This window comes from Neofelis nebulosa, chromosome 6 (genome assembly GCF_028018385.1).
Source record: "Neofelis nebulosa isolate mNeoNeb1 chromosome 6, mNeoNeb1.pri, whole genome shotgun sequence".
Classification (NCBI taxonomy): domain Eukaryota; kingdom Metazoa; phylum Chordata; class Mammalia; order Carnivora; family Felidae; genus Neofelis; species Neofelis nebulosa.
This window is the reverse complement of record NC_080787.1, coordinates 36016093-36085197: the sequence shown is the minus strand read 5'-3', so window position 1 is coordinate 36085197 and position 69105 is coordinate 36016093. Positions and strand designations below refer to the sequence as shown.

The 69105-nt window shown below is 54.1% G+C and overlaps 2 protein-coding genes and 1 long non-coding RNA gene across 5 annotated transcripts; 2 read left to right on the top strand and 1 right to left on the bottom strand.

Moving 5' to 3' along the window:
• Nucleotides 1-25149: 25149 nt before the first annotated feature.
• Nucleotides 25150-34883, top strand: MLN (motilin). Of its 3 annotated transcripts, XM_058733608.1 has the most exons (5): nt 25163-25605; nt 28241-28364; nt 30442-30558; nt 33789-33897; nt 34698-34876. In XM_058733608.1, the coding sequence occupies exons 1-5, from the start codon at nt 25568-25570 to the stop codon at nt 34703-34705; spliced, it is 396 nt and encodes a 131-aa protein (XP_058589591.1). In that variant the 5' UTR covers nt 25163-25567; the 3' UTR covers nt 34706-34876. The 3 variants fall into 3 exon arrangements, with proteins under 3 accessions (XP_058589589.1, XP_058589590.1, XP_058589591.1); XM_058733607.1 differs by having other exon boundaries at nt 25158-25605; nt 33789-34883; XM_058733606.1 differs by lacking the exons at nt 33789-33897; nt 34698-34876 and having other exon boundaries at nt 25150-25605; nt 30442-31763.
• A 5456-nt stretch (nt 34884-40339) lies between these two features.
• LEMD2 (LEM domain nuclear envelope protein 2) lies at nt 40340-58180 on the top strand. The gene is made up of 9 exons (XM_058733603.1): nt 40340-41133; nt 42750-42790; nt 46079-46154; nt 49263-49339; nt 50258-50337; nt 51959-52104; nt 53132-53233; nt 53316-53418; nt 56620-58180. Exons 1-9 carry the CDS (start codon nt 40404-40406, stop codon nt 56768-56770), a joined length of 1506 nt encoding a protein of 501 aa, XP_058589586.1. The 5' UTR covers nt 40340-40403; the 3' UTR covers nt 56771-58180.
• On the bottom strand, nt 57945-59677 carry LOC131514052 (uncharacterized). The gene is made up of 2 exons (XR_009262910.1): nt 58471-59677; nt 57945-58148 (listed from the first exon to the last, which is right to left on the bottom strand). It is a non-coding gene; the product is annotated as an uncharacterized LOC131514052 (long non-coding RNA).
• Nucleotides 59678-69105: the final 9428 nt, after the last annotated feature.

Below are 69105 nucleotides of genomic sequence, written 5' to 3'. Positions count from 1 at the left end.
CCATGTGGGCAAACAGGATCTGATCCCGCCTCGCCAGCCGCATGATTGGCCCGGGGTTAGGCATATGACCCAAGCCAGACCAATCAGAGCTCTTCCTTGGGATTTCTAGAAGTGGAGCTGGCAGCGAGCCATTTCTCTGGTCTTCCAGTCCTGAGGTTGTGAGCCCGTGAGGCCGGTATTGTGGCCCCATGGAGACAGGCAGCCTGAGACCGAGAAGCCCCCATGCTGAGGGGGAAAGGAGTGACAGCGGAGACATATCTAGCACACCTTAGCCCTCCTGGCCGCCAAGTGATGGCTTCCCTCCTGCCTGCGTAGGCTCCACTTGGTGTCCCCTCACGTGCCACCAGAAGGGCCCTAAGTAACCTGAGACTTTCCTGTGTTTCAAGTTTTCTACAATAGGCCCATATGTTCCTATTTATAATCAGAAATTAAATAACATATGTATTGTTAAGTCTTGCTCGTCTTTTGAGGTTAGATACAAACTCCTGTCTTCCATGCGGTCTTGTCTAATCACCCAGCCAAAGCCCTGAGCAGCTACTGTCAGAGCTGGGGCGTGGCCCGGGGCACTGTGGGAAATAAGGTCAGTAGTGAGCTTCTCCCCAGGAAAGGGTCCCGATGGACACGGGGAGTGGAGGGACAGAGGACATGAAGGCCTGGGAGGCCAAGTGGGGCTCTCTGCTGAATTGCACAGCCTTTGGGGGAACGAGGCCCAGCCAGAAACCAGCCCCCAAAGGGCACCTGCCAGCCTCCAGCCTGCCCAGGATCTGGGAAGACCGCACAGGCTCTGGCCCCTTAGACCGAGGGCTGCGGACAAGCCTGCTCTAGATGCTAGAGCAGCAACGCCACCAAGTTGCCACCAGGCTTCTGCAAAGGACCCGGGCCTGCTGTCCCAAGGGGAGGTGCTTGCCCAGGGCGACCCTCTGCACCCACTCCTATCCCCGCCGGTCTTGCTCCTCCCCTTCTCCCCGAGTCTAGAGGCTTAAAATGAGAAGCATGTTCCAAAAGGTGAGGCTGATGGGAAAACTTCAGCCAAATCAATTAATGATAAAACCCTTGAGCAAACACAGCTACTTTTATCATTTTAGAATGTTGTGATTTGAGCAGCAAAAGAAATTAAATTAAAAAACGTAGAGACTCTGGGTCAGAACCCCAGCTGCTCTCGTTGGTTTTTAATCTCCTATTAAATGATATATCTTCTGATGGCTTTTGTCAGCTTATTCAATGTAATAACACAGGACATGTGGCCCACTGACCCTCCTCTTTCTCTCTCATGGCTGAGGGGGCGGGTGCCACCTGCAGCCAGGTCAATTGACAAGCTCCAAATGAGGACGGAGAGGTGGGCCAGGGTCAGGGGGAGGGGCAAGGGGCTGCAAGGGACTGTACATCACCAGAGCTGTGCTGGCAGAGGGCAGGGCCGTGAGGTGCCCTGGGACCACCCGTCTAAGCCCTCACATTACAGATGAGGTAGCTGGAACCCAGAAAGCCAAAGTTTTCCGAAGTCACGTTGAGTCAAGAGTGTCCCAGTGCTCTGCCTGTAGCCCATTCTGTGGAACCTACCCACATAGATCATCCAGAAAGGAGACTAGGCTTGGGGTAAGGAGTGGGGTCTCCAGCCTTCCACCTTCTGTCAGGGCATTAGCAATGAGGCTTATTAAGCTCCGTCTGGGAGACAGAGTTAGGATTCCAGTCCCCCTCTCCAGGAAGACACTGACCACTAGGGAGAGCCTTTCCTCATGCTTGGGCACCTCCCAGTCTGATGGCGGGACGCAGACAAATACAGAGAGCCAAACCTACAAGTAAATTGTTCTGGTGAGAACACACCAGAACAAGAGGGGATGACTTGGAATTTGGGTTGGCTTCACCAAGGAAGGCTTCCTGGAGGAAGCTGAGCCTTAGGGAGGAAGAGCTGGTCTCAAGACAGCTTAGGCAGAGGATCTGAGGCAAGATAGAAAGGCTAGGGCTGGTGAGGGAGATGAAACACTGAATGAGTTGCCTCCATGAGTTGTCTGTACCCACACACAGGCACACTGATAAACATACGGGTCTGTTTGCACACACTCACGCCTACATGCACATACTCATCCGTGCACGCTCATAACCACAGGCTTACGTGCCAGGTAGAGGCACACACAAGCTTTCTTACACCTCCATGTGCACACACACGTGTATGCACACATGCATTTGTGTCGATAGACCTGTACATGACAGACCTGTACTGGCCAAACCCAGCTTTGGATGAAGCTCACGTATGCTCTGCTCTGCACACAGGTAGTGGGCCTACCCTGCCCCCAGCCACACTTGGGGCCCCCAGCACCTGCATCGCCTGCCAAACGTCCCTGGGTCCCCCTGCTTGGACTCTGTCTGCATCCCCCCCCTCTGCCACGGTCCGGGAACCTGGTCCATGTATCTGCTGCCTCTCCTCTGGCCCTGTGGGTGGGTGAGCGAGGGCCAACCTGGAGGACGCTCCCAGGGGAGCCCCTGAGAGCTCCTTCCTCCAGAGGACCCCCAAGCTGGGGAGGAATCTCAAGGGGCTGTCTGGGCCACCTGCCAGCTTCAAAGGGGGACCCTGCAGCCACTCACTGCTCTATCCTGTTTACTCAGGGTCTCTGCAGCAGGCCAGGTTCCTGTGAGACAGACTCTGAGCTGGAGGTCCCTGTGCAGCTTTCCTGGGAACAGGCCCCGAGGGGGAGTGAAGGAGGCAGGACTGGGCGGAGTGAGGAGCTGGGCTGTGATGCAGGCGCAGCAAAGGCCTCAGCTGCCCCCCAGGAGCCTCGCATCAGGGACGACCCTGCAGGCGACCCCACAGGAAGCAAGGAGGACGGTGCTTTACACTGTGCATTTACCAGTCACTGGACCCAGTTTCTGCCTCCAGAAAGTGAGGTAACCGTGGGGAAGGAGGTTCCCCCTCAGCCGGGAACGCTCTCCAGGGAAGAGGGGCTCACCTTGGAGCTATTAGCTGCCAACATTCCCCACTGAGGGGAGAGCAGGCACCTGACCGCAGTCTGCAAAGGACTCCCTTCCAACTGCCAGTCGCACTCGTGCCCCTCGTGCTGCAGTCAGGTGCTCCTCTCTTGAGCTTTTCTGGGCCCTGCCCCCTTGTCTTGTCCCTCCCGCGTCATTCCAACTCCTTGGACTGGTGTCGACAATTCCACGCTGCAGGCTTCTGTTTCCCTTCCAGAAAGCCAACGCCGAGGCTCCCTCCAGCATCCCCTCTCCCTCTTTTACTGGGGGCCAAGATCCTCTCTGGGGAGCTGAGTAATCGGGGGAGGGGTTAGGACAGTCTCTGCCTGCCTGCTAGCCCTCCATGACTCAGATCGGTGGGACAGGGGCTGAGGCCATCTGTTTTGCTCTGGGCTGACAAGACAGTGGCGTGGGCTTGTGACTTTATTATTCACCAGGCTCTGTGGGTGGTAGATTCCTTTCCACTTTCTACTGCCAGGATCCCCTTCTCCCGGTCCTCTGTTGATATCACCCCCATCTCTGGTTCTTCTCACAGACAGCCCTGGCAAGGGTAGGAGCCAAAGCCTTTGGATCAGAGGCAAGACTTTCATTCCTTCCTTTCCAGGGAAGGTGTGAGCCAGAGAGCGCCCAGCCTGGAGAGGAAGGGGCTGTTCCACCTCCACCACCACTGTATTATCACAAATGCGCATTTGTTCTCACATTTTAATATCCCTGAAACTACGATATGTCTGATAATCGAGGACTTCTCCTGGCTTAATCAGCAGCATTTTTTTCCCCTTCATGGTACCTCAAACAATGGTCACTCTTTCAACGAATAGTGTCTTAGATTTGAGGCGACTGAGAGGTGCCGCCTCCCGCTACCAGCCACCACTGCCACCTGCAGTGGGGGAGGGGAGGGGACAGGAGCCAGGAGACCTCCCACCTCAGGTTTTCACCGCACAGCTTGGGGACCGAGGCCCTCCCAAGGCCTCCTGCCGGCAGAGCACAACCAGGTTCTGGAGCCAAATAGAAAATTATTTTTAGAGACTCGGGGCTGAGACTTGTTTCCAGTGCACAGACATTCTGGGGGAGAGAGCTTGGGAGGGGCAAGTGAGGGCTTTTAAAGGGCTTTTAATGTGCCTGGCACACCGTCTCCAGTGAGAGGACCGGCCCTGCGGGGTGCCTGGTGTCCAGAGCCCAGACTTGCAGAAGAAAACGCTGCGCTGCAGGAGAGGCAAGGCTGGGGAAGCCTGGGATGCTGGGCTCGGAGTGGAGAGAAGCACATATCGGTCCTGTCTGGCCACAGGCCACCCCGAGACCCCCGGGGCAGGCTCGCTGGGGGCTAGCCTTACTCTGAGCCAGGCACTCACTCTCTCTGTTCTCTAGAGGCCTTCGTGAACTCCCAAATGGCCTTCTGAGCAGACCCTTGGGGGAGGATAGGCGTCAGATGGCTGATACTGAGATCTGAGCCTCCACGGCCAAGTGAGACTTCAACAAGCAGCAGAGACTGAGGAAGCCCTTTCAGGCACAGGCACGGGAGCAAGTGTGAGCGAGGCCCAAAAGGAGACACTCGGTGCAAGGAGGCTGGGGGACCCGCGGGGCAGTATGGCAGGGGAGCCCCCTGTGCTCCCTCTAGAAACCAGAAACCCACAGCGAGGGGCCCTGGGAAGCGAAGTTTACAGGAGGAAGGCAGGAGGGCTCTGAAAGAGTACGGACAGCCCCTCAGGACTGCAGGGCCCCCTGCCAGCCCAGGTCAGCTCTCGTGCATTCCTGCACTCTACACATACATCCTGAGCAGTCCTGGCCGGCCATGCACTGAACTGGGTGCTGGGGATTCAGCAGTGAAGCAAAAAGGCAAAAATCCCCCCTCTCTAAGAGTCTGTGTTCTAGTCAGGAGAGAGAAAGAGATAATAAAATAAGCATATAGAATGCCCGTGCTAAGCACTAAACAGACAATAGGATGAGGGAGCTGGGGAGGGATAGGAATGCTGCTTTACATAGTGTGATCAGGTAAGTCCCTCTCAAAAATCTGACTAGTGATCTAAGTGAGATGAAGGAGTGAACCAGCAAGGTTCACCCACAGCAGTGAACCAGCAAGCACCCACAAGTAGGGTGCTTCAGGCACAGAAAGCAGTAGGTGCAAGGGCCCTGGGGCAGGAGTGAACTTAGAATGGTCAAGAACTAACAAGTCCAGTGGCTGAAATGGAAGGAGCCAGGGAGAGAGGAGGAGGTAAGGCAGGGAGGTAAGCAGCATCCGATCCTGCGGGGCTGGCTGGACCATAGAAAGGAATTTGCCTCTTAGTCGGAGTGAATTGGGGAACCAATAGAGAGTTTGCACAGAAGGGCAAGATGTGACTTCTGTTTTAGCAGAACAGACTGTAGGGGGCGAGGGACCAGAGGCAGGAAAACCCATCGGGAGACTATTGTTATCCTCCAAGTAAGAGACGATGAGGGTTGGATTCTAGATATATTTAGAAGGCAGAGCTGACAGATTGAATTCTGGGTGTATTCCAGTTATCCATTTCCACATAACAAACCACCCCCAATACTTGGTGGCTTAAAACAACCACACTCATTTATTTTGCTCATCAGTCTGCAATTTGGCGGGGCTCAACATGGAAGACTCATCTGTTCCCTGTGACGTCGGCTGGGGCCGCGTGACAGGAGCTACGGGAGGCACTTCCAACATGGCTCAGTCGCAGCAAGTGTATGCAGACGGCAGCTGGGAGCCTATCCCGGCTGTTGGCCCAAAGTCGCTATTCCTCTTCCCACAGGCCTCTCCCAGGCGCCTTGGGCTTCTCGTAACACGGCAGCTGGGTGACAAGAACAAGTGTTCCAGGAATCCAAGGTGGAAACCCCTTACGATCAAGTCTCGAGCCCTCGAAACGCATTCCGCCGCCTTCTGTTGGTCAGCCGACACCAATGCCCTGACTCAAGGGGAGGAGGATTAGTCACCACTCCATCTTCCAGTGGGAGGAGACACGGAGAATGTGTGGTCATTACTAACCTGTCGCAGGCTGTGTGAGAGACAGAGGGGAGTCAAGGGTGACTCCAGCATTTGGGGGCTGGGCCACTTACATCCCGACTGAGGTTGCCATTTACGTCCAGAGGGGAAGCTGTGTGACCTTTGCCAAGTCCCTTTTCTTCCTGGGAAACGAGGGGCCAGGATTAGAAGAGAGCTGTCCCTTCCAGCCCCAGGACACGAGCCACAGGGGCTGGGGGCAGCCTGTCCTGCGAGTTCCCAGAGACAAATGACCTCTCTTCCCAGGGCTGCTCTCAAAGCCTCGGCTGGGAGACCTGAGGCTAAGGCCAGGGCAGCCGGACTTGGGAGGCACCACAGAGCAAGGTCCCAGCTTCCAGCCGTCCCCCTGGTATTCTGCCTCTGCCAGGCTCGGATGCGGCCCTCCCCGCCACAGAGCTCCCGAGGCGGCCTACCCCCAGGAAAGAGGTAGAAGGGTCCAGCCCGCTAATGCCAGGTTGTGGTTTCCAGACATCTCCAAGCCCTTATTATCAGGGCCTAACTAAGCATGAGGAGACCCAGCGGCAGTCGGCCAAGCCGCTGCCCACTGCTGCCCCACTCTGGGCTGGGCAGCCTGGTGGGGACTCTGACATGCTTTCTTTCCACCATGTAGGGAGGGGCGGAAGGGGGTGGCTGCAGTGGCGGCAAGCACACACTGGGGACCCCCAAGGGGTACACAGCGCCCCCTCCTGGAGGCAAGACTGGCAGGATGTAGACCCTCCCCTGAAAACACTCCAGCACCAACTCTGATGTACCCAGGAATCTCCAGGAGAAGAGTGTGAAAATGCTGAATCTGATGCAAAAGGTCTGCGTGGGGGCCGAGACTCTGCATTTCTCACTAGCTCCCAGCTGACATCGATGCCGTTCATCCACAGAGCAAGGTGCTGGTCTAGCCAGACCTGTGGCTTCCCGGGTGTGCTTCCCGGGTGGGCAGCACAGACCACAGGGCTGGAGGGACGATCAGCCGGCCCCCCTGTGCTACACATGAGGCGAACAGCAGCCGTGGAACACGGAGCCCCTGCAATGTCACTGACCACCCAGGGGGGTGAGCTGCGGGCCGTTGGGCAAATCCCTTCTCTCTGAGTCCGGGTTTGCTCATCTGCAAAAGGGGGAGACGTTTGGAAAGTGGCAGAGAGGAGGAAGGGTTGAGGGAGGAAGGGGATAGGGAATGGGGAAGAATTCCCACAGGAGACAAAGGGGAAGAATTGAAGAGGAAGGGGAGGGCAGGGCAGAGTGAAACGGGCAGCAGTCAGGGAGCCCTGGGCAGGAGTCAGCTGGGAGACCACTGAGAAAGCAAGCTGAGGAGGTGATGAGGCGCCTGGGCAGGGAGGGAACCAGGACATGAGAGGAGGTGGGCGGGCCCGAGGGGCAGCAAAGCGGCAAGGCACTAAGGAGAAATCAGATTCCAGCTGCAACTCTTCTGGGAAACATCTTTTCCTTTATGAGGGGAAAAGCAGAAAAATGACCGGAGGAGGCACCACTCTGTTTTTTTAAGAAATCGAAGCAAAAATGTCACCGCTGGGAGTGTAAAGCCCATCAGGATGGTTAAGTAATGGCCTGGCTGCCTTCATCAGGCTCAGCCACCCACAAGCCCCCCTTCCTTGGGCCATATGTCATCCTAGGGCCCTGCGGCCCAGACTTGCCTGCGATCCCATAATGAGCTGCAGGACAAATGTAAAATGCCCACCGTTGGTCAGCTCCCTGGCAAGTCAGGCCCAAGATTCAGAACTTACAAGACCTTGACTGTCCCACCCCAGTTCCATAACACAACTGTAGGGAAACCGAGGCACAGATATTCCCGACCCCCTTCTGGACCACCAGACTTGTTCATTGTACTGGCTTTCTCCACCCAGTGGGGCCTACCAGGGACCAGAGTTGCCCTTAGGCTCGTGGAATGACAGTTTGGGGAAGTCCTTGAAGAGCAGAGAAATGGATACCTGTGCCTTCCTGCAGCCCAAACCCCAGATGGAAACTTTCCGTTTGGATTTTTGTCAGAAACAATTCTCGGTTGGGCACTGCTGGCAGTAGGGAGGCCAAGGGGAGGCCTTGGGAGAAACGAAAGAATGTCGTCAATGCGCTGCCCGGGGTGGAGGCTGGCATCACAGGCTCTCAAAGGCTCTCAAAGGTGCCAGGGCAACGAGGGCTCAGCACGTGTCCGGGATAGAGTTAGCGAGGACTCTGCTGACAGCACCTGCCAAGCTCAGGCTGGGGCTGGCCTTTAGTAGAAGGAGGAGGGTCTGGGACAGCCCATCCCTTCCTGCACAGGGGGCACTCAAGGAGGGGGTTGAGCAGCCCCTGCCACATCTTGGCTCACTCTGTACCTCGGTCTGGGGTGCCCTCTCCCTCCTGTGCGGCTGTGAGTTTACTCATCCTTCATGGCCCAGCCAGGGAAGCCCACCCTGAACCTTCGAACCTCCTGATCAGTCTTCCCTGACAGGCCAGGCCGGCTCATAAATGGAGTCCTGTCCAAGGAAGCATCACAGGCTGCCGGTCTTGACCCTTTCTGTAAACAACCAGAAGCCCCTTAAATGCAAAGCCTAGCACCAGCCCTGGCTCACGTGAAGAATGTTTGGAAATTCCCTTTCCCCGTTGTACAGAGGGGCCTGATCGCACCCTGGCCCACCAGCTCTGTGCTCTGAGCCGCTCCCACTCAGCTGACCACACCCTGCTTTACCCCTTTCCACGGGCCCTCTCCCCCCATGCTATCTCTTAGTTCTCGGTTTGTTGATTGCCTAGTTCTCCCGACTAGAGTGTAAAATTCAACAGGGCAGGCTGGTTTTGCCTGTTCTCTTCACTGCTGTAGTGTCCCTGGCATCTGGAATAATGCCCGGCACATGGTAGGTGCTGAATAAATGCTTGTTATATCCCGTTCTTTACAAAGACTGAATGTACGCACTGGAGTATTTCTCCTAATTGATCCATAAACCCAAGCCACACAGGCAACCGATGGGCAGGGGTTCGTTCTGCACCGGGAAAGCAGAAAACACAGGAGAGAAATGACTCCTTTTGTACCAGCTTGGAGTCTTGCCCCTTCCCTTGGGAAGCCTGAAGACTGGTGGCATCTCTCCAGAAAATTCCCTTGCCTGGACTCCAAGCCCTCAGAGAGCCCAAAACACAGATTTATTTTTGTTCATATGCTGGAGAATATCTAGAGAACCAGTGCCTTTTTGAGATGAGCACAGTATAGCAACTTGCCGAACATCACCCAGTACGTTGTGTCCCGGCCCAGAGTCCACCCTGCACCGCCACCCCGACCCCAGGGGCAGGGCACCGGCCATCAGCCCACACTGGCTCTCTTCCGCCACCCGCTGAGATCGAAGGAGGCCAAAGACCAGGAAATTAGCTGACGTAGGGGTTTTGCTCCAAAATAAAGTGCCAGGGTCTGTGATAGAGCCTGCACCTGCCACACCTCTACTCTTGGCGGGGGTTTGGGGGCGACTCTGGGCCCAGGGGCTTCAGCGCTAATTGAACTGTTCTCAGGCTGGGACCCCAATGGCTCTCACCTGGAGACAGAGTGCCGGGCCTGGTCCCCAAGCTGCTGGGGCTCATAATCTGCATCTCTCACAGAGGTTAATGCTGCCAGGAGGGGCGCCAGCTTTGAGGACCACTGGCCTAGAGAAAGCACTCCCCGCGGCTGACAGATTCACGCTGGGGAATTAGACTGGGAGAGAGAAAAGTATGAGGGACTTTTGCTTTTTGTTTACCCATTTCAAAATTGTTCCGAATGCTTAAAAGCCACGGGGATTCTTTTCGGAATAACTTTTAAAATTTTAAAAGAAAACAAGCAACCCGTGCATGGTGTGAGTGGCAATGATTTATCCAAGGTAACAAGCATTTATTATGCGCCTACTGTGTGCAGGATGAAATTTTAAATGAGTAAGACACAGTCCCCACTGTCTGGACACTGAAGAGTCAGATGGGGAGTGAGACAGAGAAAGCGGCAGTAAAGAAGGGGGGACTGCACTGCAGGTGTTTACAGGTATAATGGGAGCACAGGTGGCCATCAATTCCACCCGAGGAATCGGGGAAAGCTTCCAGAGAGAAGGAAGCATTTTCACTCAGCCTTGAAGGACCCCAGCAAGGGGAACAGCGTGCCCAGACCTGAAGCAATGTGGTACCTGCATTTTTAGGGAACTGGACCAAGCCTGGGGTGCAGGGAGGATTCCGGGTTGGGGGATGGGGGGATGGAAGGTCCTGGAGGCAGGCCAGAAAAAGCAGGTGGCAAGCAGTTGATGAAAGTCCCTATCTGTGAAGCTAAATGGCTGTGACTCCACAGAAAGCCCTCCACGTTATAAAGCGGAAGATGTGTCCCAGCTTGGAGGGAGGGAGTTTGAGAAAGGAGTTGGTCCGAAAATGCCCACGTGAGGCAGAGGCAGCGAACCTGGGAACAACGGTCATCTGGAGTGAGATGCTGGCGGATTACTTAGGAGGGGAACCTGGGCAAGACTGGACTGGACTTCCTGCACACAGTGGGGAGGCGCTCCAGCATGGTTGTGTGGGTGTTGAAGGAAGTCCAGTCTGTGGACGGAAGCAGGAGGCATCTGGTTAGTGGGAAGGAAACCGAGGCCCCCCAGGAGAGGAGGGGAGGCAGCTTGCCCAAGGCTACCCCAAAGCCCCGCTCTTCTGCTGGAACCGGAATGCAGATCTAGGCTTCAGCCCCACCCCCACCCCACCCCATTCCTCATGGGAGCCAGAGGTCCCCCTGTGGGCAGAGCGAGGGAGTGGCTCAGGTCCTTTAGGTCACCATCGCCTCTCAACCAAAAGCTCCTCCACCTTGTGGAGGGATCCAGTGTTCTTAGCGGAAGGCAGCCCTCCCTGACTGGCGTGTCTGCCCTCTATCTTGGCTGATTGACTTTTTACTTTCCTGCTTGTCCAAGCAATAATTAGGATCCCCTTTCCATATTAAGCAGCAGCTGTCATCACCACTTCATGACTCTCCTAGTCACATTTCTCCTCCTTCTCTTTATCCTGGAGGCAGGTTTCTGACAAGTCGGCTGTTTCCTTGTCCCTGCGAAAAGGCAGAAAGATGTTGAGAAGGAGGCTGGAAGTAGCGGGTTGCGGGGGGTCGGGGGGAGCTTTCCTAGACCACGAGCAAGGCTGGTTCTGACTTCCCAGCGGGAAGGGCATCGTCCTGGATGGAATCGGTCACATTTGGTCTCCCTGCAGGGAAGCTGGGAGAGACTCTTAGGCCTCCCCGGTCTCCCAGCTCACCTGTCCCCAATGCCTGAATCCCCTCCTTAGAGATTCATTCCTTTGAAAAGGGCATGTTAAAAATACAGATATTTCTGGAAGAAGACTGGTTAAACTGTCACTGTGATTTTAGACATGGGTGCTGCCCCCTTGCTGCTTTGCCTGCCCTCCCCCTGCTCTGCTCTGCATCACAGGAGCTGCCCCCAGAAAACGACATTTCCTAGGCTCCCTGCCGGCTGGCTTCCTGTCAGACTGAGCCCATGGCTGGAGACGGGTAGGAGTTAGAAGAGGAGAAGCCAGGGTATTTCTTCCCTCTCTCTGACTTGTGGTGTCTCTGCCTGTGGCTGCTTATCTGGCTAGTGGCTACATCTCTGCTGTGGCCTCAGCTTCCCCAGTTTGTCCCCTCCACGGTTCCAGTTCCAGCCTGGGAGGCCCGTTGGGCAGCCCCTTCGCCACATCCTAGCACCCATCAGGCAGCCTCAAGCCCTGGGCTGGTACCATCACCTCTTTCTCTTATGCCTCTATCCTGGTGGGGGAGGGCGTTGTGGAGGGGCAACGGGGGAGAAGGGCAGATTCCTGCCATCAACAACCTCCAGGGTATTTCCCCACTTCCTACTTAACTTCTCCAGCACCTCTGTAACTGGTTCTGCATGTTATATTCCCTCTGTTGAACTACCTGGCAAAGTTCTGTTTTCCTGCTCCGACCCTCGTTGGGATAGCTGCTCACACTTAAAATGTGCAACATGGAACTGCCAATTCCACCTGCCCCGTCAATTCTTCCTTCCTCAGTCCTCTTCAGGACTGTCCACACAGCATCCAAGTCGGAAACCTAAGCACCGTCCTTGATTTCCATCTATCCACCTATCTACCTATCCACCATCTATCCACCATCTATCCACCATCACCAAAGCCATTTCCAAGTACACATCTTGAATCCTTGGTTTCCTTGCCACCATCACCTCCCACCTGGCCTGTAGCCTCCCACCTGGTATCCCTGCTTCTTTTCCTGCCTCCCCACAATCCACTCTCCACACAGCAGCCAGAAGGATCTTTCAAAAGATCCCTGCCTAAGCGACCTCTTTGACCTTGGCCCTAGTAACTTCGTACTAGACACATCACCCGAGGCGAGGGAAACAAAAGCAAAAATGAACTATTGGGACCCCATCAAGATAAAAAACCTTCTGTACAGCAAAGGGAACAATCAACAAAACTAAAAGACAACCGACGGAATGGGAGAAGATATTTGCAAATGAGGTATCTAATAAAGGGTTGGTACCCCAAATCTATAAAGAACTTATCAAACTCAACACCCAAAAAACAAACAAGGCAATTATGAAATGGGCAGAAGACATGAATAGACATTTTTCCAAAGAAGACATCTAGATGGCTAACAGACACCTGAGAAGATACTCACCAGGGAAATACAAATCAAAACCATGATGAGATACCACCTCACATCTGTCAGAATGGCCAACATTAACAACACAAGAAATAAGATGCAGAGAAAAGGGAAACCTCTTGCACTGTTGGTGGGAACGCAGACTGGTACAGCCACTCTGGAAAACAGTATGGAAGTTCCTCAAAAAGTTAAAAATAGAACTACCCTACGACCCAGCAATTGCACTACTAGGTATTTACTCAAAGGATACAAAAATACAGTTCAAAGAGGGACATGCACCCTGATGTTTATAACAGCATTATCAACAATAGTGAAACTATGGAAAGAAACCAAATGTCCATTGACTGAAGAATGGATAAAGAAGATGTGGTATACACACACACACACACACACACACACACATATATATATATATATATATATATATACTGGAATATTACTCAGCCATCAAAAAGAATGAAATCTTGCCATTTGCAATGACATGGATGGAGCTAGGATGTATTATACTAAGCAAAATAAGTCAGAGAAAGACAAATACCATATGATTTTACTCGGGTGGAATTTAAGAAACAAAACAGATGAACATATGGGAAGTGGAAAAAAAGAGAGAGGAAAGGAAACAGACCATAAGAGACTCTTAACAACAGAGAACAAGCTGAGGGTTGATGGAGGGTTGTGGGTGGGGGATGGGCTAGATGGGTGATGGGTATGAAGGAGGGCGCTTGTTATGATGAGCGCTGGGTGTCATATGTGGTGATGAATCACTGAATTCAACTCCTGAAACCAAACTGTATGCTAACCAACTAGAATTTAAATAAAAGTTTGAAGAAAAAAATAAATAAAATATAAGATCCCTACTTAAAACCCCTCAGTGGCATCCCATTTGAATCCAGACTCCCGTCCAGGGTCAGTCAAGATATGTTCACTCATATGTAACACCAACTATTTCTGTCTAGTTTAAGGGGAAAAAAAGGCTCTGCTGGGGGATATCAGCCCTCAGGATTCATGACGGGAGACTCTAGGTTTGGAAAAGAGACAAGAAGCATCTTTTGGCAGGAACAGCCAGGACAGAACATACCCAAGTCTCTTAGGCCCCACATTCCCCATCACCACCCAGAGACAGCCTGACTTTCTTCCCATCTTTGGCTACTTGAGACTCAAAGTCCAGGGCAGGAGGGAGCAGCTGGCCAAGCCAGGTCAAGTGCCATATCCCAGCCAAGAGAGAAAGAATCTGGCCCCTCGCTTTCCCTTCCTTGTCCCAGAAGGGAGGAAGGGTGGATGCTGGATAGCCAAAGCATGATAAATATCCATAGGTGACCTTCAGGCACTGCATGATCCAGCTCTTGCCTTCTCTTTATCCCCAGCTTATCCACCTCCCACCAGCTCCTGCCTTGGTTCACTCCACACCACTCTGACCTGTCAGTTTCTAGAACATGGTCAAGTTCTTTCCTGCCTCTACAGTCTGTGTCAGGGCTCACCCTCACAGAGGAAAGATGCCTCATGATCCCTGCTTCCCACAGTCCTCTTACTCATCTTACTTTCCATGCTACAGGGATGGGAGGGGTAAGGGAGCTGCTGCTGTGTCCAACAGGTGTCCAGGCCATGCTCCAGTCAGCTGTGATGGGTGACCTCAAAGCCAACCTTCATGGCCAACACATTCTCAGAGCCCAGGTGTTGTCAAGGTAGTTTATGTGGGGCTGCTTCCCCGAGGGGGCACCCTCCAAAGCCAGCCCCCCCCCGCCTCCTTCCCAGGCTCAGCATCTTCCAGGGGGTGCTTCTCTTAGAGGCAGGGCTCAACTTCAGGCACAGGAATCCAGTCCCTCTGTGTGCCTTCCCCCAAACGCACCTCCTTCTACCACCCCCCCTCCCTCTTCACCATCCACAGCTGCAAAATTTCAGCAAAAGCATAAAAGACAGGTGCTTGTCTTTGGCTTTATTCTTTTAGAAGAAAAACAATGAAGAGATGAACCCTAAGAAATCAAGTGGGGGGAAAAATCAATCCTTCGTCCTGGAGAAATGTTAAATCAGCGAATTAAAATGCTGGAGATGAAAGTGGGACTGCCGGGTGGAGCCTGTCACACCCGCTCTGACAATGACAGTGTCATGATGGTGGGGGGATGCAGGCGATGTCAGCTGGGAGGCTTGATGTCAGCTCCCGCCCCCATTCTGCTGGCTCCTGAGTCCTCTCCTGCCAAGACTTCCCTCCAGCCCCTGGGCCCTCCTGGTCTCCTCCTCCAGCTTGGACAGTCTGGGTTGGGGGGAGCTCTCTTGCCTCTGCCCCTCCACCCCACCAAATTGTCCTGAAGTCCCCCAACCCCACCCATCATTTAGGAGAGTGCTCCCTAATGGTGGAGTGATATTGGGATTCATAATAAGCAATACATACTTGGTCTTCCTCCTTCCCCACAGAGAGCTCCTAAAACCCTTGGAATTTCCTAAGCGAGAAGAACAATGGGAGCATCTTTTGTTACAATGTTTGTTTTCTGGCTCCTGAGGCAGCCCCAGAGCCTCAAAGATGAAAGGAGTGCCTTGTTATTCATCACAAACCCCTTCTACTGCACCAAGGTTTATGTTAATGAGGTAACTTTTGGAAAGCACCTAAGGATGGGGTTGGTTGCCAAGGGGAACCAACCACTTATTGGAGGATTGGAATTTTCAGCCCCTCTCCTCCACCTCCAGGGAGGGGAGAGGGGCTGGAGATCTTGTTCAGCCACCAATGGCCAATGATTTAAACTCCATGCCAATGTAATGAAACTCTTATAAAAAAGACAAAAGGACAGGTTCGGAGAGCTAATGAGCTGGGAACACATCCACATGCCAAGAGGGTGATGTACTCTATTCCACTGAAACAGAAGCCCCTGTGCTTGGGACCCTTCTGGACCCCATCCTGAATACCTCTTTATTTGGCTGTTCATCTGTATCCTTTATAATACACTGGTAAACGTAAGCTTACCAGTCACGGAAGCTGACTTCTGTGAGCAAATCAAATCCAAAGAGAGGGTCATGAGGAATCTCCGATTTATAGCCAGCCAGTGCGAAGCCCAGGTAACAAGCTGGACTTCTAATTGGTATCTGAAATGAGGGCAGTCTTGTGGGGGTGAGCCCTCTAGGGAGATAGTGTCAGAATTGAGTTTAAATTGGAGGGCACCAGCTGGTGTCACAGAATTGCTTGCTGCTGTTGAAGAAGACACACACTGGAGATGGCCTCAGCAAGTTTGAAAAAGAGATAGTGGCCTCCTTGGTTCTCTCGAATACACCCCTCCATGACCCAGCCCTCTGCCTGCCTCTGTCCCAGAGAGAGTTTAGCCCTCAAGGAAATAGACTGCATTCCTGTTTCTTACAGACACTCAGTCCCCTGGTCATTGACTGTGACCATGGATCTTTTTACAGGAGGTTTCCAGGTGGATTAAGTTCTCCGGGGGAAACAAAAATGGGAGAAAGAGGTGGCTGACATCTGTGGACAAGGGCCCATCTGATGAAGCTACTCAACGAAAGGGGTATGAGAGAGGAAGCAAAGAATGTTTAGAGAAGAGAGAGAAACCCAGAGAGGCAGCCAGCAGGATAGAGCAGGGGTCAAGGGGGGTGGTGCATGGGCACCCCTCCCTGGAACCTGAGCTTATAACTGAATCAAGAGAGAATTTGCCCACCTACTGCACAGCAAGCCAATAAAAACTGACATCGAGTGTTTGCAGTGAAGAAACATAGGTTATTTACTGGTGTGGTACCACTCAGGAGAATAGGAAGCTAACACTCAAAAGTTCCAAACTCCCTGATGGTTTGTAAGTGAGATTTTTTTAAAAATTTTTAATGTTTATTTATTTGGGGGAGGGGGAAGGGGCGGAGAGAGAGGGAGACACAGAATCTGAAGCAGGCTCCAGGCTCAGAGCTGTCAGCACAGAGCCTGACGCGGGGCTCGAACTCACAAACCAGAAGATCATGACCTGAGCTGAAGTCGGATGCTTAACCGACTGAGCCACCCAAGCACCCAGTAAGTGAGGATTTTTAAGGGCAAAACTGGGGTCCAGGGTCTCCTGAGAAAGTGGATGCTGTTGATTGGAGGCCCATGAGGTCACGCTAGCAGGTGCTCTGGTGGAGCTTTGTCTGGCTCCCCAGAGGTTTCTTCCATCTCAAGAAACTTGGAATCCGAAAAATATCTTTATTTTTTATGTTAGAGATTTCATTAGGTAGATCTGGCTCATCAGGCACATGAAGGTGGTGTCTTTGGGGTGTGCTGATTCACTACTTGTAAGCCAGTGGGGTTGCGTCCCTACAGGTTCTTTGGCCAGTCCAGCTGTGCCTAGGGGTGATATGACCGCTAGTGTTTATTCTTTCGTCTAAACTGACAGAATGGACTACAGCTTGAAGCTGGATCCCAGACTGAGGGGGGGGGGTAGGACCTCAGGGGGGTAGGACTGTAGGCAGGACCTCAGGGATGGCAGCTTGTGAGCTGGAGGGTGAAGGAAAGGCCTGCTGCCCACCAGCACAGTTAGCGACACACCCAGACGGTTTCATCCTCTAATGAGCCCTCTTGTCCCCACGCAGCATCTGCCTGCGTGGGTCTGTGTGGTGCCACTGTCTGTGACAGCCTGGCCTTGATAAGCAGCTGTGTTTTAGGACAAAGTAGGGCCTTCTTGGCACAGTGCTGGGCCTATCATCAATGATAAGGGGACAAATTGGACCTCCTGTCCCCATACGGGCTTGACAAAGCCAGAGGCAGAGGGAAGGAGGGTTGGGCATGGGCGCCAGGGCTGCCTCTTCTTCTCAGGGCTCCTCTGTCTTGCGTGCTAATAGAGGACACCACCCACAGTAGGAACACCGCAGCGGAGCCTGCCCACACTCCTCTCTTGTTCTCCCAGCTCCCAGCAGGGTCACTGAGTACCCTTGAATGAGGGGTAATCATTCCAGAGATGCAGCAGGGGATGTTTTGTTGTCCATAGGGAAAAAGGAAATATACCCATTGGTGTAAATTATTCAGCCTTCCAAGTTCCGAAGCTGCAGGAAAGAATGCCCTGGGGTGGCCGGGGAGCCTGATTCAGCGGGGCAGCCTGGGATCTTCAGCACCACGGACAGCACCCGGGCCCGGGGAAGCCACTTAGGCGCCTGCAGGCTGGAGGACGCTGAGGGCTAGGCCCAAGAAAAGTGCACCCTTGAGGCCCTGAGAGCATGTCCCTTTCACTGCAGCTTGAAGGGACATGGGACAAGGAATGTCACCGCCAGGCCCAGTTGCCTGGTAATCAACCATTCTCAGTGCCCTGCATGGAAAGGCAATTAAAGCAAGAATTAAAAAGCCATAGCATCATTTAAAATCCAATAACACGGCTGGCCTGAAATGTGTCTTCAGTCTCTGGGGAGGGTGGAGGTGGGGTGTGGGGAGGTGCGGAGGGCAGAGGGATGTAGCAACAAGGGAAGAGAAAGAAGGGAAAGGGAGAGATGGTGGCACGGTGGTGGAGAAGGTTTCTGAGGCTCATGTGCCTTCCCACCATACTGCTTGTGCACCCCACAGGCATTGGAAGCCCTCCTTGATGACTCTGACCTCAAGGAAGTTCTCTCCTCTGGAGTCCTCCAGAGCTTACTGCCATCTCATGGTGTCCAGCCTTGGTTCCTTGCTGTCATCTTTCCTTCTCAACCAGACCAAATGGTCCTGCAGGGACGTGTTGTGCTTATGTTATCAGTGTCCACTGCCCCCACCCGACCCAGTGCCTAGCACAGAGCCGAACCCTGCATAGGTGATCATTAACTATCCATTGATTGGTTCAATGGCTGAAGATTTTGTCACAGTCCTACCCTTCCCCCCCATTACCCACAACGCAGCAAGACCATCCATAAAATGAGAATCATAAAACTCATGATCGGGGCACCTGGGTGGCTCAGTTGGTTAAGTGTCGGACCTCGGCTCAGGTCATGATCTCACGGTTTGTGAGCTCGAGCCCCACATCAGGCTCTGTGCTGACAGCTCAGGGCCTGTGGAGCCTGCTTCGGATTCTGTGTCTCTTTCTCTCTCTGCCCCTCCCTTGCTCACACTCTGTCTCTCCCTCTCTTTCTCTCTCTCAAAAATAACTAAACATTTATTTAACTTTTTTTTAATGTTTTTATTTTATTTTTGAGACAGAGAGAGACAGAGCATGAGCAGGGGAGGGGCAGTGAGATAGTGAGACACAGAATCCGAAGCAAGCTCCAGGCTCTGAGCTGTCAGCGCAGAGCCCGATGTGGGGCTCAAACTCATGGACTGTGAGATCATGACCTGAGCTGAAGTTGGATGCTTAACCGACTGAGCCACCCAGGCACCCCAAAATAAATAAACATTTAAAAAAATTTAAAAAAAAACTCATGATCTTCATGACCCTGTGTATTGAACACAAAGCAAGTCTGGCCATTTCCTCCTTTTGTTTCCAGAGTCTAAAGGGGGTTTATGCACACTCCTTCATGTAAAAGCTCTGAATTTTCTTTTCATTCCTAAGAGACCCAGAGAATTTCTAATCTGCTAAAATGACGGTAAACCTTTTCCCATCAAATAAAGCCCTCCTGCAGGTAATCTTCCTGTCACAAGCTGACTGCCTTGATGTGACTTGGAAGTGAGTAGGGATACTGGGTTCCCTTTCATATTCCATCCTCCTTAGGAAAATCCTAAACCGGGAGGATTCAAGTTTGATTGGAGCTGTTCTTGCAATTTATGCCTCCTGCCCCTTGGGAGCTTACACGTGCCTATTTTAAATAAATTCCCCCTTTTTTCCTCTCCCTTTTACAAAGAACAACTGCAAATCTTCTCTAAGGATAGCTTTTCTTTGGGGTGGAATTCAGTTCTGACAGTCGAACATTCATGAGATGAGCCCTGGGTGAATAATGATTAAATGAATTATCTCTGTGATTGGGTCTTGCCTGGGACCTGGGGGCGTTCTCTCAAAGTCCCGCAGTGTTGTTTGGCTGCAGTTTCCCAGTAACTTCGTTGCTCTTCCAAAAGGAATATTATTCTAGGAAGTAAAAAAGGACAAAAAGAGGAATGGGCGCTGCCAGGGGAGGCGAGGTCGAGCTCTAACGCCCCTGTCTTCAGAGCTGCTTTGGGCAGTTCTTGTTTACGATCCTGGTAGGAGCAGCCAGCCTTGCCGCTATCTATCTACATCACTCTCTCCAAGTTCGTCTTGCCCCCGTCCTGGCTCCTGGGGTGCCTCTGGCTCACCCTACTATCCCCACTGAGATTTTAGGACCTGCCCATTTGACACGTACCTCACTTAGATGTGGCACACAAGAGACCACAAGGGTTTAGGACCTGAGCCGCATGCTCAGTGTGGTGGCAGAACAGGTCTCTGCTCAGCCAGACATCTATGAAGGGGCTGGAGCACCAGACCTGAGCAGCAAACAATTTCTGCTCAATTCCTGGGTGAACTCACCCTCCTCCACTGTGCATCGTCCACCACACTTGCCCAGACCCCACCTGGCCACCCAGCCCTAGCCATGGACCCCAGAAGAAACAGAATCCCCTCCTAGCCCTGCCACTCACCTCCAGAGTGGGCTGATGGGAAGGAGGTCTGTGTGACTGCCACAGCTGTCAACCGTAGAAGCCGCATGTGACCCACTGTTGCCATTAGCAGCCACTGGCAGCCCCCCAAATCCAAAACCCATCAGCCCAGCAGAGGTGGGGGAGTCACTGGAAGAGGTCGGTTGATGCACCGGAAGAAAAAAGTTTGGACAGCCAGCTCCTTTTACCTGAATCTACCCTGGATTAGGCTGACATTTGAAATGATTTTGGCTCCCATCCACACGGCGTAAAACCTCTACCAAGACTTCTTTCCTTCTTAAACATGAAAGCACAAACTTTTCTCAACCACAGACTTCCTTAATCATTTATGAAAGTTTGTCAGCTGTCCCTGCCTCCATGTTCCAGTGCCTCGTGCCCGCGGATCAGGGTGCTGGGAGCCACCTGCCCTGAAGGAGTTGAAGAGGAGACAGAGGCTTTGCCTTCCCTTATAATTAATTCGTCACTTCCAAAGCCATCTGCTTTCTCTTCACACACACCCATCACCTCCATAAAAATATAAATACACATATTTAAAATTCAATTACAAGGCGACTTGATGTCGCCAGCTCAATTAACAGAAAGAACAGAAAAAAACAAATCCCACCAAAGTCAGCCCATAGACCCAGCTCTTAGCACCTGCATCCTGTCCCTGGAAAAAAAGTTATGTGACCTCTTTTTGAAGTTTTATAGCAGCAGCTTTGGCGATAAACCCCCATAAATAGAAAGGGAACCCAGAAGCAAGTTAGTGACTGGGACATTTCTAGGAGTATATTAACCACCTGGGGAAGTATTGACCGGGAAGTCGGCAGGAATGCTATTGTAAAACTCAACCGAGCCCCCAAGTTCTGTGCACACCGTCAATAGTCCACAAAGCTGAACTGAACAGGAAAACATTTTATTGGATTGTTTTGGGTCCAGGTTGTCGGTGCACATTGAATGGACTCAACAGGAAATCGGAGATGCAAGAATGTTAATTCGAGTATCAGATGTAACACACAAGAAGCTCAACAAATTGGACATTAATTCTGGACAGACCCTGTCCGAGTTTGTTTTCCTTTCCACGCACACTATTTCTACATCAGGGGTTCTTGGGGTATGGTGTCCGCTGTGTATCATTTCTCGACAAATCATTTGTGACTTCTGAAAAAAGACCCTGAGCCATAGAAGGAAAAGAATAAAAATACCCCATAAGTCACCAAAGCCCGCGTCCCATGGGCCAGGGCACAGTTGTTGCCTAAAATACATCTCTCAGTGCTTGCTTGCCCTAGTTTCAAGTGCCATCACCATCAACTAGTATTTTTGCTCATGAGCCCAGTCACACACCTCTAGCTCCACGAGGGACCCCTCCCCCGCACCACTCCTGCACTTGACGCTGTGTTCTTTGCCTCTCCTTGGCCTGTGCTTAACGTCAGCGGTGCACATTTAATTCTTACCAGCATTCGGGCAAGCCGGCCTTTTCGAAATCTTTCATTTTTCATTTTTATACCTTAAGCTTTGGCACTCCCAGCCATCCTGGGGCTATTTTGACTCATCTGAACTCTGTCTTCCCCTGGCCACCGTCCTCTGCCTCTTTGAAGGAACCATCTGGAAAACACAGCCATGTGTGCACCTCCATGCCTCCTTCCAAGGGCCCCCAGTTGCAGCTTTCCTTCTTTGCTGGCCTCCCCTCGCCATCCATATCTTCATCCTGTGTCCCCAGGGCCTTGATGACATATGTCCAGCAGCTCACCTGGCCTTTTCCAGCTTGTAGTTCTGAGCTCCCAACGTCTTCTCATATTAGGTCTCTGTCCTCCTGATGTTTGTTACATCTCCCAATTCAGTATCATCTGCAAATTTAATTAACATGCCATTGCCTCCCTGTTCCAGGCCATTAATGAAGATGTTATGGCAGTACCCAGCAAACAATATTTTCAAGGTCAGGAGGAGAGGAGAGCTTAACGGCTAATACTTCTGCCCAACATGGGGGAAAGAGGCAATCAAGTGCCCACATGTGGGTGGGTTTTTCGCCTCCCCTCTGCTTCAGCCGCTGCACGTCCGTGGCAACTCCCGTTTGGAGAATGAAGGACATTAGATTATACCTCCCTTTTGCTTTTGTCCAGTTTCTAGCTGGAGAAATAGCCACTAATTGAGCATTTGTAGGGAGAGACGGTGTACATGGTAAAGACAAAGTAGTCGTTATTAGGCTTGTTATCCACCCATCGCTCCGTTTCTGAAGCACGACCCGTGACCGTGGAAAATACACGTCGAGGGCCAAGACACCCAGCAGAGAGGAGAGAGAAGACATTTCCCCGGGGAGACACTTTCCCTGAAGGGCTGACCCTCAAGATCCACAGCCAAGAGGGGCACGAAGGAGAAGCCCCTTCATCTTTGCAGGTTGTGACCCCAGAGCAGAGCCTCCCATTAGTCCACGTCCTCCTCTACGTTCCAAGGGGTGGCTCACTGTGAACCCTGATTTGCCTTTCTTCCAGGGCAAACTGCAGATCTCATACCGTAATATTGCAAATAGCTTGGATCAGAAGTACTGAATCACGGGAGAGTTCCAGGATAATGCAATTCACGCCCAGAGAATTGATCCCAGATTATTTACTGTTTCCTGCATCTCCTTTCTCCCCATCTCTCACTGTAGGCCTGTCTCGGGTTCTGAGGTTCCCATCATTTCTTAGACAGAGTATCTCTGGACCAGAGCCCAGACTGGCCCAGCAGAGGCAGGGCCCGGGTCTCAGAGCCCTGGTGCAGAGGGGTGGTGAGGAGAGGCTTTGAATTTCCCCTTGTGCTTGGTGGACGGCCTGGCCCACCAGCTGCAGCCCTTCCTGGGTCCAGGTCTGGCCTCTCCAAAACTAAGAACACATCAGAACAACCTGTGCTTGTCCCAGGTGGTCAGCTCAGACTGCATTGTGCTCAGATACCTTGCGGGGGGAGGGGGGGAGGGGGGTGGGCCTGGCTTAGGAGAAAGTGGTGGGTTTGTAGAATTACCACAAAGCACTCACTGTTAAGGGCCTTCCCCAGCTGTAGACATCCTACCTGCTCACTCATCAAGCATCAAGCGGCAAAAAAACACAGCGGCCTCTGAAGCCAAACTTTGAATCCTGGCTCTGCCATTTTGATAGCTGTGACCTTGGGCCCATTGTTTCACCTCAGTTTTCCCACCTGTAAAATGGAATAATATCCATACCAGCTTCACAGTGTATGTTGTGAGATTGCAAGAAGCTGATGTCTGGCTGTTATTTTTTACATATCAAGCACCTTCCACACTCCAGACACTGTCGAGGTCAGGGGTAAGCAAATTTTTTCTACAAGGCCCAAATAATAAATCTTTTCAGCTTTGTGGGTCTTAATGTCTCTGCCCAACTATTCAGCTCTGTTGTTGTAGCCCCAAAGCAGCCATAGACAATAAGCAAATGAATGGGAGTGGCTGTGTTCCAATGAAACCTTATTTATGGACTCAGAAATTTGAATTTCATATATATTCACATATCACCAAATATTATTCTTCCTTTGATTTTTATGAATTATTAAAAATGTAAAAACTACTTGTAGCTCGTAAGCTATGTAAAAATAAGTGGCAGGTTGGATTTGTCCCGTGGGCCATAGTTGGCCTGCCCCTGGTCTATGCATGAGAGACACAGAAACTGACGTGTTCCCCGGCCCCCCTCCCCGCCCCACAGGAGTCCATTGTGCAGACGAGCCTCCCAGAGCCTGGGTAGGTGATGGGCTCCTTCATTACCCTCGTGCTAACCTTGTCCCTACCAAGGTCTGTGACCTGGTCTTAAAAGCCACTCTTGCAACCTGGGGCAGAGGGGAGTGGCATCTCAGTTCCAAGCCCTGGCGTTTTAAGCTCTAATTTCTCTGCGATAAATCTCGAAGACTGCAGAGACCCAGTGCACCCGTCTGACAACAGGCAGCCATCCAGCGAGCTGGAGGAGGTCTAACCTGGCGTCAGAGTAGAATGCAGAGACCCTGCTGGCCGGAAGCCTTGCTGAGCCAGGGGTTTAGAGGTTATGTGGGCTGGGTTTGAAGCACCTGCACTTGTTTCTTTCTGAGAGGAAAAGCCACAGCAGACTGGAGGACTGAGGGGGGTGGGGTTCCTGGACAAGAAGCAATCCCCATCTGAATGTTTGGGGCAGTGTCTCTGGAAGGTGCTAATGGCCAGTGAGGTTCTCCTGGAGAAATGGCCTCTGCTAGCCCAGACCCTCTGGACTTCACCCTCAGTCTGCCCCAGCCACCTCCCAGATTCTCCTCGCCCTGCCCTGATGACCAGACCCAACCACTAAGCCCCTTCAAGACACTATGAGGGCCCCCGTTTCTCCCCCCATCAAATCCAAATCCTTCTGCCTGGTTTCTAAGAACACCCACACTCAGACCCAAGAATGACCCTCTCCCCACCCACAGGGAGACCTGCCATCCTATGCCATCCTTTATTCCTGCGTATGCCCTGTGTCCCAGAAGCCCCCACTCCCATCCTCTGCCATGTCTGGCCACGACCAGCCTTGACCCTTGTATAGAGAGACCTTGGGGGTCCCTGGCCGACTCAGTCAGTAGAGCATGCAACTCTCAATCTCAGGGCAGGGTTGTGAGTTTGAGCCCCACATAGAGAGTAGAGCTGACTTAAAAAGAGAGAGAGAGACCTTACAGTGGGGTCACCGAGGAGCTCTTTCATTGTGCCTCGGTTTCCTTATCTGCAAAATGGGACAATTAAGAGCACCAACGTCATGGCATCGCTGAGGCTTCATTAGAACATGCGTGTCAAGCATTCCCGGACCGTGTTCCAGAAACGGCACTGGCCAGCAGCAGCAGTAAGCCCTGACTCCCGATTACAGTCATCTCTGCCCTGTTTAAATCTTTCACTTCACCATTTGAGTTATACAATTACCATGAAACGTGCCTGGATAGGTGTCTCATCTCCCCCATTTAAGCTACAAACCCACAAACCTTCTGTATCACACACCTTACATGCTTTCTTGACTCCCACAGAGTCTCTGTTGCTCCACAGCCCTGGGTCTAGACTGTCATTGTCTTTTCATTAGTCGCTTTAAACTGCCACACACTCCTGAGCCTTTTCTTTCTTTTGTGAGGGGCTTGGGGGGGGGGGAGGGGGGGGAGGCTGAAGGCAAGTTATCTTTCTAATACAGCACTCTCTCTGACAGCCCAACAGAGAATCCGATCACTAAAGAGCTGGCCTGAAGACACTCAACAACATCATATATTTAAGTAACAAAAAAGAAAGGGCTTTTGTTAAAACGACCCTCTGAGCGGCAGCTAAGTTCTAAGTGGACGGGAAAGTGCCATCTGGGTGGAAGCTGGCCTCCACCAAATCCTGACTGTCGCCTTCTGGGAAAGCCCCAGAAGTCCAATGACGTGCCAGGCCCTGCCTGTTGTTTCCGTGAGCTTTGAGAATCCAGGCTCCCCACCCAAAGCCCCCAAGGTGTGGCCAAAGGTTAACGGGCTCCCAAGGGAGGGCTAGAGGGCCCATCAGACCAACCAGATAGCAGATATAAGGGCGGGTCAGATGAGCCAGATACCAAAGGAAGAGCAGAGACAGACAAGGTCAGTGCCACGCAGACCGTGCTGCTGTGAGTAGCGACAGAGGAGAGGGGTGGGGGGAGGGGGAGTTCGGCCTGAGCCCCAAAGCAGAAACCAGCCCAGTCCAGAGATCTCTCCTATGTCCCTCTGCCACCTTCAAATACTTAACTAGGCTTCCGGCTGAAAGCCCCGAGCTGATTTCCAGAGAAGCAGGTTGAAGCCATACATAGTGGGAGCACAGGCAGGACAGCCCCGGAGGCACGGAAGCTGGAGGGAGGAGGAGTGGGTGCAAGTCCTGATAAAAAGGAAGCTGTCTGGGATGCGTGGTGCCATTGACTGCAGGCCAGGTACCCAAGCCAGAGCTCAGCATGGACACCGGACCCCACTTGGCACGAAGGCTTTGCTCTGGAAAGTTCAGGAGAAAGCTGGTCCCTAGAGAGATTACAGGACGGGGCATCTCTTACCAGGTCGGGTGGTACCATGGGTGGGGGGGAAGGAGACAGGTGCCCGCTTATCCAGAGCTGATCACTTGAAGGCTGGAGCCCCATCGCTGGAGATGGAAAAGGGACATCACTGGCTCATCACACAGTGAAAAGCTCTCCCACTCCGAGCTCCCAGAAACACAAATGAATGTAGGTGACATGCCAACTGCCAGTTGGATCAAGAAAATGAGCAGCAATTGGATTTTGCCTTTTTTTATTTAAAGTTTTTATTGATTCTTATGGAGTGAATGAAATGCGAACACCGGAATGAAAAGGGCTCTATAGCATCTCTGTGAAGGAAATGGGACGCCATAAATGTGACATATCCGTCCCCACTGGGAGGGAAACAGGTCTCCACAGACGCGCCATCGGGGAAGCGTAGGAACCGGGAGGGGGAGAGTGCCTGGGAGCTCTCCACCCCCCACCCATCCTCTGTTCCCCTCCAGATCCTCCCGGGGCTGGGTCTCGGCTTCCCGAGGGTCCGCCTTCAGTGGGTGAGTGGTCTTCGGACCCCACTAGGAAATTTGTATGTAGCTGGCATGGGAGGCTTTGGCTGCCTGAGCTCTCTCATCCTTTCTCATGGAGTGTTCGCCAGATGGAGAGAGAAAGTAGGACGGGGCAGAAGGAAGGATCGCAAGAAGGCAGAGGGAGCATCCTGCTTCATAGCAGTGGCTTCAGATGACGGAGGAGACAGGTCCCAGGGAAGAGGCAGGATGCAAGACCACAGCCTTCGAAGATCCTCTCCAGAGGGGGATTTGGGGTTGGACCCGCAGAGAAACTTAGAGGCCAGTCCAGGGCACGACCCTCTCCCACCAGCAGCCCCGGGCCGACTCCCCCAAAGCTCTTTATCTGCAACCCTGTGATCACCCCCACGCCGGCTGCAGCAGGGGCCGCCCCTGGTCTCGTTTCCTCGCTCTGAGGCCTGGCCCCTCCCTAGGTCTTCACCTCTCTAGGCCTCCTCCCCTCCCCAGATTTCATCTGCTCCCAGATGAGTGGGAGGATCATGTGAGAGAGGGCTTAGAAGGGGACACTGAGCACCGGGGTAATTACTTACAGAATCAACTAAGGCTGGCACCCAGCAGGAAGCGCCCTTTGCCAACCCCTGCCACTGGACCATCCCGACAGGGCCTGAAGTCTGCCCAACTGACCGCATTTCTTTCTTTCTTTCTTTCTTTCTTTCTTTCTTTCTTTCTTTCTTTCTTTCTTTCTTTCTTTCTTTTCTTTCTTTTTTAAATATTTATTTATTTTGAGGGAGAGAGAGAGCATAAGCAGGGTAGGGGCAGAGAGAGAATCCCAAGCAAGCTCCATGCTCAGCACAGAGCCCAAGGCAGGGCTTGAGCCCATGACCCTGAGATCATGACTTGAGCTGAAATCAAGAGTTGGATGCTCAACAGACTGAGCCACCCAGGTACTCTCTGACCCCATTTCTTAAGCCGTTGCACTCTTGAGGTCACCACACCCACCTGGTCCCTGGCAACTGTCGGCGGCCCACCTTCCGGCCCACCATTCCAGACCTACTCCCATCCTGGGACACAGGAGGCCCCACACAGGCACGCAGGCACCCCCAGCACTCGTGGCATTCTGAGGTGGGGTGGAGGGAGGTGCGGGGCAGAGGTGAACTCTTGTCGTTTCTAAATGGTAACCAACAGGCAGCTAGCTGGGGCTCAAAAGAGTCCTGTTTCCGAGCCAGCGCTGGCCCCAGAAGGGTGGAGACCCCACTCCCAGCTCCGGGATGCTGCTCCCTGCTGAAAATTTCCATCTGGCTCTGCCTTCCCCTGGGGCAAAGGGTCCCAGCCTCTTTCTCTTCAGACCCAAGGTCTTCGCCTGGTGCTTCTGGGGACACCCAGAGTCATCAGGGCCTGGGTCCATCCCAGGGAGCAGTGAGGGCTCCCTGAGTCTTGGGGCACCATTCTGTTGCTAATCTAGAGTTTTTCTTCTGAGACATGGAGTCCTTCCCCCTTCACGAGCTTTGGAAGCTTTAGAAGACCTCACCGGTAACAAGGGTGGCTGGCGTGTGGGATGCTTCTCCCCCAGTTGTGTGACGGGGGCCGGACGGCCTCTCCCAGGCACTTGTTCACCTCTCTGGGGCAGAGAAGGGCCGAGCGGCTTGCTCAACATCACAGCTATCGGCAGGGTGTGCGCCGTGAACCTGACAAGAGCTTCTTGTCGTTGTTCAGCCCCAGGATGGTGTCCCGCAAGGCGGTGGCTGTCCTGCTGATGGTGCACGTGGCCGTCATGCTGGCCTCCCAGACGGAAGCCTTCGTTCCCATCTTCACCCACAGCGAGCTCCAGAGGATTCGGGTAGGAAATCCCCCAGGCTGCCTGCCTCCCCAGCGTGGTCCAAGTGACTCACAGCTGCTCAGCGCTGAAGTGGTGTTAGTCTCTCTAAGGCACAAGTGTCCTTGGGGGAAACCCACGTTTAATCAGCTGCATAGCTGGCATCAGTGACATTGAGGGGAGCATGAAGGACCCAGACCCAAGCTGACCCCAAACTCCAGCTGCCTCCCTGCCGCCTTCATTCCCCACTAGCACCAATCAAAGGTGACAGCGGCTCCCACAAGTGACATCTTTTCCCACCCCTGCCCATCCTTCAGAGGAAATTTTCAATTAACAAGCCGATAAATATTTGCTGAGCATCTCCGTAGTACAAAGGGCCACCCTGGGTGAGAGGCCAGGCATGCGAGGAAATCGAGGAACCTCCGTCTTCAAGGAGCAGGCTCAGGAGCCAATATACAATCCTATGAAAAATTCGCTAACAATAGAAAACAAAGGGACACGGCACAAGGCAGGACGGGATTAATTGCCCAGTAAGTGATGCTGATGGTTAAGTGCTAAGTTCAGAGGCGGGAGAAGCTCCCTGGGGTGTCGGAAGGGAAAAGGTGAGAACTGAGCAGGGGTCTTCAGAGAGAAAGAGGGGGCGAGGAGTTGGTCCCCCACGGAGTGCTGGTCAGAGCCTCTTCTTTAGAAGCCAGAAAAGGGGCCTGGGTGGCTCAGTCGGTTGGGCGTCCGACTTTGGCTCAGGTCATGATCTCACAAGTTCGCACGCCACATCGGACTCTGTGCTGACAGCTCAGAGCCTGGAGCCTGCTTCGGATTCTGTGTCTCCCTCTCTCTCTGCTCCTTCCCTGCTCACATGCAGTCTCTCTCTCTCTCTCTCTCTCTCTCTCTCTCTCTCTCTCAAAAATAAATAAACATTTTAAAAAATATTAAAAAAAAAAAAACCCCGGAAGAAAACAAGGCAGGCTTAATGGAACTCAGGCAGCAGGACCTCTGGAAAACTGGATTGCCAGACCTGGCTCCCCGTGCCTTCTACTTTAGATGTCAAGCGGTTCTGAGTATCTTGTGCAGATATTTGTTTCTCTTTGACCTGAGGAGCTGGATGGGACTGTCATGTCCCACCTGTCTGAGACTCGGCTCCAGTAGGGACAAACATACGAATCCGTTCTCTGGGAGGTCGCATGGCCTCTGCACCTCCATACTCTGTCCGAGGCAAGCTTCCACATACCCAGTGGCCTATGTCCTTTGCAGAGGCAAGGCCGCCCCCAGCTCCCCTTCTTCAGGGGTAGACATAGAAATATGGAAGAGAGGCAGCAGGCTCTCTAAACATAGTTTCTCTACCACCGGCTTCCTCTCCAGAAGGGACAACCAATTGTTCTAGAATCACCGTGTCGCAGGCAAGGCCCAGAGCTGAATCCCAAGGGGGTCATTAGAGAAGCCAAAGGATTGAGGTGTGTCTGATCTCGGTGGCCCGGGACCTGGCAAGCAGGATGCCACGTAAGGTTTAGGTCTGGGCAGAAACAATCAACGTCGGTAGAACATAAACTAGCAAAATGGCAACCAAAGAACGCTTTGCGTTGATCTGCTCTGTGGTTTTGCTCCTCAGAATTGCCAGGCACCGGGATTTCTATGAAGAAGCTGCAAACTCCTTCCTCCATAATTCATCTCCCTGTCTCGCCTCTTATAAATCACCTCCCAGGGACTCCAGTTTCTGGGCCACCCCATGGCGCCCTCCCAGGCGAGGCTGTCTTGCCACCTTTTTTATGGGCTCTCTGTGAAGAAAAACACATTTTCACACTTAATATGCATGAAGGGCAGCCCTTATTTTCAGCATTTTAACTTAATTAACAGTAACAATCTGGGTGCAATGCTTGAACTACAAAGGAATGGATTCTTCTTCAAGTTGACCTATTGGCGAACGACTCTGAGGGCCATTTGTAAGCCGTTGGGTTTCTGGAACTCCTCGTGTAGAGGCACCTGGGAGAACTCTTTTGGCCTGTGGGAAGCTCAGACCACTTAGCACCCTGGGCAGAGACAGGCGAGGGCCATCTGGGCGGTGGAGAGATGGCAGGTTTTGTGCAAATTTGTGCTCTGCCCTTAGGAAAAGGAGCGGAACAAAGGGCAAAAGAAATCCCTGATTGTACAGCAGAGGTCTGAGGAAATGGGCCCTCTGGACCCTGTGGAGCCCACAGAGGAAGAAGAAAACGAAGTTATCAAGGTGAGCAGACAGGGGGACAATGCAGAGAAACCTAGTGTGGGGAAGTGTTCCCCCTGCCAGCCACAGATTGTTCTGGAACACAGCAGCAAACTAGACATTCAGGCAACAAGTTCCATCCTAGGAGAGATACAGACACCAACAATGACACAGCTGTCTCAAATAAGGCACCGGATAAGGAGGCATGATAGAGGGTGAGGGGGTGGGGGCTGGGGGCACTGCTTTGGCTAGGAGGCCTCTCAGAGGAGGTGACATTTATTTGATTTGGAACCAGAATGATGAGAAGGAGCCTGTCATGCAAACAGCTAGAGCAAGAACGTCCCAGAAGGAAAAGGGCCGGCAAAGGCCCTGCTCAGGAAGCACGCGGTAGGTGTGAGGCCCCCAAGGCCAGGGCACACTTGGGAGAGGACAAGAGAGTGGCAGGGCCTAGTGGTCCAGGCACCATGTCTGGAAGGTCACTGGGGAGTTCACAGCAGGGAAGTCATCTCATCTGACTTAGAAAGACCTGGGACCGCACAAGTGGAGGCAGGAGACGAGTCAGGGGGCAACTGCGGTCACCAGGAGACAGAGGACAAGGGTGCCCTGGGAGACGACTACAGTGTCAAGACCCAGGGCCTGGGGCCTGCAGTGCTGCGTTAGGATGCACAGATCGTGGCGGCCTGAGCGAGCCTTGAGTTTGTCCAGTGCGGCTCTTAAGTTCTCAGCCTCATTTATCCAGATGAGAAGACACTGAGCCCTAAGTGTGAAGCATGGCTCGGTTCTGGGCCCTGGCGATAGGGCGGTGAACAAAACAGATACATCCTCCGAGCTTGTGAAGCTCACACTGCAGTGGGGGACTGAAAATGAGATGCCAGAAGGACGGGCAGCAGACTACAGACAGGATACAGAAACAAGCATCATAATGTGGCCGGTCCTAATAGGTGCCGTGGAGGAAAATAAGGCAGGGACTGGAGGCAGATGGGTTGCAACCTCAACAGGGTGGTCAGAGCAGGCTTCACAAGGAGACGGTATTAGCGCTGAGACCTGGAGACAGTGAGGCAGGGAACCACAAAGATATCTGGGGGAAGAGCATTCCATGTGGCAGGAATAGTCAATGCAAAGGCCCTGAGGCAGGAGGAAGCCTGGTGGAAGAGTGTGGAAGAACAGTGAAGAGGCTGGAGTGGCTGGAGCAGAGGGAGTCAGGGAGGAAGAGGGAGGTGGGACCAGATCGTGGACTTTGTAGGCTATTGTTTGGACTTTGCCTTCCCTCTGCTGAGGTGGGAGTTGCTGGGGGCTTTGGAGCGGAGGAGGGACATGATCAGATTCACATTTTAGAAGAGTCTCCCCAGCTTCCGTGTTGAGAGCAGCCCGAAGGGGCAAGGGCAAGATTCGGGAGACCACCGAGGAGCTGCTAGCACATCCAAGAGCCCAGGGCGGTCAAGGTAGAGGCAGAGCACAGTGGTCAGGTTCTGGAAATAATTTCGAGTTAGAAGCTCTGAGGATTTGCTGAAAGAACGAATGCAGGGTATAAAGAAAGGGAAACGTAAAAACGAACTTTGAGGTTTGGGGCCAGAATACCTGGAAGGATAGATTTGCCACTCAGGAGACGGTGAAGCCTATGGTTGGCTGCAGGATGGCAGGAGGAAGGTCAGGAGGTCAGACAGGACCTGTGAACTATAAGATGCCTGGTGGGCATCCAGGTGGAGGCGTCGCACAAGGCAGGTGTATATAGCCGTCTGGACTTCAGGAGCGCTCAGGGCTGCAGACATCAATGTGGGAGGCATCGGCAATTAGCTGGAGTTTCAAGCCAGGACAGTGGGATTCTTAAGGGAGTGGGTATGGATGGAGAAGGAAGGGCTCCAGGACTGAGGGGAGGACACTTCCCTGTAAAGAGGCCTGGGAGAGGAAAAGACTGATATGCAGAGAGAACGAGGGCCTTGCCAAGGTCACAGTCAGGGCAAAACTGAGCTGGACACCAGCCAGGGGTCTTTAGACCCCATCAGCTGTCCATAAACAGGGAGGTCGGTCATGGCCTCCTCGGTGCTGTCACCACCCTGGGTGGTGGTTAGGGGGTTAGGGGAGTGTGCCTTTCCTTCCCACATGCTCCTTGGGCTCCCCAGGAGGAACTGGGGGTGACTGGTTCAGCTGGCAAAGGGGAGCTCCCTCAGGACTGCCCTCTGCACCCAAGGCAGTTTAAAGCACATGTTACATCCTGTGGAATGCCTCTCAGAGGCTGAGGGTGAGGTACCCGTCGTCCCCTTTCCATCCCCCTAGAACATGATATACAGGCCAGGAGGTCCTTTCCAGATCATTCCGTCCAGCCTCCTCATTGTAAGGTGAGGACACGGCAGGGCTAGAGGCCAGAGCCCACGGGGACCCTTTGCTTGCCTTCAGGCATCCCAAGCCCATTTCCCACCACCAGTGAGGGGTGGGGGTGGGGGGCCTGGGACTCCTCCATCGCGGCTTTCCAGACAGGCAGGCAATCTCCCAGTCTGCCAGCTGGTTTGCAAACCAAGACCACTGAACCAGGAAGCTCTGGGGGTGACAGCAAGCTCAGCATCCCCGGCTCTGCCACAACCACCTTTCTTGGTGATGAGCCTCCAAACAGCAACTCTGGGGTCTCGCCTGTGTCCCCACGGTGCTAGAGAAGACCTGGTGGTCATGGGCACAGACCCTGGAGTCAGCTCTCCTGGGTATAGCACCTTCTCCCTCTGCTACTGAGTACCTGTGTGGCTTTGAGCGAGTTATCCTACCCCTTTGTCCTCCCTTTCCTCCTCTGCAGAATGGGGACACTAATGATCCCTACATCACAGGGTTATTGAGAGGCTTAATATACACGAAGCGTTTAGAATGGTGCCTGTGCCCTAAGGCTTCACAGTGCTGGTTATCATTACTCAGGAGAAGGGGGAGGGAGAGTTTCCTCCCACATGAAAAGACAGGGGCAGGGTGGGGGCAGTGGGTTCCTGCAGACCCTCCTCTCCTGTCCCAGCTTCCCCACCAGGGGAGGTTTGTTGATCGTCCCTGGGCAGCAAGTCCGGGGGACTCCCAGGATCCGGGCCCCTGGATCGAGTTGGGGGGAGGTGCCAGAATTCCCTGCCGGGTCCTGGGAGGCCGAGGCTCCCAGAGGATGGGGCAGAATGGGGCCGCAGGGTGGTGTGGCTCCTGGCAGTGCCTCCTGCCGCCCGTGAGGCGCCCAGGGGTTAATGGCGCTCTCCGTGTCTCTTCCTTCTTGTTAACTCTGCCTTATTTCACAGCTGACTGCTCCTGTGGCAATTGGAACGAGGATGAACTCCAGGCAGCTGGAAAAGTACCGGGCCGCCCTGGAAGGGCTGCTGAGTGAGGTGCTTCTGCCTGCCCGGAACGGTACGGGAGGCAGGGCGCCTCTGCCTCTGGGGCTCAGCCTTGTCCACCCACGTTAATATTCCCAGAGTGCATCTGAGCAGGGTTTGGGGATGGCGATTTGTTTTTCTGCCTTGTGCTTGAGAACATGAAGTGGTCTTCTCCGGGAAAGGGTGCCCCCATCTCGGATGGAAGCCTGATCACAGAGCAGGGGCTCAGATGGCTCCTGGGGACCAGGGAGGCCCAGTTCCCCAGCCAGGGGCATCTAGAGGCCCTGCCCTGATGGTTCAGGCCCCTTTCCCAAACACCCTCCTGGCAGAGCTGACCACGACAACCCACCCAACCCTCCCCCTGCTCCAGATCGCGTGTTCCCTCCCAAAACACCACCCAGGCCGGGCAGTTCCTCTGAAGGAAACCCTGCGGCAGTCTGGCCGCAGAAGCCTGCATTTTCTTTATCTGTTCTACAAATCGAAGTCCTGAGCTCCACGTGGCCTTGCCCGGTTCAAGGTCTGCCCTTCAAGGTCTGTCAGAGCCACTTGCGCAAAGCCAGGACTTGTCTGACAAACAGCCACTAATTACTTCTCAGGGTCCCCAGGAGGAGAGGAGAGAGGTGGGGAGTTGGTGTTTGAAATGGAAGAACCGGGAGGTTAAATGACTTGCCCCAGGCTACAGAGAAAGCTAGAGGCAGAGCTTCCAGAAGCCTGGCCCAGCCTCCCCTGGGGGCGCCCCCTCCTCCCTGGGTTGGCCCTGGGTTGGCGGCCAGGCTTAGAAGTGGACCCGCTGAATCTACCAAGCTGCAGACCTCCTGTGTTTTTCCCCAACAGACAAATGACAGCCCGCTCCAGGGGAAGGTGGATGAAACTGGGAGCGCCCTCCCACCCGAGGGAGACCCCGGAATCTGCATGCCCCACAGCCGGGCTCCAAAGGAAAATACTCTCTCCCAAGCAAGCCCCCTCCGGCAAATAAAGTGGCAAATAAACAGAAACGACTCTTTTATTTAATATTTTAATTTTTAAAAGCCAAACCCCGGGTTATTGCATAAAGGGGGGAAAAAAATGAAGCTCAGAGGGAGTTAGCCGTAAATGGCACATATACAGTAGCAAAACGTGTGCCTTGGCTAAATTCTCCGTTCAAATATCACGTGAGACCCACGGAATTGCAACATTTGTGCCGGTGAGGAAACTGAGGTCCAGAGAGATGGCATTTTCGGCCCACACACCAGTCGGTGGCAGAGCGAGGAATTCAGGTCTCCACTTTCTGTTTATTGGCAAACTCAAGGTCTAATGGGCTGGAGAGCCGTAAGACTTCTGTACTCAACCCCTTGCTGAGTGACTTCCAGCTAGCCCTTTAACCTCAATGAGGCTTTGCAAAAGCCAGGTGGTAATACGTGCCTTGAGATGAGGGTACAGGCACGAGCAAATTACTATCATTATTATCACCTTGTGACTGCATGCTCCAGCATCCGCAGCAAAATTCCACAGTCAACCCACTGATTTCTGCCTCCTAAACAAAACTGGATGGGAAATTTCATTCTAATTTAATGTTACATTAATGGATGTTCATTTATTTATAAACTGGGGCCTTAGAGGAAACACAGCTCCCTCTACCCATAGGTTATCAGCAATTAGACATGAGGCGCATTCCGTATTTCCACCCACCCCAACCATTGCGAGAACTTAGCCACAGATAGTAGCTACCGGAACAAGACGACCCCAACCTTTAAAAAGGATGGTCCTTTGGGGGTGCTCTGAATGGTCCTGAGGAACACCCAAGCCTTACGTGGGACCCACCCTCCATGCTGCACATTCCCACAATTTCCTATGCACGTACTGATCATCCCAAGGGCAGCTGCAGGTTCCCAGGAAACGCTGCCAAAACACTCTGTAATAATTGGAGAGAGGGCTGCACAGGGCAGGGGAGAAAAGGGAGGGAGAAACGTAGGAATCTACAAAGCATGCTGTTGGGGAAAACTGGATCCAAGACTCCTCCTCGCCCTTCGGAGTACCACCACGCCATTCCCGCCATTATCTGGAACCCATTCCAAAAAAGCAGAAAAACCATTAAACGGTCACCGGCTCCTTCTATGGAGAAAACACTGCTTTTGTGTCTTTCCCTGTGTCTCTGCTCAGGATCTGTCCCTACAGTGAGACTACCTTCCCCCATCACCAGCAGGGGGCGCTCACCTCCCCCCCCAAGCCTCCCCCTCCTCCCTCCTCCCCCTCCACGCCCACCACCCCGCTGGGGTTTTCCTTAAGATCCTGGGGCTGAATAGCAGTGTTGAAATAGGCGCCAAGGAGAGAAATGAGACCCCGAGGGGATCATGCCCCAGGCAGTCTGCATTTCTTAAAATGGGAATTGGCTCCGCAACCACAGCACCTAGAGCCCCGTTCAAAGCTCCGCGCTGTTGTCCCTGACCCTCACCCAGCGGCCTCTGATGTGCTTCTCAGTAATGAGCCGCAACAGGGACCCAGCCACCACCTGCATCTGTATGCACAGTGCCCCAGCCGCCTGGTTAGACGTGTCGGCTCCTTTCTTCTCTCCTTTTCCTCCTCCTGCCGCTGTTCAATTTCTCACAATTGGCTCAAATAATTCTTTTTCTCCGAGTTCCTCGGTTTCCAGCACAGCAGACTCGATTGCTTACAGGACATGCACAGCCCTGGAAGAAATTAAAACTGGGGGGAGGTTGGGGAGGAGACTGTGAGCTGAGCCAAGACAAAATGACCACATTTTCACAAAACTGAAGTAAAGACAGACACACTCCTGGTTAAAGCGATCCACTGCCAGGGCCAGGCCCCAGCCAGGAGCAGAGGACTCTCCCAGTCTCTGGGAGAGTGCCCAGAGGAACCAGTCAGGTAAGGACGCCGTTCTTCCTCACAGGTTACTGAGGTTTATCTGGCAAAATCTGCAAGAATCTCTCCAGAAAACTGGCAGTTACGGAGAGTTACAGATTACCCCTCTTCGTCTGGAATGTACTTTACACTTAACAGGACCACTGGTAATTACAGGGCGACCTGAACCTAGCTTCACAAGATGGAGATGATGAGGTATTTTCTCGGCAACCACATCGCTATGATTTTATAATTACTGAGCTACGTGGATTTGCCATGAAATTGAATAGTTAAAAAGCAAAGAGTAATTGCCTGATATCTGTACTCTGTAATTTAGTGTAATCTAATCATGGACAAAGCCCAAAAGAAAATGTTCTGAAAGCATTACATTTTTCTTCATACACAATTCGCTATTGACATCAGGGAATGTATTCTGTGCCTCTAAAGGAACTCTTAACCCACAGATCTCAAAGTGTGGCCAGAAGAATGAGAGTTTTGTTACATTTTCAGCCGATTATGAAAAGCGGGCGACATAAGTGCCCATTACACCTGTTCTGGCATTTCTCTGTTGAGTCCCGTTGCCCCTTCGTTGACCTGGAGAGATTAAGGTGCTCTCTTCTTCCCCAGGGCACCGAGATGAGGCAGCCAGAAGCTGGGCAGTGCTGGGACCAGTCAAAACCTGAGCCTAGACGGCACCCACTTTGTCGCCACTTTTCAACCACGCTCTCCCCGTGCCCCACCACTCCGCGGTGGGACCCCACCCGAGATGTGGTTCCAAGGAAACTTGGCGAGATGCACGAGGCTGGTGAGGAGGTGGATCAAGGAGGAGCTCGTGGTCCCTGAGCATCTTTAAGGACCTGATAAATGCGTGCAGGGCTTTTGCAGGAGGAGAAGGAGAATGGAAGCCACTAAAAGATTTATGGCTGTTGTTATTATAAGGTTCTGCTGAGACAAAGAGAGAGGTCAGCAGGACGGCAGGCGGTGTGGCAGCCCTCTGGGAATCCAGATCGTCCTCCTAGAGGCCCCTCACCTCCGCTAAATGTGTGGATGTGGTTACTAAGTAGATCTGGACATTGGAGCTTGTTTTTCCTCTTCTGCCTTTAATAAATCAGGAAGACCGCCAGCAGCCTGAGCTGCTCACCTTAAAACACACACACACACACACACACACACACACACACACACACACAAGAAAGTGATGAGAAAGGGGGGGCACGCAGAGCAGCTGTTGACTTTAAAATACGCGTTCTCATCCGCAACATGGAAGGCCCCGGAAGAGCCTCACGGGCAGCTCCCCATGCGAGGCAGCGGGCCAAGCCTGCGCTGGGGCAGACACGAGGGTCCATGAAGAAGGTGTGGGTGGTCATGTGGAGGAAAATGAGCAGCAACAAGCAGGTAATGGGGTCTTGGGGGCAGGGAACGTTGATGGAGGGCCTCAGAGGGGCTATCAGTCCACGGAAGGGGCAGGACTGGAATGAGGAGTTTAGGAGGAAAACGGAGAGGCCTCAGACCTGAGAGGGACGACTGACTTGTGAGGGTTTTTCCAATTGACTTTGCTCAATCAGATGGTGAGGTTTCTTCCTGGGGGCGGGCATGGGGGCGGGGGCCGGGGGGACACTGATTGGCAAGCACCCTGCAAGTGGTAGCACGCTACCCCCAAAGGCCTGTTCGACCCAGTGAGATGAATCCAGCAACTGCTAGAAGCCCCGTGGAGGCAGAGAGTAGACCACAGGGGGGCAGAAAACCACAGCTGCCAACATGATGGGTTCCAGGCTAGAGGCAAGACAACAGGCTTGGCGGGTGGGGGTCACTTGGCCCCGGGTATGTGTGGCGGTAGCAGCGTCCCCAAACACAAGGCAGGCTGACAAAGCCCACGCTGGGGACCGCTGCTGGGGGCAGCTCTAGTTCAGTACATATTTTTAAATCGCCCTGGGATCCATTGTGATGAAACAGACCGTAACTCTGCGAAATGCCGGAACGTTCACTTGGTTTAAGCGTCAGCTTCAAGCCCTCTTAGACTACACGGGGCCAGTATTGATGCCGAAAGGCTCATTCCTTATATATGGAACTGCACAGCTGCAAGGAGTTGCACAAATGTTACCAACTCATTTGTCATGCAAACAGTGCTTCAGAAAGAAATAAAATACTATTATGTGGTATATGTGTTAGGCAATCACTATATCAAATTCATGGCATTCCGTGCAAACACAGGCAGAGAAAAGGAAAACAACACTTGGTGAGAAAAATTGCACCACATGGGAACAGCTAAGTTGGGGGATATGGGGAGGCTGACAATGGAAGCCTGACCGAGCTGAGCCTGTAATTTTCCCAGCAATTGCGGCCAGTGTAGGAATATCCCTGTGGGACAGCGAGTGGCAGGAATGCAACCCACTGGCAGAGGGGTCGTGCCCGTGACCCAGGGAAGGAATAGGAGGAGACCTGGGGAGGGGGGTGATGGAGAGTGGGCGATGGGCAGGGAAGAGGGGAACTGATTTAGAGGAGTAGTAGTGGAGCGGAACCTAAGAGGCCAAGGTCAGCCATAAACGTTTGGGACAGGGAGCTGAAGAAGGATGTAGAAGGATTACAAAGAGGGGAGAGGGCAGAAGGGCAACTATGAGCCATGGCGCTCTTTTCCTTTGCCACCACTTCCCATGCTTCCCTTAGGGGCTTCTCAGCCAAGAGCCTTCCTGTAATCAAAGAGGGTGTCCTGTGGGAGATCACACATGTGCTGCCGCTGCAGAGATAGGGGTTAAGTATAAGCACTTAGGAGGGTGTACCAGGCACTGTTTTAAGCACCTTAAACAAGTTACCTGTTCTAATCCTCATAGCAACCCTATCAACTTTACTGGCCAGCAAGCTAGAGACGTTCATTGGATATGATCACACATCTAACAGTGGTGCAGTTGGGATTCAAATGTCCTCAACCTAAATCTGCAAGAGGCACAGGACTGTATCTCAGGGGTCTTCCCCTACCCATCTCTCAGAGAAATCCCACTATCCAGACATATGGCCTCCTCCCAGAAGCCTGAACTGCCCACTCAAGCCCAAGGGCATTTGGCTCTTCTGCCTTCTCGGTGCATGCGGTGTCTGGCCTGAGGCAGGGCTGGTGCCCCCTCGGAGCCCCACCTCAGAGTTAACTCCCAGGAAAACACAGAAGCCTGTAGCCCTCGACCTCAGGTCGGACCGGGTCTCGTAGCATGCCTGGCGTCTAGTCCACGACCCAAAGCCTTTCCTGACTGCAGAAGGGATCACACAAGGTCCCCAAGCACAGAGCGGGGAAGGGTCCCATCTCCCTGCTCTCCGTAGTGGCTTGTCTTTCACCATCAAGCAATTCATCCACCAAATCAACAATTCACTGAGTGCCTACCACGTGCCAGGGACCGCGCATGGGGCGGAGGATTCAGAAAGAAAACACCGATTGGCCTTACAGACAAGGAGGAGGACTGAGTAAGGAGGGAGGGGGGAAAAGGGAGGGGGGGAAAAAAAAATCCTTGGACCTCTCCAACATGGCGGCCTTAAAGGCCGAGTCTGACCCCCTCATCATGGCCGGCAATCGGGGAGGCGCCGACCTTCTCAACATGGCGGCAAAGGCCGACCTTCCCATCATGGCGCGGGGGCCCCGCCCGCTCCGCCGCGGCCGCCGGCGAGAGCAGTTCCGGGTGCGGTGCGCGCCAGGGGCGGGCGGGGGGCGGCGTCCTGGCCATGGCCGGCCTGTCGGACCTGGAGCTGCGGCGGGAGCTACAGGCCCTGGGCTTCCAGCCAGGACCCATCACCGACACCACCCGGGACGTCTACCGCAACAAGCTGCGCCGCCTGCGGGGCGAGGCCCGGCTACGCGGCGAGGAGCGGCTGCGGGAGGAGGCCCGGCTGCGGGGCGAGGAGCGGCTGCGCGAGGAGGCCCGGCTGCGCGAAGAGGCGCCGCTGCGAGCCCGGCCTGCTGCGGCCTCCCTGCGAGCGGAGCCCTGGCACTCCCCGCCGGCCTCAGGCTCGGCCTACGCGACCTCTGGGGCCTACGGCGATCTCGGGGCCTCCGCGGCTTCCTGGTCCGGGAGCCGCGGCTTCTCTTACCCCGCCCGCCCTGCGCCGCTCAGGCGCCGCGCCTCGGTCCGGGGCAGCTCCGAGGAGGACGAGGACGCCCGGCCGCTCGACCGGGCCGCGCCGGGCCACGGAGTCCGTCGCTGGTGGGCCACGACCCCGGCCCCGGCACGGCTGCCCTCCACCCTCCTCGGCGCCGACCCGCGTCCGGGCCTGCGAGCGACGCGGACGGGCTCAGCCGGCGCGGCGCGGGCCCGGCCCGAAGCGGGGCGGCGGCTGGAGCGCTGCCTGTCCCGGCTCCTGTTCTGGGCCAGCCTGGGGCTGCTGCTCGTCTTCCTGGGCATCCTCTGGGTGAAGATGGGCAAGCCCTCGGCGCCGCAGGAGGCAGAGGACAACAGTACGTCCCGGGCCGGCGCAGGGGAGGGCCCCGGGCGCGCGAGTGTCCACCTGCACCACCACCGTTCCTCTCAGCGCCAGGCTGCACATTCCCGGGCCTTAGATGCCTCTGGCTGTCTACTTACCTCCAGACCTTGACTCTCCTCCCTCCAGCGGTGGGAGAAGAGGGCCGGAGTTCCTGCATCTGCAATAATTTCTGTCTTCACTCTCTCCTGTTCTCATTTTCTGCCCTAGCCCTTCCTACCAATCTCCCTTTCAACCACGTGCTGGAAGCAATCTTCATTCGTAGTCACTCCTTCCCCAACCTCTGGTTTTCCCTCTCTAGAGAAAACCACACCCCTCTCTAACAGACAGGTCCACCCCCATTCCTTTTTAGTTCTTTCTTAACTTGGATCTCTTGCTCATTCACACATTAGTGCCCATTCCAAGGCACCCCAGGTTTCACTGCCCACAGATCGGATCTGGTTGGGTTCCCAGCTTTGCAGCACCAAAAGAGTTTAAACTGATGTAAATGGAGGCGTTTATCCTTGCTTACATTATCCTCCTGGAGTGTGTTAAGAAAGGGTTCTGTGAGTCAAGGACATTGCCAGCTATGCTGCTTCTGTCCACACTTTAGTTAGTGATTAGACATGACAATTAGAGGTCTGCAGGATACAGTATGTTTCCTGAATAGTTCACGATTTGTATGTTTCTTAAAAGGAAAATTTGCCTCTTGGGTAATTCTGGGCTTTAGCTGAACAGAAAACAACATAGAAATCATTCCTTTATAAGTTTTAGGGTGTAAAGTATATAAATTTAAAGTGTAAGTATAAAGTGGCATTGTAGTTCACCAACTTTTGATACTCTTTGCAAAGGATGAACGTGGTTAATACTGTTCCCAGCCTCAAGCCAAGGCCACATCTTTCCATGCCTAACAGGAACGGCCAAAAGGCAGGGAGATGCCAAATCATGTCTTAGCTATTGCAGCAGATGGGTATTTGGGTGTATGAACAAGCCTGTGGGCATGGGGATGCCAGACTCATGCACACACCCAAATAATTTCTTGGCTATAAGAGCAGTTTATCTACCTACTAAAGAAAGTAAGCAGACCCGGGAGTCTGTGGGACTGTACTGATACCACAACAGTCAGACAGTATACTGTCCTACCGCTGAGATGCTTTCAGACAACAGCTCTTGGATATATACTGGGATCTACCTGGACTTCCCCTCCCACGATGTTACTGATCCCTGTTCAACACATCATTGTTTGCAATTTCCAAAACCATCATGTGTATTGACTTGTTGGAGGCCATTGCCCCGAGTTAAACAGGGAGGGCTTTATTGATCCCATTTTACAAATGAGGAAACAGACGCAGCGTGGTTGAGTTGCTGGAAATGCCTAATCATTTCCAGCTAGGATTTGGACCCAGCTGTCCTGGTCCTAATTCCTAATCTAGGATTGGGAAACCCTGACATGTCTGCGTTTTAAAAGTGCCTCATTTAGATGACATCTTTCTGATCCCCACCCTTAGGCTGGTAATGTTTTACTTCCCCTGAATTTTGAGAGTGGTCTTTTTTTTTGTCATCTTTTCCTTAACCCACACTTTTAATTTCCTGTGTTTCTTTTCTTGGTCTCAGTGAAATTATTGCCAGTGGACTGTGACAGTAAAACAGATGAGGTGAGTTTGAATTTCTTTAGCTTTTGTTATTCCTCTCAAGGATGTGAGCCTCCGTCAGGAGGTAAACTTCCCCAGAAAAAAGATCATTAATAGGATCATTTTCAGGAGTGCTTCCTGTAATGCACCAGAATCACATCGTGTTCTGTGATGTTTGTGTCAGACTCAATTGTGGCAGCAAAAGGAGTACTTGAAACAGAGAGAATTGAGCTCCCAAGATCCAACCCTGGGATTGTTATGGAAGCTCTCCCATCCATCACAGCACTGGGGACTTTGATCTTCTGCCTAAGTCAGTCTGGGGGGATGCATTAGGTTGTGGTTGAAGGACCTCTCAAGCTCCCTGGCTTCCAGAGGAAGGGCTGGCGGTTTTTAAGCGTCGGGAGGCTGGGTTCTCAGGTCCACCTTTCCCTCTGGTAGTACATTTGTGGCTCTGACGATGCCGTTCAGATTTGAAACATCATGGGGGGCTGGTTTTAAACATACCCAAAGTGGAATTAGCCCCGTTAGTCTATAGATTTGTTTTATGAAGCTTTAATGTTCCCTACAAATAATATTTGGGGAATGCAAGCAGCCCTATCTGTCTATGAGTCATGCAGGCAGCATCAGCAGGGAGCTGGGATGCTGGCACAGGTGACAGTATGGGGAAGATAGGAGGCAGTAAATTTTCAGGTCATAAATCCTACAAGGAGGAGCCTTTTGCTGCCAGAGGGCATGACTTAGTAGTCTAATTATTAAGTGTGCAATGCCAGGCCTCCCCCGAGACCTCAGTCTCCATCTCTGGCAGCCCGGGGGCTGGGAAAGAAACAACCCATGGCCACACGTTCATTCTCTCACCCGTGTTAACGAAGGGGTGTCCCGATAATAGGTTTTATTGCTTCTTTTGGCTTCTGCGGTATCCTATTGGGGGCCGTCTCATTGCATTCATTTACTGCAGTCATCCACCAAGTATCTTTGCTTCTCAGTTGTTTTTGTGAAAACAGATTCATAAGAAGTTTAACCTGCCTTCTGTCGCGAAAACCACAGTGGGTGATTAGAGGCAGTGGCCCAGACAAAGAGGGAGTGGCCAGAACTTTGAACCCTGAAAGCAAAAACAGGAAACAAGGAACTTTTCTATAAGGCCTCTCTGGTTGCTATTGCTTGGTTCTTCGTCCCACTCGAGTGAGCCCAGGCAGGCATAGTCCAGGTACCTGCGAAAGATGCGCTCAGCGAGCACACTGGATACTTGCCACATCAGAGCATCGAAAGACAGGGTCTGGGCATCGTCTCAGGCTCCAGTGAGCTGAGGTTGCGTGGGGTGCTGCTGGCCTTTGTGAAGGGTGGACACAGGAACAGCAAGTTGGCAGATGCTTCTTGGCTTTGGTGAGGCTCATGCCGAAAGTCTTGTTCTTTGTGCAGCTCAGGCTCACCCAGAACCCAGATGGGCATTTGAGTTTTAGATATACGTGTTCTTTCCCTTCTCAGCCAACTACGACACTTAGCGTTTTTCTTTCTGCCTTTGTGCTGCGGAAAACGTGTGGACAGGCTGGGAGTGGGTGTGCTGTCTCAATCAGGCCGTCTCGTTGTCTGGTGCCTTCTGTCCTCCTGTTCCCTTTAGGTGGTATCGGCCCCGCTTTGCCTAAATGTCGGTGAGTTTGGAACAGAGTTAATTGTTACTGCTTTTTTTTTCTGGTTGTGACAGTAAGGTTTAGTATAGAAAATGTGGAAAATGTGACAAAATCACCCATGATTCTGCCACCAAGGGGTACTCTCCATTCACATCTGGGGGCATTTCCTTCCCATCTCGTCTGCGTACCTGTGTTTATAGAATTGGGATCTACGTGTATATTCAGTTACATTTCTTGTCGTCAACATTTGCCATCTCATTAGTCTTTAAAAGGTAGTTTGGATACCTAATTCTGCTTACAGACCTGTGAGTTGTCTCTGAACATTTATGATCCTGTGGGTAAATCTTGGTTGTGTCATTTTGTACCTCGTAAAGGCTTTCAGGTCTTTAGGCAATACGAGGGGATGTTTCTTGGCCTCCGAGACTGTGAGAAACCAAGTCCATCCCGTTACAGGTGAGGGCAACGAGTGAGCCTGAGAAAGGAAGTGACTGTGGTCCCTCCTGCAGTTTGGAGCCAGAGCCCAGACCCTAGGCGTTCGTCCACACCCCGCCCGGTGACAACCCAGAGGAGGTCTGAAGGGGGGCTCCAACACCCGTTAGCTGTGGCATCTTGGTGGCCTACCTAAGGTCTCCACCTCGGGCTCCTCATCTGAGAAACTGGTGTGCAGTCAGGACTGTGGTGGCGCTTCAGTGCGTGCCCACGTGTAAACGACTCAGCACAGCACATGGCTTGCCGTTCGCTCTCCGGGAAGAGCAGCCTTTCTTTCAAATCTCCTAAATCTAGCGAGTCTAGCAAACTGGTGTCAGTTCTGTTACAGGTGCAGGAGATCTAGGTAGGCCTGTATTCCTAGTCCTGTTTTCTCCTACACGTGACTTCTTTCCCCCTCTAGTTCCAAGGTTTCTAGAAATTTCCCATTTCCAGTCCAGAAGCCAGTCCGAGATGAAGCATTTGCTGCAGCTAATCCACAGAACAGACAATTTATAGGCAGCATGCAGACAGCGGACTTTCCAAAAACAGACGGGAGTGGCCCGAGGGGAGAAGCGACTGCAGTCGTGTGGCATGTGCTTGGCCCGCCAAGGAGGCCGGGCTCCCACGTTTCCCCACAGCCCCATCGCCTCTGCTCCGCAGCCCCACTTAATGGCCTTTATTCCAGCGAAAACCATGGGACAGAGGCCGGGAGCCTCCAAGATGCAGACCCTTAGTTACCGTGTCTGCTTTCAGCTCTGCCTCTGCTTTTACGGTGTTCCTCTTCGGTCAGTTAACCCGATATTTATCGACCCTGTCCTGGGCCCACTGCGCTGCAGAATTTGTTTTTTTGTTTTTTGTTTTTAATTTTTTTTTTTTTAACGTTTATTTATTTTTGAGACAGAGAGAGACAGAGCATGAACAGGGGAGGGGCAGAGAGAGAGGGAGACACAGAATCTGAAACAGGCTCCAGGCTCCGAGCTGTCAGCACAGAGCCCCAACGCGGGGCTCGAACTCACAGACTGTGAGATCATGACCTGAGCCGAAGTCGGATGCTTAACCGACCAAGCCACCCAGGCACCCCTGTTTTTTGTTTTTAAAGTATGAGGTGTTTCTTGCTGCTTAATACTTGACAGTGTAACCGAGGAGGTAAAACCAGACAGACAGAACCCCCTTTTCCCCCCACCCCTCCTTGCTGACTGCTTGTCCTGTGCCCTTTCAGTTCTGTCAGGCCAAGCAGAAGGCGGCCTTGCTGGAGCTGCTGCATGAACTGTACAACTTCCTGGCCATCCAAGCCGGTGAGTGGGTATCTTGAGGCCTGAGATTCCTCATGAGGGTGTGGGCTATTACCCCGCTCAGCCAGGCTGGGGCTGGCTGGCTGGCCGGCAGGTGGCTGAGATGCTCTGTGGAGATCTTCCAGAAGATATACTCAGAAACCAAGTCTTGCCTTCCCTGCTTCCCCGCTCAGACACATCTCTTTTAAGCCTACATTTCGTTCTTATATCCCCTTTAAGGGTCCCAGGGGTCCTGGCACATGTACAGGCCTTTCTGCCTTCCCTAGATGCCCACCACCTGATGTTTTGGGGGTTCATGTTGATTGGAAGGGGCCAGGCCCCAGGTCTTCTCAGAGTCTCGGTCTTCTGACCTAGAGGGCCTCCCTATATCAGATGGTCAGCCAGGCCAGGAGGAGAGGCATAGGCAGGTGGCAGGGGTGTGCATGGGGGGACCAGTCACACTCGGGCCCATCCAGCTTGCCAGGGCCCTGGTGTCACAGCTGGTCCTGATCTCCCCATCTGGCCTCAGGACTTCAGAGAAGTCCCATACCCTCTCAGGAACTCCCCATCTCACCAGGTAATCTTGGGTTTTTTTTTGTTTTTTGTTTTTTTTTTTTACAAAATGAAAATTAAGTGCTCTACTCTAGAGGAGGGTACTTCCAGCACCCCCAGGATGCCCCTAAAAAGTCATCCATCCAGAAGGTCCCCCTACTACTTTATTTAGAAAATTATTCTTTGAGGCCAGAGATACCACCTCCCCACACCTCTCAGAGTCACTTGCTAAAGGTATCGGTGAATGACCAGGGCTTGAGTACCAGGCTAAATATATTTGGCACCAAAATCAGACAAAGCTATTCAGTCTTATGAGATGTTCAGGAGGCACCTCTTACCTGTGGGGCCAACCCTTGTGGAAGGTTGTTGCTAGGAAATCAAGGCCAGATGGGCCTGTAGTGGGCCCTCAGCCCTCGGGGCCAGTCTTGTGGTCCCAGCTCTGCCACCACCTCCCTCCTGAACGGTGGGAGACTGGCGGTGGTCAGGGAGGCATCTGTGGGCAGCTCAGAGGAGCAAAGCAGGAGGAATGGGAGCTCACAGCATCGCAGGCCTCAGGGGCCTTTCTCCATGGCTGAGGTGCTTAGACTATAAATTTTGGCCTATGAGGGTGTTCCAGACCTTAGTGACTCAGCTGTGGCCCAGGAACCAGCAGCATCAGGATCACCCAGGAGCTTGTTGGAAATGCAGACTCTGAGGTCCCATCCCGAACCTATGAATTAAAGTCTGCATTTTCAGAAGCCCCCCGGGGCATAGAGAAGCTCTCCTCTTAAACTGTGGATGCCGGTAGACATTTTTCCTCCATCCCACCCTTCATATGTGGTCCTGGCTTATGCCATCCAGGGGTTTGCTGCCTCCTGTCCTCTGACAAGCCTGGCAGCGGCGACCCTGAGGGTCTCGCTGCAGGGGAATGAGGGCTCTACTAGGCCATACTCCCCTCCCACCTCCGCCCTGCCTTGGAGGTCACCTATGGGCAGGGAATTGTGCTGGCCTTTGCAGCCCACGGGCTGCTTATGGTCTAGTAGAAGAGACAAACCACCTACCTCCCTGACCACTGGCTGATACACAGTGTGACTGGATGAGAACCGAGAGGCCGGAAGTTCCAGGAGGCACGTTGCCTTTTAGCTGGAGCAGTCGGGAAAGTGTCACAGGGGAGGCGGTGTCTGCCGGGCGCTGAAGCCCAGCAAGGATTGGTTCTGCATATGTGGGGGGGAAGGCAAGGCCAAAGGGGAAATAGGGTCAGGGCTGTAAGCGGCTGGCTTCGTGAGGGAAGAAGAAATGGAAGGAATGGAGTTTGGAAAGGTCGGCCGGGCTCTACCATGGGTGGCCGTAGAGGCCAGGCCCTCGGGGCTTCATCCTGCAGGCACTGAGCACTGGGGAGGCTTCTGAGCAGGGGAGTGATGTGCTGAGAGCCAGCAGCCAGGAATGCAAATGTGACAGCAGCTTGAGTGTAGTAGTGTCACGTAAGCAGAATCGTTTTAAAGTTTGGTTGCTCAAATGTGGAAGAGAAAGGGGAGAGGAGGCAACCAATCAGGAGGCCGTGGCGGTGGTCCAGGCGGGGTGATCTGGGGTGGGGCAGACCATGGCAGCCACCTTGGTCTCAGGGGTCCCATAAGGTCAAGATCAACTTGGCATAGGAGGGATAAGCTTTAGTTTGTTCTCAAGCTTTTTAATGTTCATTCCCAGCCACTCAGTCCCCAGCACACAGACTCACAGACTAGCCATCCGTAGCCCCTAAGCTGTGCCAGGTTAAGAGCAGTCAGGCTGTGCGTGGGTTCAGGTTCTTGTACATGCCGACCCTGTGCTGTCCCTGCTCTCAAGGAGTCTAGTGACCCATGGGAAACAGCACGTTGTGGGTGGACCATAGCAGGCTCTTGAGAACCAGCGGCTGTGGTGGGCCCCCAAGTCCAGAGCAATTTGGTCCAACAAGATTCTCCCACGGGCTGGGGATTTTTCAGAGGAGGTGGCCCCGGGCAGGCCTAAGGGGAGGCTCCCAGCTCCATCCTGGGTGGGAGCTGTTCACCCAGGGTGCTTGGAAGGGAGTGGCCCCTTGGAGCACCATGCCGAGGCCCCACTACCCAGCACAGAGATGCCCTCTTTCTCTTTGGGGCATTTTGGACACCCCTCCCCAGAACCCCTTGAAACGGTGGGCCTGGAGTTCAGGTCACCTGCCTATGTCACGGTCAAAATCCCTGCAGTGCCTCCGGCCTCCCTGCCTTTCTTTTTTCCCAGGTTGTGTTTATTTATAGTGCCATTCTGGTACCTTCCAAAGCTATCTGTCTGATCCTTTTAGGGATCAATTGCAAACAGACCTTAGGATTGGGCAGCTTTTTAGTCATTTAATGCAAATCACCGCACTGCTTTGCAGGTCAGGTTTTAATGATCTGGAATTGATCCAAGCTAAGTGGCTTTTGATCTTGCTGCAGAGTGAAGATGCCCCACAGAAGCCAGAGCCACGGGGCCACATGCTCCCTATCAGAGCTGATGGCTTGATTCTTGCTGCATTTTTTTTAGTCCGTTTCAGAGTCATTTTTTTTCCCCCACCTCTTCTTTGTGTTTGAATGTGTGTTTTTTTCCTCCTAGGTAATTTTGAATGTGGAAATCCAGAGAAGCTAAAAAGCAAATGCATTCCTGTAATGGAGGCCCAGGAATACCTAGCAGTAAGTAAGGCTGCAGCGCTTACCCATTCCCGGGAGGTGCTGGCGCTTTTGTAGTGATCTTTCAAGCCCTGCTTTTTTTTTTTCCCCTTTTTGTTTTGTGTTTGCTTTTTGGCTTTTTTGTTTTCCTTTTTTTTTTTTTTTTTTTTTTTTTTTAACAACTTAGTTGAGTGCTAGGCTGCTGCAAGTTTAGGCAGCAGTAGGAGTGACCGGTCCAGGGTGAGCTATGAGCCAGGGCCCAGCCTGCTGGCATGCGGGTGGGGGGCTGGCTCCTGAGCGGCCAGTGCGGCCACTGTAGGCCACCTCTTCTTTAAGTGGCCCTGTTACTCGCTCCCCCTTGCTCTCCTTCCCAGCAGCTTTGCGGATCTACATTTCACCTGTCCGTTCTCTCCTTTTCGTTCGCTATGCAGATTGCTCAGGGTCTGCTTGACTGTGTGCCTGGCCCCAGTCTGATAGAATGGTGGAACTTTGGAGCTGACAGAAACCTTAGGGGTCGCCTAGGTCATTGCCACTTCCCAGATGAGGAAACTGAGGCTCAGAGAGGGACAGGGACTTGCCCAAGGCCACACAGCTGGGACTGGCCACTGGGCTCCCATCCCCACACTGTTTTTCATTTTCCCCAAGATGAGCTGCCAGCTCTCTGGCCTGACACTTTGGTCCTCGAGGAAATGATAATTCCTTTGGCTACCTCAGACCTGCGTCGTTTCCTTGTGTGTGCTTCCACATCAACTCCTCCAGGCAGAGCTCCTTCTTGACTCTCAGCAGCCCAGATTTCCTGCCTGCCACTTTGCTGTGCATGTAGTGGAACAGGGCTTTGGGGCCCACGGAGGGCACGGGAGAGGGCTTCCTTAATCCAGCAGGAGAATAATGTTCCCGCTGCTTGGCCCAGACGCAGAACTCATCTCCTGCCCCCTCCCACAGAACGTGACCAGCAGCTCCTCTGCCAAGTTTGAAGCTGCACTGACCTGGATACTGAGCAGTAACAAGGACGTGGGCATCTGGTGAGTGCGGGCGAGACATCACAGGGTGGCGGCCCCACCACAAGCACCCGTGGCCGTGTTCCTCACCCATCAGCTGACTGCCGTGTGCTCACAGAGGTGTCTCGGGTCTGAAGTTAGAGGCAGGTCTCCCGGCTGAGTCCTTGTGGGCTAAGCCTGAAGCCAGGCAACGGAAGGAAGAAGCGTTTGGGGTGCAGATAAGACACAAAATCCGGGTGGCAGGACATTAGCCTAGTGTTCCAGCTAAACCTGTTTCAGGTGACTCGCTTTGAATTCACTGGTCCCACGTGGGTTGCTGGAGAAGGCATTTTTCTGCACTTCCTCTCCCTGGGTGCTAGTTTTCATTCCTAGACAAATGTTTCTGTATGTCGGTTTCACTCTGTATAGAAATGGCTAAAGGAGATACTGGATTTTATTCTGACTGGGCAGTTCCGCCTCAGTTCTGTCTCTGGGGAGCACTGTTCGCAGAGATGGTGAGCCCTCTCACCCTCCTGAAAAGCCCCATCTGGCTGCTCAGCTGGCGGGGGCAGGGCACACCAGTGATGCCTCCCCTCCCCCACCAGAGTTCATCATCCTGGCACTGCCTCTCGTTTCTCAGGGTTTGTCGGGGTCTCTGCTCAGGCCATAGCTCCTGATATTCAGACACCCTCCAGGGTTTTGTTCCCTTCCTCTCTAATCCACCCAGACTACTAATTCCATCAGCAGTGCCTCTACCAGAAGCCCCTCGGGCAGCTCAACCCAAAGCTTGATAACTGGATGCGTGGCACGATTAAAATTCGTTGGCTTAAAAAAGAATAAAGCTTCCCTGAGTGGCTGAGCGATTTTCCTGTGTGTTAGGAAAGGCGAAGGAGAATATGGATTTTATCCTCCACGGCACTCACCGAAGCTGCTAGCACAGAAGAATGATGACGCTCGCCCTTCCACTCTGGGGAAGGTAGTCAGGAGGGGGGGCCGGGCCCAGCTCACACGACCAGTGTTCAAAGTGGGTCGTTAGAAGTCGGGACGCTACAGATACTGGGCATTGCACTGTGCGGTCCAGAGCACGAGACTGTCACCCAGCTGGAAGAAGGTGTAGGTGTGGGCATCCATCCCCGTGTGTCCTGACACCTCCTCTCAGTGGCCAGGGTGGAGGCGCTGGGGCTGGGGCCTGGCCTCGGGGAGCCCGGTGGTCGTCATTCCCTGAGCCTCACGGCACCCCGATCTTTACCCTTAAACAGCTTATATGCCTCTTTGTCACCATCCCTGAGGAAAAGCACACCCTCCCAGACTCTTTCAGTTCCTGCCATGCAGTGCAAAGCCAGCAATTCAGTAAACATTTCCATTTCTCTATGCTGGGAGGTGGGAATCCAATTTACAGTTTAATCTTCCACACGCTGAGAGGGGCTGTCAAAAGACCCGACAGAGGGGGACGTCACTTTAGCGGTAGGGGTTCAAGCCTGCTGCCGTCTTTAAAGCTTTATTCTTCCTAAGTAGCCAACGTGGGAAATTTCGGGAAAGCATGCAACCAGGATACCGAGCCTATTTCATAAGCAAGTAGAGGCCTCAAAGCCCATCCTTGAGTGGGGCCGATCCCACGGCTCCTGGGAGCTTTTGAATGTGTCTGCAGCCCTGTGTCCTGTTTCAGGTTGAAAGGGGAAGACCCATCAGAATTGGTGACGACCGTGGACAAGGTGGTATGCCTGGAATCCGCCCGCCCGCGCATGGGTGTCGGCTGCCGCCTGAGCCGCGCCCTGTTCACTGCTATCACCAACTTGCTCATCTTCTTCTGGTGTAAGTCCTTGGCTGCCCTTCTCCCCCCTGCCTCTGCCGCGGGGACTGCTCCCAGAGAACCTCCCAGGAGCCCAGCTCAGTGACACTCCTAGGCATGAGTGATGAGTTCTGGAAGCCCAGGCCCAGAGAGTTCATTTCTGTCTAGTGAACCTGAGGTCTGTCTAATAAAACAGAGGAGATGAACAAGTCGGCCTCTGCCCTGGTTCATCTTACCTTTAGAGACTGGTGGCGGGAGCATGAGGATAACTGAAAACATCCTTGCTCAGGGTCGGGGACCGTCAAGTGTCCCTGAGAGGGAGATGGGTGCTGGCTGGAGCCCAGCATCATCGCCCTGGGGGCCCCAGAGTGCAGGCCTCTCGGAGGAGGAGGCGCACCAGGAGCTTGGCCTGATTTTACTCCCTCTCCTTGGGAGCTCTAGGTACCTGATGAAAGCAGGAAGGACCCGGGGCGCTGAGCTGAAAAGCAGAGCGCGAGTCTTGTCTCCCGACATCAGGGGCCGCCTTTGAGCAGAGACCTTGGGGTGTCTCTGAAGGCAAAAGGCCGAGTCCTAGAAACTGCCGGCTCTGCAGACATGGCACAGTTACAAATCACAGGCCATCTGGGCGTGCACACAGCTCCCTCACCCACGCCATCAGGCACAGACATCATTATCGGCAGCAGCATCCCGGAATACAAAGGGCCCCGCATGTATATATGTATGAAACGCCGTGTTCTGGTTCACAAGGGAGGAGATGAAAGTCCCGGAATGCGGTTGGGAGGAGCTGCAATCTGGACGGCTGGGGATGCCTCTGTGGTGACAGCCGGCAGGAGGAAGATGATCACTTAATGGCCTGCCTTCCCTTTACATTTCCACCTCCTTTGTCCCCTCCCGCATGCTAGCTGGGGCCTGACACATAGTAGGTGCTCAGAACACTTGTGCGGCTCACCCATAGCCTCCAGCGCAGCCACCGACCCAGACTGACACTCAGTGTGCCTCTGAGTGGCCGCAGGTGACGTGAGGATTAACCGGGCCTTTGTTCCCTCACAGGCTTGGCCTTTCTGTGGGGCCTCCTGATCCTCCTGAAGTATCGGTGGCGGAAGTTGGAAGAAGAGGAGCAAGCCATGTATGAGATGGTGAAGAAGATTATAGGTGTGTGGCCCCTGGGGCGAGGACTGCGGGCACCCGCCGGAAGGTCCTTGTCCTAAACCGTGCCCCCTGCCCTACCCTGCAGACGTGGTCCAGGACCATTACGTGGACTGGGAGCAGGACATGGAGCGCTACCCGTACGTGGGCATCCTGCACGTGCGCGACACCCTGATCCCTCCGCAGAGCCGGTGAGTCCTGGTCCGGCCCCCCCGAGTGCCACGGAAGGAGCCCCGAGCATCAGTTATGGGGCGGGGGGAGGGGCAGCTCAGCCCCGAGGATCCCAGGGGAGGGGGCCACTACGCATGCCTCCTGCCACTCCTCCCGCGCTCGGCTCTTCGTGGCAGAACGCAGACCAGAGGTTTAGAAACATGGTCCCACTCCTCTGTTAGCGTTGGGTGGCTCAAGCCGGGAAGGATCTTGATAGGTTTCCATTAGTGGAAGTCCAGAGTCATGTGGGCTCCAGACACAGAATAGTCGGGTCCCTGGTCCCTTTTTTCTGTGATCCTTGGGGTCCTGGCTTCCGTGGATGTTGTGGGCTGGCGGGAGTTCCTCGCGGTCACAGGATGGTGGCCAGCAGCAGCTGGACCAGCATCTGCCTTGTCACAGCCAGCAGGGGAGAGGGGCCTCCCGTTGCAGTCACAAGCAGGAGAAAACATTCTCAGAAGCTGCCAGTGACACACTCACTGAGGCCCTGCTGGCCAGACTCGGTTACTTGTCTGTTCTTTAGAATATGTGAGAGAGAGACAAAGTGTGATTGGAGGAGGGGCAGAGAGAGGGAGACACAGAATCCGAAGCAGGCTGCAGGTTCTGAGCTGTCAGCACAGAGCCCAACGCAGGGCTTAAACCCACAAACTGTGAGATGGTGACCTGAGCCGAAGCTGGACACTTAACCGACTGAGCCACCCACGTGCCCCATATTCTTGAATCAGTCACTAGCAAGGAGGAGATTGTTTTTCAAACATTTTTAACCACGGCCCATGACATGTTATCTAAAATACGGTTCACTTCCCACACACGCATGCACACGCACACACGCACACAGGTGTACCTGCAGTTGAAAGCAGAACTTCACGGCAGTGGATGGGGTCCGTTCCCAGGGGGCACGGCTGCATGGGAAGGGGTAGCAGGCCGTTGTCCCGCATGACACCAGGGGACCTTTCACATGGGCTGCAGATCCCGGATGTGGGCATCTGCAAAACCACATGTGGGGTAGCTTTGGAGGACGGGGTCCCAGGGGGCAGCCATCAGGGCCCGCCGAGGTGTCGGCCCAGATTGTGGGGCCCCCCCTCAGTAGCTCGCCGCGGTCTCCAGCCGGATGCCATCTCTCCGGAGGGGGACGAACACTCACTGCAAGCTGGCGCTGCTCTGTGCCCTCCACGGGCAAAGCCCACACTCACTGGCTCCTCACTGTGGCCCTGCGAGGTGAGAACAGTGAGTACCCCATCTAACAGATGAGGAAACTGAGGCTCAGGGAGGTTAAGGAGCTTGCTCGAGGCCCAGCACTGGTGGCACTTCTGTGCAACCCAAGAGGACTGGAAGAGCAAAACATTTAAGGTTTTACTTGTAAATGCTTAGTAACTTTCATCGTTCTTAGGGACGTGCAGGCAGGAAGCTTAGGGAGAGCAGGCGTTGGCTCGTGCTTGTTGTTTGGTCTTCAGCAGGAGGCAGCTACGTCGCCCTCCGACTCCCAAGAGGAGGCCACTTGGTGTTTTCAGACTCCCACCAAATTCCTGGCCCCACCAGGAGTCACCACGTGACCATGAGTCACGGCCACTCTGAGCCAGTTTCCTCATCCAAAACAAAGACACCACTGCCGGGCAGAGGGCTGCGCTGAAGCCCTTGTTTCCTCAACAAATGTTTATTGAGCACCAACCGCAGGCCACATGCTACTGGGTCCCGGGGAGACGGTGGGGAGAAGAAACCCAAATCCGCGCCCCAGCGAAACACTGGTTCTAGGGAGGAAGAGAGGTGACAAGATGCATAAGGAAAATGTGTGCTATTAGGCAGTAGTGACAAGTCCTCAGGAAAAGGGGACGGGGTGTCAGGAAGTGGCCTCACAGCTCATTAAGTCTGTGCCTAGCACGTGAGCACTCACCCAAGAGTGGCCCTTGTTGCTTGGGCTTCAGTTCCATGCAACCCACATGCTCGCTGAAGTGAGAGCAAGAGTGCCGTCGCGGCTTGTCTCCGGCCGGGCCACCCGGCCTCAGCTCCCACGCCACAGCAGGGACCACAGGCGGGACCGAGCCCGGTCAGTAAACCCCGGGAGACTCAAGCCATGTTGGCTCCCAGCCTCTCGATTTATCTCCCAGGCCCCCGGTCGGTGCACCTGAGCCCTCATGTCGTGAGGACCTGTCCGCTGCTGTCGGCCCTGCGTGGGCACCGTCGGGCGTGCCCCGCAGAGGAGGGTCTGCCCGTGAGACTGAGGGAGAGCCGTGGAGCCTGGCTGGCGCAGGCCTGCTCGCTGCCTGGGAGGGGGGGCTGGGGCTAGAGCAGCCCAGTGGGCCTGCCCAACGGGACCTGACCTCTGGAGGAGAAAGCCCTGGCACCCCAACTCTGACTCCTGACCCACGGGCCACCTTGGGCGCTTCCCTCCTTTGTTCTCCCCCAGGTGGAACCTTCCCGCTCCCACATGTACACACCCATGTTCACTCTCCACGCGAGGGGTCACAGGGAGGTGGTCTGCGGTGCTGACGAAAGACGGGAACTCATCAAAGAGAGGACGTCAGAGCAGTCCTCCCTGACTGCCTTGGAATCTTCCTGTCTAGTCTGGAGGGGGAAGAGACCACAGGGGGCTGTCCAAGGGGATGCAAGGCCCCAGGGACCCAGCAGAGCAGAAGGGGCCCTGGCCGGTAGCTCTGGTTCCAAGAGCAGCTCCAGCTTCTTCGCCTCCCCGGTTGGATGCTTAGCTCACTCGAGTGCTCCAAAGTACTGTGGAGTTTGGACTCGACAGCCCAGTGGCCACTCTTTAATTAGCCCACATGGGGCATTAGAATGCAGCCGGCACCGGTGGTGGGGCTGCCTGGCCCGGGCTGCTGCGGTAACAGGTCCCAGCAAGCGCTGGCTGAGGCCAGCACAGCCCCTTCCCTCTTGGACACCTGGGGGTGCCCTGGCCCCCTCTGGCCCCCTTCAGCTCCCTTTAATTGAATGCTTTTGGAGCAGAGAAGGTTGAGGAATTATTTCTCTGTGGCTCAAGAAGTTCCTCTCCTCTGCAGGAGCTCTGTTAGTACCTGATGACTTTTCCTCCCGCAGATAAATTCTGCGCGAGATCCTGGAGTCAGGGCCCCAGTTTGTACAGAGGGTGCGTCCGGACCAGCTCGCTTCTCTGGGCAGTACCCAGTGGAGCTGCCGGGGCGCAGCTTGCCTGCTGAGCCTGGTCCTTGTCGTTGCAGGAGGCGCATGAAGCGGGTCTGGGACCGGGCTGTGGAGTTCCTGGCGTCCAACGAATCCCGGATCCAGACAGAGTCCCACCGTGTGGCTGGAGAGGATATGCTGGTGTGGAGATGGACTAAGCCCTCTTCCTTCTCCGACTCAGAGCGATAAATCCCGGGCGGGGGCCTGTTCCCAGTCGGCCTGTCCCAGGCCAGTCCCCTCCGGGGGCGCGAGAAGGCCACCAGACCTGCCAGTGCTGAATTCACACTTGCCTTGACTTTCACCTTCCTCCAGACTCTGGTTCCAAAGGTCTCTCTGTAAGACTCTTCAGAGATTAGCTTGTAGGGAAGCGTGGGCTTCCTTGAAGGGCACAGGGGAAAAGCCAGAGGCCTTGTCCTCTGCATTGGTCCAATCCTGTGCCCGACTGCCGGCAGAAGAGGGGAGAAGGGTTTGTTTTTGATGAACAAAAAAGATGAAAGAGCAGCAGCCGTGAGACCCTGCAGAGCTAGTGTGCAGTTAGGTGGGCTGGAGCTCGTCCACCGCTGGCGAGCACTCAGCAGGGTGGGCATCGTGCCCGTGGGCGGTGGGTCGGGATGGCAGGCTGGGGCGGCAGGGGTCAGGGAGCAGTTTGGTCCATGTGCCTTCAGAGGGTGTTACCTGGGAGCTCAAGGGAGAGGGGAGAAAGCCTGTCCTCTAGCTGGGTTGGGCCTCTTTTATCCTGAAGGGGGAAGGTGCTAGCAGTTAGAACGAGTACTGTAGAAGGACTATCTAGAAATGCCAGGCCCTGGCACGCAGGACCCTTGGGTCGGGAGTGAGCTGCTGGCGTGGCCGCCTGAGAGCAACCGGGAGCAGACAAGGGCCGAGGCGGGTAGGGCTGCCCAGAGGCGGCCTCTTTAGTGGTGCTGCTCACAGAGTCGCAGTTCTAGACCAGACCTGCAGCCAGGGCACTGCATCGGGCCGCGAACGCAGATTGCAGGACCCAGGGAGGTTCTCGCCTCCGGGGTGCGACGGTCACCTTGTCCCGTGGCGGCCACAGCGTCCCGCACGCCGGGGCTGCTTAAGCAGAACTTCCGGCACCGACTAGGTTCGCAAGGGCGGCTCGGCTGCCCCCTGCTGGCCTCCCCGGGAGCGTGCCGGCGCCGCCGCAGACCTTCGCGGCCCCCCGCCAGCCCATCAGCCCGCGTCGCGGGAGCCTGTCTCCGCAAACACCCTGGCGGGGGGGCCTTAGTTAAGTGCGAGGAGCCTCTCCAGCAGAGCTTCGTCCCCATATGTTCTCATCTGCGGCCGCGGGAGAGGGGCAAGCAGAGGAGCCGAAACAGCTGCCTCCAGAAGGCACCAACCACCCCTTTCGGTCTTCCTGGTATTTTTTGTTTCCTTAATAAAGCTCCGGTCTCCCTCATTTGAGCAATACTCTCTCATTTCCTCTGATGTCTGGATGATCGGGGGGGCTGGACTCTGAGTGGCAGCCCCGTGGCAAAGAAATGGTCTCTTAATCAAGGCTGCAGCCAGAAGAATAACGCTGCAACAGGCTTCAATATCAGGGTTGAAACTGTTGGATAAATAAACTATTTATTAAAAATGGATGTGTTTCTCGTCCATGGTTCTCCCCCACCCAAGCAAGTTATAAGGAATGGTAAGTGGTGGGGTTACGAAGCACTGGCTCCCCAGAGGTCAGCTGGAAGAGGAGGCTGGGGTGGGCTGCGCAGGGGCTCTGAGCCTTCTCGGGACAGCTGGCCTTCCTCCCTCCGGGCCCCGGCCTTTTTGTGACCGGGTTCTCCAGCAAACTACGCAACCTCTCAGAGCCTTAGTTTCCCCATTTACAACAGGGCATGACTACCACACCCTGCAGGATGAAGTCAAAAGGCACCCACCTGGTCCCAGTGAGTGGGTGGCAAGGGCTGGAGATCGGTAGACCCTCTTTCCTGGGCCCCATTTCTGCCTCCCCGCAGGGCCCCAGAGGCCCCCAGGGGGAGAAAGGAAGAGCAGAGTGAGGTCGGATGGGGCTCCTTGGCAGCCGACGGTGTCCTTAAAGGAGGCGGGAGATTGATGTTGGCAACACACTAGTCTCTAGTCTGGAGACTGCGGAGGCCCAAGTGCTGTCTGGGAGGGAGCAGGGCCCACAGGACTCTGCAGGGCAGGGGCTCACTGAGCTGCTGGCCCTACGGCTCTCCACCAGGGCAGCCCCTACCCCGAGGGCACACCAGAGCTGCGGGCATTGGAGCTGGCACCAAGATCCAGCCCTTCCTCCTCAGCCGGCCCCGCTGTGCCCCCCGCGCGGTCCCACCTGCAGCTGGTGGCTGGCCGGTGAGCACTGTCCCACTCTCCTCCCATCTGCTGGGAATTTGCTGGATAAATTGATAGTCAAAGGACCCAGACAGAAATGAGCCCATCTTTCCCTTTTCTGTTTTTCAGTGAAACATTCTCCCTCTGCTGTGTTTTGTCTTAAGCTGTGAAGGGAGCTAATGCAGGGCTCTATTTCTGTGAGACTGTTTGGAGAGCGGGAGCAAGATCAAAATAAGCCAAATAACAAAAGGCCCCCGCCAGCCGGCCCCTGCCTTTATGGAGCACGGAGCGCCTGAGCGGCACAAAGGCCCGGAGATGCGTCCTCTGCCGCACAGCCTCAGATCCGGCCCTGCAGCCCTCCTCCGCTTTGAAGGGCCACGTCTTTCTTTCAAGCAGCTCTCACTGCACAAGGACAGGGCAGGGTGGTGGGATTTGCCTGAGGAGGGGGTCTGAGGGCATCTTTTTTGGGTGGGAGCCATTACAGAGAAGTTTCCATTGCTCTGCCCACTCCCTTCAAGGCTCCCTGGGCCGCGGACCTGTCTTTCTTCAGTGACAAATAGCCCTCTTGGGCTTGGGTGGCACCAATAAAGAAGCTTGGGGAGTACAAGAGGGAGAGGCTGTACCCCACAAATCTCGGCCGTGGACGTCCACCCAGGAGCTCCAGGCCATCTTCCAGAGCCTCTGCTCAGGAGAAAGGTAAACACGGCCATTTGTCACTGACTTATCATAAGAACTGCGGTAGCAGCTGTTCCCCTTAATTAATACACCATTGACTTTGAGCCTCACACACACACAAAAAAATCCCTTTGTTGAGGCAGGTGTGCGGACTTCAAATCCATTATCCTGTCGGCCTCCACCAAAGGGAAGGGGCCGGGGAGTGGTTAGGCAGCAACTGGACCCAACTCTTCCATCAGCCCTCCTCAGGCAGCCAGGCCAGCTTCTCCACCCCTGTCCCCAGAGAAAGCTCTAGACACAAGGAGAGAATCTGGACAGAGGGGCCCATGGTGCACCAGGGAAAAGAGAGGCAGAGGGGATGAGTGGGGGCAGGTGGGTGGGGGAACGTGCCACCAATGAGCAGTGGGGTGGAGGCAGGCACTCAGCATCTTCAGGACCGGCTCTGTCCTTTATTGGCTGGGACCTTGCTCTCATCAGTCACTTTGTCCCTGTAGCGGGGGAAGTTATTAAGAAAAGGTAAAATCAGCCAATACACGACAGCATTACGACACGCTCATAGGGAGCTTTAGCCCGCTGAATGGCCACAGCACCCCCATGCTGTGGTTATCCCCTTTATATGGGATGGGGGAAACTGAGGCACAGGTTGGTCAGGCAAGTAGTGGAGCTGCGGTTTGAACACCAGCTCCAGAGCCTGTGTTGTCAGCCCTGCTCTCTTCCCTTCTCCGAAGAAAGTAAGGGGGGGGCCACTCAAGATTTGTCGGGCTGCCCTGGGTTCACCAGAACAGTAAAGCCGCCTCGTCCCAGAGAAGAGCCAGGACCTCACACAGGCTCTAGGAGGCTCCTGTGACCTGCCATCGTGCTTGCTCCGCCTCTGCTCAGGCCACACGCCTTGCTGCCCCCACCCTGACCAGACCCGGCGCTGCCTCCGAGCCTCTGAGTCCCCACGTGCTCCCCACCCCCTCCTCCAGACCACTGTCCCGTTGGGAGTCATAGCTGCGCCCCTCATCCGCACATCTAGGGCCCGCCCACCTTTTTGTCTCTCCTAATGGAGGTGTTTACTCATACACCCGCCCCTGCAACTTACCAGCCTGCTACCTGCTTCCCTGAAGTGTCCATATCCCCCTCCCCAGGGGGACCCTGGCCACAGAGCCAATCAGGCTGGACTGTCCCAGCCGGGGCAGGGCTGTCACACAGAGAGGGCTACAGCTCCCTATGAGCATGTCATAAGCTAACATGCCACAGAGCCCCCAGGACCTGCCAGCCCACCGCACCATGTGACAGAAGGCCCCAGGGTGAAGGTGGTCTAGGGGCCAGGCGCCAAAGCAGACCAGCCCAGGATTTGTGTAAGACGCGGCTGGGCCAGGCCCTGCGTCCTAATTGTGACCTCTCCGCGGCCCTGGCGAGTGAGGAGGGCTTGGAGCAGATTCGGTGAGATTTCTCAAAGGAAGACAGATGTTTCCTCCTGCCAAGAGCCGGGGCCGATGCAGGGCTAAGGCCCCCGTGACCTCGAGGACAAACCCCTCAACGTGGTGGCGTGTGGTGAGACTGCAGGCCACCGTGGAGGGGCCACCTCCCGCAGGCTGTGAGCAGGGACGGTCCGGAGCAGGGACTCGGGAGCAGAGGAACAAAACAAGCTCTGAGAAGAAAGGAGAGAAGAGGTATCACTGGTGATTACAGCCCAATTTCTGAGCCGTTTCTGTTTAGTAAGGAGACAGGGGAAAGTACAGTAATTTTCTTCAATGAAAACAGGCAACAGAATTCCCTTTGCCTCCTTCCCCTTGCAATTAAGCCCTTCTCTGCAAATGAAATGATTTGGTTTTCATGGGGACTAATTTAAGCACACTTGGAAGGGCCGCTGAACTTTTTGATTGCAAACACCAGCACGTGCAAAACAGAACCCCCAGCATCGATGCCAGGCTGGTGAGGGGGGCCCTGCCACGGAGCCCGGGGCTTCGAAGGGGCGAGGCGGGCTGAGCCCCGGGGTGGGAGTCCAGCTCTGCCCCTAAATCTGTGACGCTCTCCCTTCTCCAGCCTCCATCCCTACATCACAGGTGAGGGAGCAGAACTGGAGCCCGGGGGGGCAAATGGTCTGACACACCCGGGGACGACAACGAGCTGAGGATGTCACATGCTCTCCGCCACCCCTCCCATCAAGCCCTTTGAATCTGGGCTGGCTCTGTGACTGCTTTGACCAGAGAAAGATGGTCAGAGGGACACTGGGCAGCCGCAGCCCGAGGCCACCCCTGCGGCCCAGAGCCACCACGTTAAGTGGCCCAGCTGCCCTGCTGGAGAGACCCTGTGGGGAACAGCTGCCCACCTGCCCCCAGCTGGCACACCAGATGCCTCAGTGAAGCTGCTTTTACCAGTTCCCACCCAGCCTGCCCAAGTGGCAGGGTCATGAGTAAGTGCACGGTTGTTGTCCGTATTATTATTATTACCACCTTTTCATTTGAAACAGTTTGAGATCCACAAGAAGATGCAAAAGTAGTACAGAGATTTCTCATGTACCCTTCACCCAGCTCCCCCCAGTGACAATATCCCACCAAACTGTGGCACATTGTCAAAACCAGGAAATTGACCTCGATACAATACTAACTCAGGCACGACTTTATTTAGATTTTACCAGCTCTTTTTTTCAACTTTATTTATTTATTTTGAGAGAGAGAACATGAGCAGGGGAGGGGCATGAGGGGGTGGTGCAGAGAATCCCAAGCAGGCTCTACACTGCCAGGGTGGAGTCCAATGCATGGCTCGAACTCATGAACTGAACTGTGAGACCGTGACCTGAGCTGAAACCAAGGGTTGGATGCCACCCAGGCGCCCCAAGATTTTACCAGCTTTACATGCACTTCTTCTGTGTGTGTGTGTGTGTGTGTGTGTGTGTGTGTATGTGTAGTTCTATGGAATTTTGTCACATGAAACCACTAAGTTTTGGGATGGTCTATGACTCATAATGAATAGCTGATCCAGGTATGGACAACATCCCCCAGAAGTGTGTATCATCACACAGACCCTTGCGTGGAAGTAGAAGAACATTCTACACTAGACTCAGAGAATGAGCGTCCGAGTGGTCTGACGGGAACCCAGGACGGCCCTGAGGGACAGGAGCAGCTAGTCTGCAGAGTAGTCACTAAGACCACTTGCCAGAATTCCTGGCACTAGGAAAGATGAGGCTGCCTTACTCCCTTTGAAATTAGGCACAGCCACATGACTGGCCTCAACCAATGAAATGCTGAATGGAAGTGACAAGGGGCAAGCGGAGGCAGAAACGTTAAGACCAGCACGCGATCTGTGATCTCTTTTCTTCTGCCCTGGTGTGATGCTGCAGCTGGGGCTGCTGCCTCAGCCTGGGTCCCGGAGCAAGGGTGGCTGGAACCAGAATCCCCAGCTGACCCCCAGTGCAGTAGCATGAGCAAGACCTCAGTGTAGGTGGGTAGAAGCCGCTGCCAAGAATCGGGGGTGGTTTGTTACTCACATCAGCTACCTGATGCAAGTAACTAGCTTCTGCCACCTTCCCTGAGGGAAGAACAAACAGTTGCATGAGGGGAGCTATAGGAATAGCCTCTGTGTTCCAACATCCAGTGCCTGGAGGCTGGGGAATGGACTAGAAGATTCTGGAAGGTCTGTCTGGGCCCTGGGATCTTGTTCATTCCATTGAGGCAATGTCTGGCAGGCTCTGTAGTGAAGATCTGGATCTTTCCGAGCTGGCTAGCCCTGCTATGCAATTACCGCAAAGAGAAGGCCTGGGGTCCCCTGAAGAGAAGGATCAGAGGAACATCACTCAGTGGGCGCACGGGCAAGAAGGAGATCTCACCCCATGCAGTGGTGCTGACTCCACCATCGGCAGCCACAGCCAAGAGGAGAAAGAGCCGCGCCTTCAGGCACCGCGCCTTGTGTGTTTAGCAGCAGAGGGAGGGCCACACAGCTGTCCAGGAGAGCCACGGCCCATGCTGGCTGGACCAGCCTGGCCCCAAGCTCAGTGGAAGAGGCCAGTGGGCATGGCCAGGTCAGAGGCTCTTTAAACAGAGGCCAACGGGAGTGAGGACACGTGGGTGTAGCCAGAGCGTCCCATCCCCCACAGGGACACGTGCACAGCAAGCGGCTGCTGAGTGCTAAACCCCCTGTGGGACACAGGTGCCCAGGATCCCCACCAGGATCCAAGTGACTGAGAAGGGCTGACAAATCTCAGCCGGAGGAAAGTGTGTGTGTGCGTGTGTGTGTGTGTGTGTGCGCGCGCGTGTGTGCGTACACACACATGCCTGTGCACGCTTGTGCTCCAGCCACCCAACGAGGCGAGGGGGCTTCCTCTGAGATAAACACGCTCCATGTACTTTATCAAATTTGCAGATGCCACACAGCTGGGGGGGATGATGGCAAATACACCAGATGACAGAGCTGGGATCTAAAGAGAAGTTGACAGGCCGGAGCGATGGGGTGGATCTAACGAGATGAAACTTAACAGGGACGAACGTGTTTATTTCGTTTTATTTATCTATTTGTGCCCTGCCTCCATGCGCAGAGGAACGGGGAAGGAACAGTGGCTCACAGGCAGAGGTGAAATTACACTGCACGCAGGACCTCAGACCTGACTGCACAGACCCGGGGTTGGGGAGGGGGTCGGGGGCTGAGCTCCAGGGTGGGCTTGGGGGTCTAGGGATGATGGTCGGTTCTACAGGCAGCAATGTGGGGTTGGTCTGAGGCTGCATCAGTAAAGGTATAGCATCTAGGTTGAGGAGGGTAGCGGGGACTGGGGAGCCAGGGCACCTGAATCTGAAGTCCAGGGTGGTCAGGCTGTCCTGTTGGGCAGCAAAGGCCGGCCTCCCTCCATGCCACCCACCTGTAATCCATCTCTCCTTTCCTCCTCGGGCCAGGGAACCGTTAGGGCAGCCTCACCTTTCAAACATGTGCCACCAAGAGTCAGGCCTGGGCCTCTGAGACATTTGCAGGGGACACATGGGTTGAACCCTCTTCACTCTCCACTCAAAGCTGGCAGGACTGGGCTGGGAGTGCCAGCAGCTTGGCTGAGGCTTGGGAATGAGATGCCTCTCCCCTTGATAGGTACCTCCCAGTTTCTCAGAGGGGTCTCTTACTGGCCTATTCTCTTGACTTTGGCTGGGGACAAGATTCAGCAATAAGATGGTCACTTGCTGCAAACATCATAAGGGTGTGGGGGGTTCTGAGGCCTTGTGAGTATAAGCCTCAGGGAGACAAACCGTAGCTCTGTAGGAGAAAGAAGGTCCTCACTATTTTGAGTCTTGGGCTGCCTCGAAAGGTAATGAGTCCCATGTCCCTGGAGGTATGTAAGCAGAAAAACTGAACAGGCACTCAGCAGAGATGCTGGCGTGGAATGGATGGATGGGACTAGATGAGTTTGAAAGTCTTGCCCTACACCGAGATGCTTTTCGTTAAAGCTTGACCGAGTTTTTCATCCATGGGAATCCTTCTAAATGCTGCTCCGTGGGGTTTCAATAGTAAGACTGAAAAATAGAAGGAGCTTAAGGTGGCAGCCAGGGATGAGGGTGTCTGAGTACGAATGAGGGCACTGTGGCCACAGAAGGTGGCCAGAGGTCATCAAAGGAAGGGAAAGACTCCAAACCCCAGGTAATCAGAGTGTCCTGTGTCCCCACCATGCAACTTCTCACCGTGCAGGGCTGGCCAGAACCCAGGAAGCCTCTCCGTGCCCCCTCTCTGCTCCTTGTCCTTTGAGGGGTAATGAAGTCTGCACCCCCACCCCTGCCCTCAAGCACCGCTGACACCCCACCAGAACCTGGTGGGCCAGGCAGGGCGGGGCCACGGGCCTGCAGAAGGATGCCACCCCCACTGCCACAGGCCCTGCCATCCTGCCAAGGGTCAGTAAGAGACCAGGCCTGGACTGGCCTCCCAAGTGCTGACTACTGGGGTCCTGCCAGCCACCAAGGAGGAGCATCAGGTCCTTGAGCAAAATCTGGTCTGGAGGGAAGAGGAGCAGTAGGAATAGACCCTCCCCTCCACTGTGTCACCACAGACTCACCCATATTGCAGACACGGGCCCCCTATCTCCTCCCCTCCTCTCCTCTCTTTGTGAGAAGATACCTGGGGGATAAGGCTCTTTCCTTACCCCTTAGCTGTCCAGGAGGACTTCCTGGAGGAGGAGTGAATCCACTGCAGGTTCTGGGGAGAAGGTGTAAGCTTATGTGGGGCAGCAGGGCTTCAGGGAAAGGGAAGAACAAGCTGGAGGGGGGAGCCAAGCAGAACGCAGGGATGAGATGGGGATATCCCTAGCTGGCAAGGGCATGGACTCTGGCTTTGAAACCCAGGTTCTGTGAGTACTTAGGCAACATACTTCCTTGGAGCCCGGGCTTCCCATCTATATAACGGGGATGACCCAGGTACCAACCTCACAGGCGTTGAAAGGATTAAATGACATGTTATACAGCACCTGGTAAATAGACAGAACATGGTGATGATAATGATGAAACTGTGTGACTCTAGGGGCCCCTGGTGGCTCCGTCGGTTAAGCATTCAACTCTTGATTTAGGCTCAGGTCATGATCTCTGAGTTCATGGACTTGAGCCCCACGTTGTGCTCCTCGCTGACAGTGCAGAGCCTGCTTGGGATTCTCTCTCTCTCTCTCTCTCTCTCTCTCTCTCTCTCCCCCTCTCTCTCTCTGCCCCTCCCCTGCTTGTATATGTGCTCGCTCTCTCCCTCAAAAATAAATAAATGGGCATTGTTTTTTAAAATGTGTGACTCTAGGGGCGCCTGGGTGGCTCAGTTGGTTAGGCGACCGACCTTGGCTCAGGTCATGATCTCACAGTTCGTGAGTTCAAGCGCCACGTCGGGCTCTGTGTTGACAGCTCAGAGCCTGGAGCCTGCTTCGGATTCTGTGTCTCCCCTCTCACTACCCCTCCCCTGCTCATGCTCTGTGTCTGTCTCTCAATAATAAATAAATGTTAAAAAAAATTTTTTAAATAAAACGTGTGACTCTAGAGGGTGTGACTATAAACAGTCACCAGTATTCAGACTTCAGCTACTACAAAGAACTTTCCTAAGAAGCAGAGCATCTCTGCCTAGAACAGGCTACTGCATGAGGTGGTGAGCCCCCCGTCCCTGGAAGTATTCAAGCACTGGTGTTCTGGGGAGGGATGCCTGTGCAGGGATGGGTGTGTGTGAAGATGGCCGGCAGGGGTCAGCAATACAGCAGGATGGAAGGGAGGGGTGGTCAGAGCCAACCCCTGCCCCCCCCCCCTCCCTGGGCCCAGCTCTGGGGACAGCAGTGACAACTGGATCAGGCTGCCTTGCTTCCGGGCAGACAGCATCCACAGGATCTTGCCCAGGCTGTGGCGTGTCCTGCAAAGTCAGGTCAGAGTCCTGACACCCAGCAGGCTGGGCAGGGGTGATGGGAAAGGAGAACTCTGAGGCTTCCAATGAGGATCCCTGAGGCCGAAAGGCACAGTGCACCTGAGGGGACTCTGGGCAGACTGGAGAGGCCAGAACAGGGTGCTGGCAGCCCAGGATCTGAAGCTCGAGGTACAGGCCTTCAGAAGGGTCATTTGGGTGACCAGAGCTGGGGCCTGCTCGCCAAGCCATCTGTACCCAAGCCTCCTTAGTACTCTGTCTGAGGACTGAGGCCTTCTTCCCTTCTCTTTTCCACAGTGGGGCTGACAGTGCCTATCACACCCCACCCCCAGTGCTGAGCCCTCCCTCAGCTCCACCGGGGGCCTCCCAGGGCTAGGAGACTGAGGATGAGTAGACAGGGCTGGGGAGGGCCAGGGACTCAGCCATGTCCCCAGACCCTGTCCCAGCTGGTACAACCAGAGATCCCTAAAGACGGTGCTTCTCCCTCTTCCCCCTCCAGGACCAAAGAGCGGGGCCTGTGATTGGGCTGCTCTGGGAGAAAGGCAGTGGAGTGGGGCAAGGAGTGGGCAGGAAGGGGAGAGCCTAATATGTCCCCTGTCCTGGTGCGTAAAGCCCCCAGTTGGCTGTTGGGGGCACCCACCTGGGGCTGAGGGAGGGTGAGGGGTTCATTCCTTCACCTGCCCACTGAGGCCTCCCACTCAGGGAAAGCGGCTGCAGCCTCCACTGAGGCAAGGGGAGCTAGGTCCAGGTAAGAGCTGACATTGCATAACAGTGGTCAACAACACTCGGATGTGGCTGATGTCCTCTGCCCAGCCCCAGATCCACGGAGGAGGTGCAGGTCCCTCCTGGCTCCCAGAGTGCCCCCCACCTCCCTCTGGGGAGGGTGTACCAGGACAGAGCAGGACAGGAGGGAGCCTGGGGCTTCAGCGTGGCTCCAGGGACACAGGGAAGCTTCCCTGACAAAACCAAACCAAAGCCAAAATAAATAAAACCTCTCCTAAGAGAAAAAGGTCTGAAATTCCACCATTAAAGATTCATTCCTTTAGCTTAACACTTTGTCCTTTTTAAAAATGCAAACCTATCAGAGCCTCACCTACAAGTAGGTTTGTCAAAGGAAAGAGAGAATGCCTAGCATCCGTGAGGAGGCCAATGGAGAGCAGCAGTGGGGGTGGGTTTCCCAGGATTTACTTTACTACAAAGCTACAGAGCTTTGGCCCAGGGCCAGCTCTAAAGACACCTACAGGGGAAGGAAGCTGAGTGTCCCGGTGCTGTTCCTGTGTCCAGGGAGTGAGACTGGACAGAAGAGACTCATACCCCTCCAACCAAAGACACCTTTCACATAGGCACACGCCCCCACGAGTGTGTAAACATGTGTACCTGCGCACATGGGCAATCATGCCCCCCACCCCCCATCACCACACCTACCCTCCAGGTCCAGGAAAACTCTGGGCCCAGAACACCTGTTGGGGAGGGTAGGGTGGGGTCTCTGCTATCCCTCCCAACACCTCTCCGGGGCGGTCGCCTTGAGCTACATCCCGCCAAGCAGTTGCTTTCTGGTTTAGGGTCAAAGCTTGCAGCCAGTGAGTATTTATGGAGGTTTTGCAAGAAGGTGCTGACATCTGAGAGGCGGAGAGATTAACCCATTAGATTAACCCATTATCAAGGGTGAATTTTTCACATTAACAGGTGCCTCAGAGCTCCTAGGGCATCCCTCCCGCCCTCCCTGAGTGTTCAGCCCGTTCCACCTGGACGAACCCTCCTGCACCAGTTATTTCTTTATAGGCTTCAGCAGGGCAAGGGGAGGGGGGCCACTTTGGCACATTGGGCCAATATACCTGGTGCCTCTTCCTTCCCTTCTTTTTTCTTTTTTTTTTTTAATGTTTATTTATTTTTGAGACAGAGAGAGACAGAGCATGAACGGGGAGGGTCAGAGAGAGGGAGACACAGAATCTGAAACAGGCTCCAGGCTCTGAGCTGTCAGCACAGAGCCCGACGCGGGGCTCGAACTCACGGACCGTGAGATCATGACCTGAGCTGAAGTCGGCCGCTTAACCGACTGAGCCACCCAGGCGCCCCTTCTTTTTTCTTTTTTAATTGTGGGAAAATATCCTCTCCTTTGAAAGTAAGTTTAATTCTTTTTTAAAATTTATTTATTTTGAGAGAGAGCTAGTGCACACGTGCGTGCGTAAGTGGGGGAGGGGCAGAGAGAGAGA

What these genes read in the sequence shown, in the direction of transcription:
- MLN (XM_058733606.1), top strand. Translation starts at nt 25,568, where the DNA reads ATGAGCCAGATACCAAAGGAAGAGCAGAGACAGACAAG. An exon ending in GAAGAGCAGAGACAGACAAG is followed by an intron (nt 25,606 to 28,240) that starts GTCAGTGCCACG and finishes GTCGTTGTTCAG; the next exon opens with CCCCAGGATGGTGTCCCGCA. An exon ending in GCGAGCTCCAGAGGATTCGG is followed by an intron (nt 28,365 to 30,441) that starts GTAGGAAATCCC and finishes CTCTGCCCTTAG; the next exon opens with GAAAAGGAGCGGAACAAAGG.
- LEMD2 (XM_058733603.1), top strand. Translation starts at nt 40,404, where the DNA reads ATGGCCGGCCTGTCGGACCTGGAGCTGCGGCGGGAGCTACAGGCCCTG. An exon ending in GTGACAGTAAAACAGATGAG is followed by an intron (nt 42,791 to 46,078) that starts GTGAGTTTGAAT and finishes GTGCCCTTTCAG; the next exon opens with TTCTGTCAGGCCAAGCAGAA. An exon ending in AGGCCCAGGAATACCTAGCA is followed by an intron (nt 49,340 to 50,257) that starts GTAAGTAAGGCT and finishes CCCCTCCCACAG; the next exon opens with AACGTGACCAGCAGCTCCTC.